Source organism: Arachis hypogaea, chromosome 8, assembly GCF_003086295.3.
Source record: "Arachis hypogaea cultivar Tifrunner chromosome 8, arahy.Tifrunner.gnm2.J5K5, whole genome shotgun sequence".
Lineage (NCBI taxonomy): Eukaryota > Viridiplantae > Streptophyta > Magnoliopsida > Fabales > Fabaceae > Arachis > Arachis hypogaea.
In genome coordinates, this window is record NC_092043.1 from 10,365,781 (window position 1) to 10,430,992 (window position 65,212).

The 65,212-nt window shown below is 29.1% G+C and overlaps 3 protein-coding genes and 2 long non-coding RNA genes across 5 annotated transcripts; 1 reads left to right on the forward strand and 4 right to left on the reverse strand.

The window, feature by feature from the left end:
* Positions 1-7,379: 7,379 nt before the first annotated feature.
* Positions 7,380-10,043, reverse strand: LOC112706042 (BTB/POZ domain-containing protein At1g21780). Its single transcript, XM_025757131.2, has 4 exons — positions 9,770-10,043; positions 9,540-9,685; positions 8,609-8,724; positions 7,380-8,132 (listed from the first exon to the last, which is right to left on the reverse strand). Exons 1-4 carry the CDS (start codon positions 9,886-9,888, stop codon positions 7,527-7,529), a joined length of 987 nt encoding a protein of 328 aa, XP_025612916.1. The 5' UTR covers positions 9,889-10,043; the 3' UTR covers positions 7,380-7,526.
* Positions 10,044-27,027: 16,984 nt separating this feature from the next.
* LOC112706043 (F-box protein 7) lies at positions 27,028-31,530 on the reverse strand. Its single transcript, XM_025757132.3, has 11 exons — positions 31,016-31,530; positions 30,658-30,744; positions 30,456-30,568; positions 29,864-29,980; positions 29,683-29,779; positions 29,460-29,533; positions 28,881-28,934; positions 28,687-28,788; positions 28,461-28,519; positions 27,748-27,958; positions 27,028-27,444 (listed from the first exon to the last, which is right to left on the reverse strand). Exons 1-11 carry the CDS (start codon positions 31,029-31,031, stop codon positions 27,385-27,387), a joined length of 990 nt encoding a protein of 329 aa, XP_025612917.1. The 5' UTR covers positions 31,032-31,530; the 3' UTR covers positions 27,028-27,384.
* A 2,769-nt stretch (positions 31,531-34,299) lies between these two features.
* Positions 34,300-35,040, forward strand: LOC112708329 (uncharacterized). The gene has a single exon (XM_025760504.2). It carries the CDS (start codon positions 34,300-34,302, stop codon positions 35,038-35,040), a length of 741 nt encoding a protein of 246 aa, XP_025616289.1.
* A 10,924-nt stretch (positions 35,041-45,964) lies between these two features.
* LOC140174797 (uncharacterized) lies at positions 45,965-50,042 on the reverse strand. Its single transcript, XR_011864530.1, has 4 exons — positions 48,310-50,042; positions 48,099-48,213; positions 47,847-47,994; positions 45,965-46,215 (listed from the first exon to the last, which is right to left on the reverse strand). It is a non-coding gene; the product is annotated as an uncharacterized lncRNA (long non-coding RNA).
* Positions 50,043-52,784: 2,742 nt separating this feature from the next.
* On the reverse strand, positions 52,785-55,843 carry LOC140174796 (uncharacterized). Its single transcript, XR_011864529.1, has 4 exons — positions 55,130-55,843; positions 54,919-55,033; positions 54,667-54,814; positions 52,785-53,035 (listed from the first exon to the last, which is right to left on the reverse strand). It is a non-coding gene; the product is annotated as an uncharacterized lncRNA (long non-coding RNA).
* Between the last annotated feature and the right edge of the window lie 9,369 nt (positions 55,844-65,212).

Here is a 65,212-nt window from a genome sequence, read left to right on the forward strand (position 1 = left end):
ACACAAATATTATATTTTAGGTAATTGTATATTTTTTGTTGTTATGTTGAAAATTATTATATAATTTTAAGATAATTTAGTTATGTTTATTTTTTTAAAAGTCTCATTATTGAAGAGTAACTAATGCTTGTGATAGTATAAAATTAAAAAATAAAAATACAAAATATTAATATACTGTGTTTTCGAAGTATAAATCTTGAAGTAAATATATGTAATTATAATTAATAATCATAATTAAAAGTCTTTATTTTATTTCAATTTGTTCATGACATGTTTATCTTAAATTTTATTCCTTTATTAATTAGTATTTTTTTTACATTTAATTATCATTAATTTATATAAATCAAAATGTATAACTTGAAAAGATAGATACGTGTCTAAAAATGAAAAAAATATTTTTTTGTTAGTAAAAAATTTATGACGCTTTAGTTTTTTTTGGCATCATATCTTACATTTTTACCATAAGTTAGTGGTAAATTATTAAATATAAATTAGATTTATTACTTATTATCCTAATTCGAATTCATTAAATTCGATTTAAATGGAGACAACTAGGCAACGTTATTGAATTTAGGGGATTCAGGTAATTTTAGGGTGACTTTGATTTATCAACGTAAATTAGCCTAATATGTGATATTAGTTATTGTTATATATATAAAAAATGTGACATATTTATGCATTGTTTAGATTAGAAGAATTTGTAGAGAAATAACATGCTGGGAAAGAAAATGGATGGAAAAATTAAATTTTCATTATTTGATTCAACAATTGAATGAAAAATATAAAAGTGTATATGAAGCTCACGTAAATTTTTTCTCTTCAAAGTTGCGAAGAAAACTAATTCAAAAGTGCAAACATGGATAAACATACAGAGTTACCATTTAAAATATAATTTATATAATATATATAAAAACATTAATATAAATTTTCTCTATTATAATTTTTTCTCTTCTTACTTTTCCTTCCATTCAAGCAAAAGAAATGTTTTCCTCTATTTTCTTTTCATTCATTTTTTTTCATCCAAACAGCACACAAAAAAAATATACTTTTCTTTCCTCTTATTTTTTATCTTATATCCAAACAATAGTTTAGTATTTATCCATTTATCTTTTATTAATATTGTTATAACAAGGATACATGTAATTTTATAAAAATTATATAACCTAAACTTTGATTATCTAAGAATTTATTGAGTGGCTAGAATAGCTCCACGTCACGAACCAATGAATGCTAACAATAAGGATGATCATAAAAACAGCTGAAACGGGTATTTGCAGGGATTACTCACGTTTTGGAGTTAGATGGGGACCCCTGAAATCCTCACGACCTGCCATGCAAAAATGAATGGGGACTAGGGGTGGCAAACGGGTCGAAATTTGTTGAGCTGGTCGTATAACCCGCCAAAAAATGCGGGTTGAGCTGAAAATTTATGGCCACCAAACTTAAAATTCCCACCTACCCTGCACCGCCTAATCCACGGGATTTGGCGGGCTTCGGCGGGGCGGTGCAGGCTTTCTCGATGGGCCAAACTTTTATTTTGGTAGAGCCATTTTTTACAAATTTCTATGATGTTATTGATCTACAAAATGATGAAGATGATAATTGAAGAAGTTTTAAGTTATATTTTGGATAATATTTGTTTTGCTTTGGACAATGCTGGTTTTATTATTTTGTTTCAAAAAATATTTATAATTATATTTATTACACATTTATAATTATAAAGACGTTAATGTACATAAATTTAAAAATTATAATTTTTTTATGTTTTTAGAAATTATAAATTTATTGAAATTATTGTGAAATTATATATATTGTTTAATATTTAATGGCTTATAAAAAAAGGAGATCATGCCAGCCTACCATTAGACGGGCAGGGAAAAATTCAAGACCGTCTTACTAGGCGGGGCGGGCTTTTGGCGAGACAGGACGGACTTTCCCGTTTGCCACTCCTAATAGGAGAACGGACATAAGTACCCGCCCCATAAAACTTATTAAATATACGCGAATATAAAATTATTAATTTATCCTAATTTATATATACATAAATCCATTTCTTGAATTTAGTAATCCTAATTTCTGCCAACAATTCGAATTTTTTTCTTTTTCTTCCAGACTCATTCTCAGCCTTGATCCTTTCTCTCTAACTCAATTTTTCTACCTCTCATCAAGTCCGTCACTATGTCGCTCAGTATCATCCTAAAAAATTATGTTATGTTATTATGTTGGATTATTTTTTTATGTTTTCTCCTTTTGAAATGTTATTTTTCATAACGAATATGTTATAAATTGTGTTGAATTATATTGAATTGATTATTTTATAATTTATTATATTATGTCTTTTTGTGTTAATTTTTTAAAAAATTTTCAAAGAATATTCGTAGATACCCGAAGAGATCTACGTTCTTTTGTGGGTAATTAAACAGGAACTTGCAAAGACGGAGAAAGAACGGGGACATTTTTTTTAAATAGGAATGAGGGATGGAAAGTGGGTTTCTCACGCTCTCCTGAGTCCTCATTACCATATTAATTTATTTTTCAATAGAATAAATTATATATTGAATAACAAAAGTTGTTATCGATTTCTTTTCACACTAACTAATACTCAACGATGGTGTTTTGATACACCATATTACCAAAAAATATTAATTGATCTAATAACTTTTGTAATGACATAAGTTTATGAATTTGAAAATTTAAAAATTATTTCATAAAATGTGAAGTTTTAACAAGTAATAATGTTGATCATATTATTTTGATTTCAAGAATAAATACGATAGCAATAAATAAAATTGTCCCAAGTAAATTCCAACAAAGACCAAAATTCATAAGTATTTTTATTAATGAAAAATTAATCTATTTTAAAGACAAATACAATTTTTTTCTATAGATTTCCTAACTTGGCAAGTCAAGAATTAATTCACCACATATTGATGCTCTATTTATTAAGGGTCTGTCGCTAATTAATGGATTGTGATACACACAAGGCGAGATTCAAACTCTAAATACTTGCTTAAGCGGGCAAATGAGATGACCATTCAATAAATTTAAATTGATTAAAATAAATATTAATTATTTTTAATATTTTTAAATTATAAAATATTTATAATAATAATTACTATGTATATTTTTTATTTAAATTTAATAAAAAAATTTATATAATTTTATGTATTATCCCGTGTAAGACACGGGAACATACATTAGTTATTGTAGATACAACTATCTACTAATAAAATTATTGCACATGAATGAGAATTAGAACTATATCAATTAATATAATTAGAATGAATAAAAATATCGATGATTGATAATTAGTTTAATGATGCATTGAATATTGATTTGATATAATTATAATAAAGATATTTTTATAAAATAATATAATTATACATTATTCATGAGCTAATTGTAATATAATTAAAATAAATTCATTTGAAAAAAATTCATGTGTAATTTTCATAAATTATAGTAATTTCTTTATTTATGTATACATATGTACTAATTTTATTAAATAATTCTAAATATTTTCTTATTTATAGATACATATATATTAATTATACATAAAAATATTTAAATCACATATATTAAATATTTTTTTGTTATAATTATTTTCTTTATATATATATTATTACACAATGCGTGCAATCAGTTTTTATATATGATATTGATATATAGTCTCCAATCCCAGCCTCATTCATACGCAAACTGTATATAATTTTTTTAATAGAGCCATTTTAATTTTTACTGGAGATACTTACTATAATTAAGTAAAAATTTTGTTATTATCTTTTATTAATCTTTATGATTAATTTAATGGAGATAATTGCTCAGTATATATATTATATATCTACATTAATTATGTGTCAATATTTTTAGAAAAGAACTAAAAGAAGAGATATATAAATATATATAATATTATTGCTATATAGGAAGCAAATATAAATTGCTATGTTCTTTTTTATTATATTATTATACAACTTAAAGTTATAGTATCATGTTACTATTAATTATAGATACTTGATACAATTATATCAAATTTAATTATAAATCTAAATAAATAAAATAGATAGTAATTAATATTTTTTTTAACATTCAATATTTACTGTAAAAAAGTAAAATAACTAATGAATAAAATGAGTAGAAAATAAAATATAATATTTAAAATTCAATTTGTTAACTAATTAATCTTGTGTTTATACATCATTATTATTATTATTATTATTATTATTATTATTATTATTATTATTATTATTATTATTATTATTATTATTATTATTATTATTATTATTATTATTATTATTCACTAATTAAAGTAGAAGATAAAGAACCATATAATTAACGAACCATTATTAAAATATGTGAGAATTATAGCATGAATTATTGTAAATACAACTATCTACTAATAAAATTGTGCATAGAATAAATTATTGTAGATACAACTATCTACTAATAAAATTATTGCACATGAATGAGAATTAGAACTATATCAATTAATATAATTAGAATGAATAAAAATATTGATGATTGATAATTAGTTTAATAACATATTAAATATTGATTTGATATAATTATAATAAAGATATTTTCTTAAAATAATATCATTATACATTATTCATGAGCTAATTGTAATATAATTAGAATAAATTCATTTGAATCTTCATAAATTATAGTCGTTTCTTTATTTATGTATACATATATATTAATTTTGTTTAATAATTCTAGATATTTTCTTATTTATACATATATATATATATATATATATATATATATATATATTATTCCACAATGCGTGCAATAAGCTTTTATATTTGATATCCATATATAGTTTCTAATTCCAGCCCTATTTATACGCAAATTGTATATAATTTTTTTAATAGAGCAATTTTATTTTTTTATTTTATTTTTTTTCACATACATTTTTTTCTTTAAATAGTGATTTTTTGTTTTAAGTACAGTTTTATTAAAAATTGCATTACTAATCTAAAATATAAAAAGAGAAAAAATGTGTTACATATATCCAAATAAAAAAACTTAAATATCAGAAAAAGAAATCTTATATTAAAACATTTAAAAATAACATATCCAATAAAAATAATCGTAATATATAAATTGAGACAACAATTTAATTTAAATTAATGTAAAACGAATTTAATCAAATACCAATATTAGAACTAAATTACTTAAATAATATTTAATTTATTCTAGTCCTTAGACATGTATAGATTAGAGTCATTCTCGTAACGACAACCAACTGAAACACCATAAGTTTAGATATTTAGAATTCGTGCAAATTCATATCATCCTCTTGTTAAATAAGCTTCATCATCCGCTATCCATGTAATACGGCAAGGTATAGAATTGTCACACCAAGAAACTAAACTGACCCTTATTCCCCTCAATGGCATTGCATTGATGCAAAAGAAGGTCTATAATTTCTGAAAAAAATTATAAAATTATTTTAATAACGAAAAACTTAAAATAAAAAAATTAATATATTACCAATCGTTAAAATTACATATCCGGGTTTGACGCGAATTTAGCAAAACTAAACTTAAATTGAGGAAATTCAATCTCATTATATGCTCTATTTCGAAAATCAGACGTAGAAAGCATGAAGGAGATGGAACTTAAATTTGGCCTACAAAGCTCCGCGGAAACAATTCCTTAATAAAAAATCGAGCTCATCCCAAGAAAACTAATTTTACCCACGTTCCATTAGATTAGTCATAATATATGAGTAGATCCAACCATCTTTCGATAAAATAGAGTTTACTGTCTCTTCTTTGGATGCTTACATCCATGTAGTTAGAACCCGAATCAGTGAATATAACTCGATAAGATATTTCATAGATGTAATGCATTGTAAACGATTGTAGTAAAAGACAATCGCACTAGAACATTAGACAAAAAGAATAAGTTGGAGTAAGAACAATCATTAAATTATCAAAAGAATAATTTAATAAAATGAGTATATAAAAAATACTGTACAAAATTATAAATTGTACCTTAAAATGATTAACTTCGATGAAAAATGAAGAATACATTCTATGAGAAATAATAAAAGAAGAATAATAAATTTAAAAAAAATGAGTCGACTCTCGTATCTAGATCTAGACTCATGTACCACAAAAAAAACTCTATAAGTCAACTTCGTATCATTATCATACCATATTATTATTATTATTATTATTATTATTATTATTATTATTATTATTATTATTATTATTATTATCAACATAAATGGATCACTATTAAGATAACAACTTGCCATTAATAAAATCATTGGATAATGAATAAGAATTAGAATTGTATCAATATAATTAAAATGATTAAAAATATTTTCGAGTGATAATTAATTTAATAATGTATTAAATATTAATTTTATATAATTATAATAAAGATGTTTTCTTAAATTAATATAATTATGCATTATTCATTAAATACTAATTATAATATTATAATATAATTATAATAAAGATATTTTTCTAAAATAAATTTATTTAGAGAAATATAAATTGGTTATTAATAACTGGTGCCATTATTATTATTATTATTATTATTATTATTATTATTATTATTATTATTATTATTAAAATGATTAAAAATATTTCTAATTGATAATTAATAAATAGTTTAATAATGCATTAAATATTGATTTTATATAACTATAATAAGGATATTTTCTTAAATTAGTATAATTATGCATTATTACTTAAATGCTAATTATAGTATAATTATAATAAAAATATTTTATAAAATAAATTTAGAAGAGAAAATAGTGCATTCATTCTGGCGGAAAAATGGATTCATGAGGAATCGACACCTCACTTTCATTAGATAGGGGTTTTAGTATATTAAGTAGATAGATATCTACACTTATAATATAAATATACAAAATATATTAGGTGATGAATATTTTTTTATTTGTATTTGTTTTACATTAGAATTAACACTTTAACCAACTCTCCATTTATAGCATTCTCATAAATGTAAAAGAAAATCAATAGGCACTTCATTTTTGTTGGTGTGTTATTTTTTATTTCTTTAAATACCTTCTTATATATTAATTATATGTAGGATAACTAATTTAGTAGTTGACCTTTAACATACAAATAGCATAACTGTAATTAGAATATTAGTATTTGAATAACCAACATTTTTTTAAGAGAATTGCCAACTACGCCTGCGATAGAACTGTTTCATTTAAGCATTTTATTTTTACCATTAGTTTCAACTTAAAATTAGGTTAATTTGATCATCATTTCTGCTAAGCAGATCTCTTGACTTATTCTCAAATAAAAATTTAGTAAATATTTTGAAAACTTGAAAATATTTGAATGTGAACAATGATAGCCATAGGAACTTTCAGAGTAATTAAAGAAAAGTAGTGATAATCAACAATTTATATGAAAAACACCAACTATTAAATGATAAAGTTGAGGTAAAGAGCAAATATGATTATTGTATCACAATAATGAATAATCTACCATATTCACAAAGATTCATGGGGCAAATAGTTTTCCCATGTTAGTTTATACCGGTCTCCAAACTGTGAGCACTTCCTGAAACATCTCCATCATTAGCTCCCTATCAGCATGCTGAAAAAAGTTGTTTACTTCATCTCTAACATCATATATCTTTCCGAAGTCAAATAAGAAGGTCAAGCATCCTTTCTTTAACTTGTGTAATTGATAAAGCCAAGCTTCGTTGAGCCTTTCGAGAACATTTCCGGAGTTAAGATCTTCCAGCAGACTGTCTTCGCACACGTCTTTGAGACCGGTGATGTCATATTTATTGGCTGCTCCAAGCAATGCAAGCCGGTGTTTCCAGAAATCATCTTGCTTGATTGTTCCATACAAGTATCTTAGAAGAGCCGTGCAAGACTCTAGCGACATGTCTTCTATATGGATAGTAGATGACTCTTTCTCCCTCAGGTTGTGATGAAACATACTCTGGAACACCGGCGAACTTGCAGACAAGATTGCCTTGTGGGCTCTCAATGTACCATCAGCTGTAATAATGGTTAGGTCAGCATGAATAGCATCATCAAGCATGCGTGAGAGGCAACTAAGAGTACTTTGAGATGCAATGGATTGCAATTTTCCCTCGGATGGCCATATAGAACTAGCTTCCCCACCCTGAGTTTAAAAGAAAAAGGACAGTGGTTAAGCAGCAATCGTCCAGAACTAGATCAAAGGTTAAGATCAATTCAAGCAATAGAGAATTGGATGATATGCTATGCAAGCAACTCGAACTAACTTCAGGGGTTGCTACTGATTTCAAATTTTAGAATGTCATTGATATATATATCTTAGGGAAACCATCTGCTACTTATATATTAAGGTAGTGTTTGGCTCTTGTCTCATGACAGAAAGGATGAAGATAGTGGAAAGTTGTGCCTCTAGCATGTGTTGCTTTTTCAGGTACAAAAATTAGTTTAAAAATCAATTCTCAAGACTTGTATCTCTATTATAGAATTACAGGTATTATCTTAAAAGTTGTTTCAAGACACCACCTAAAGGGAAACCATTGTACTTCTAAAGAGAAAATATAATTGTTTAGGTACTCCAATATCAAATATTGTTAAACTATTCATTCAGGGATAGGAACTCACATTCAGAGGGCATATCTTCAAGTCAAGAAATTCAACATCAATAATGAAGCGACCAACGAATGAAGTATCAACAGGCCAGACAAAGTCATCATATGTCCTAAGTATCCTTTCATGGACTGCAGCATCAAAAGCAAAAAGAAATAAGAATCAAGCTATGTTTCAACTTCATTGTGCAATGCTAAAACTGCTATTACAATCTCAAAAACACTTTGAGTTGCAATATGAAATTACCCTATTTCTTCTTGGAAAATAAAGTGGTAGAGAATAAGAAAGACATCAAAATCAAATGCAAACAAAACTAAGCCAGAGGACAACACTAATAACATGAGGCATAGATAAGGGCTTGGGAGAGTTTTGGGGTTGGCTTAGGCCGACTCAATTCCGATACCGACAAAATTTTAGTCATGCATTGCTAACTTCATTTATGGGCCAGAATAGGACTGAATTAAACACTGTTTGTCTATGTGTTTCTGACTTTCCAGTCGCATTAACAGTAAAGCAGTTCCAATTTGGGGTCAGATGCAACAAATTACTGCCTCTACTGAAATTTGTGGAATATTAGAATACAAAAATCAGGAACCTTTTATTTATAACACACAAATAAAGTAATAAAGCAATAGTTGCTTCAACGGAGGGTGATGATCTGGATTTATTATCTTCCAAGCTCACTGCCAAACATGTCCTGCTCCAAGAACAAAATCAAAGTTTATTGCACCTACTTCACTTTACAAATTTATACTACTCCCTGGAACCTACAGTTTAATCAATTTGCCCTATCTATATCTCCATGCAAATAACCACAAAAGTTTAGCCCTTTTTTCTTTATACCATTTTCACAAAACAAAAGGAACAGATATCATATGAGCCACATAACTAAGAGGCTGAAGTCAAGTCAATTACTTGGAAACTGTGTTACCGGGTGAGTACGTACCAGGGGAAATATAGAACCTGCGGGAAGAGCCAGCATTGGAAACTCGAAGAATGAAACGAGCAATGGGTGGCTGCTCCTTGGAGACACGAGAAGGTTCTGGAAACAGGTGTATGTAGAGGTACCTGTTTCTCTCTATGGATAAGTACCTGATCAGAAAATGGATGAACTGATGATTACGATAATCACAGAGAGAACAGAAATGGTGATTAGGTTAGGTTAGAATTAGATACCAGTTCCAGATTCCGACCTTGAAAGGGTCAGATTTCTTGTAGGAACAGGGTCCGAAGTTATCGATTTTCCATTGAGCTAAGCGCGCAATTGTGTCAACCCTTGAATCCCCCATGGCCATGGCAAAAGGAGAAGACGAAGAAGGAGACTGAGTCTAAAGCAGTTTGACTTGGGGTGCTATGTTGGTTTACCTATCCCTATCTCTGTGTATGATGATGAATTGAAAGAGACACAAATACTGTTTCACTCTCCTGAGTCCCGAGTCACCTGAATGGCCTACGTGCCTCATATATATACGGATTCAAATCCAAATCGATTTTAAATTAAATTATTTAATTTAAATTAAAAATTAATTAAAATTACATTAATTTAAATTTGATTTTATTTTATTTGTATTAATTATATAGAATTAATCAAATTTTAGATTTATTTTTAAAATCTAATTTTATCAAAATTATACAATAATATTATTATTTTATTATATTTATAATTTTATTTATAATATATTTAATTTGTTATATATTTTTATATTATTTATATATTATTATTATTTAATATATTTTTTGTTTAAAATAATTTTTATTTATTTATTTTAATTAATTTTTATTATTATTATATTATTATTAATTTTTTAAATATTATTAAAAATTATTATGTGATTGTTGGCAGAGATGGACCAGGTTTAAGGAGGAGGGGCATTTGCCTCCACTAAGTAAAAAAAAAAAGTAATAATATTATATAAATTAAGGATTAATTTCTACGTACAAGTGTTTTAAGCTCACAAGCTTTATACGAAACCCACTAAATGCGCTGCTTATATTACGTGCCTCTTTAACAAACTTTTAAATCAATTCAAATCAATTAATGCGCAAATATATAATTTTCATTTTTCAAAAGATTTCGTTTCTTTTTTTTCAAATTTCTTGCCAAATTTGTTGGATCTCCTTCTTGCTTTGTTTTTTTTTTTTCGATTTTCATAGTTTCTGAAATCAAACTTTGAAATTGTTTTGAAGATAATAGAACTTCAGAAATACACCCAAACGATTACAGAAATACACCCAAATGGTTACAGAAATACACCTAAAGAATTACAGAAATACACCTAAAAGATTTAAGAAATACACCCAAAACATGGGGAAGACAGTATATTTCTTCTTGAAATCTTTTAATGTTTTGCTGGTTAAGGATGAGGCACATGGCAGAGACAATCTAGAAAAAAAAACCTAGAAGAACAATACATTGAATAATGTTTCTTCGTTTTTTCTGGTGATTTTTTATAGAGATTTGTATCTTTTCTTCTTGATTTCTTCTATTCTTCGCGAGGAGTTGGAATGTGTCTTTTGTTTCGAATATCTCTTGAATCTTGACGGTTTGTATTTTGATTGAGGAAGAAGAGGAAGATTGCGGCATAATGAACGCGTGCGTTGGACACTCGATTTTAAAGGAGTTGTGCGCGTGTTTTTTTTTTTTAACTTGGACCAACTTGTATAACTTGTAAGCCAAAAAAGTTTGTATGTGTAGCAGGCCTCATAAATTAATATATTTATTTTAATGTAATTATATTTTTGTTCTCACAAAAATTTATAAAATTTTATTTTGAGATTCATGTTAAAATTTGTTTTTTATTAAATTTAACATGTAACAATATTTATTTTGTTAAAATTTATTTAATATTAAAATTGAAAATAAATAAATAAATTAACTCAATAAAAAATTATCGAACAATAATAATATAATTTTAAAAACTAATCAACTAATTAATCAAACTAAATCTCAGTTCTCAAAATATAAATAAAATTATTAGTATCTTATTTTGTCTTCAAAAATTAGTTATAATAAATAAAAAATATCTATATATTAATTAATATTTTTTATTTTAATATTATATAATACTTTTTAATTTTATCTCTTAAATAAATTTGTTTGTAATAATTATTTTAAATTAAAAATATTTTATGTCATAAATATTATAATAAATAAATTTTTTAATTGAATGAGATGTAATTAATATTTAAAAATTATAATGAATAGTAGAACAATTATTAAAAGCATAGAAATTGGTTTTGATATGTTAAAATATGTATATTTTTTAGATAATTATTTATGTGGTGAAATGTAAAATGTAATTTTTTAATTACAATACATAATTAAATAGATGCATAAAATTTTTAATTTGATAGTATATTAAAATTAAAATAAAATATTTTAAAAATGAAAGTGTTTACTAACTCTTTTTAATTTTTGTATCTTTATTATATTTTTGTTGTGATAAGAATGGAACGTGAATGCTTATTTCCTATATGAGGCTTACATTCTCAATGGATAATGGAATTAACGAAGATTGAAAATATTCCTTTTATATGCCTATAAATAGGAGGTTAAGTCTCCGTTGATGTTAGACAACAACAAATACTATTCTCTCTCTTTATACACAAGCAATAATAATCTTTCTTCTTTCTCTTTTATATTACTAATATTTATTCTCTCTTTATATATCTTACTATAATATTAGTAAATATACTAATCATATTTATTATATTGTGATAATAATTGTGGTGAATATTACTATTAGAGTTATATAATTATACTTTTATATTTATTACCTCTTCCTTATTTATTTATTTTACAACACGTTATCAGCACGAGACTCTGATCAAATTGTTAGGAAGACTCAGGTAACAAATTTTCATTATGTCGAAACTCTCTCATCTTGAATTCAATACTCTTGATATATCTGAAAATAATTATTTATCATGGATATTAGATGCTGAAATCCATCTTGATTCAATGGATCTTGGAGATACCATTAAGGCTGAAAATAATGTATCCTAAAAGGATAAAGCCAAAGCCATAATTTTTCTTCGTCGTCATCTTGACGAAGGATTAAAAAATGAATATCTCACATTAAAAGATCCTGCAAATCTTTGGAAAGATCTTGAAGAAAGGTACAATCATAAAAAAACGGTGATATTTTCTCAAGCCCGATATGAATGGACGTACTTGCGTCTGCAGGATTTTAAATTCATAAATGAACATAATTCTACAATGTTTCGAATTACCTCACGAATGAAATTATGTGAAGAAAAGATAACTGATCATGATATATTGGAGAAAATTTTCTCAACCTTCCATGCCTCGAATGTGCTCCTGTAGCAGCAGTATCGAGAAAAAAGGTTTAAAAAATATTCTGAGTTACTTTTGAAGAATTATGAAGCGCGCCCTGCTGGCGCCGCCCCATTTCCTGAAGTAAATGTGGCAAATCAGTACCCCAGAAGAGGTGAATGGCAAGGTTTTAATAACAAGAAAAATTATGGAAGGAAAAAGAATTATGTTCAAAAGAGAGGATCTCACCAGAAGTGGGATAAAAAAAGAAATATTGGGCAAAATAAATCAACAGATGATAAGTGTTTCCGTTGTGGTGGAAAGGGACATTGGTCACGTACCTGTCGTTGATGATTGGATTTTTGACGGTATAGAATTTCATAAATGAATTCTCGTTGCAAGTATAGTTTCCAAACCAATCAAAAATCCTTTCATACAAAAGATTGTTTGTCACTAGTACAAACCCCTAAAATTAATAACCGAAGTATTTAAACCTCGGGTCGTTCTCCCTAGGAATTACAATAAAGTGTCTTGTTATTGGTTTGAGTTGTTTTGGGGTTTTGATAAGAGGCATGAAAGTAAATGGCAATGAAAATAAACTAACAACTATAAAAGGCTCTTGGCAAGGTATGAAAATTAGAAGTCCTATCCTAGTTATCCTTCTCAATTGTGATGAGAATTGTTCATTGCTACCACTTAGTTAACCCTTACTAAATAAAGGAAAGTCAAGTGGATGAATTGACTTGAGCCACAAGTTCTAGCCAACTCCCAAGAAAGGACTAGCTTTAGTGCACTCCAAACCAATTAGCAATCTCTCCAATTATCAATCAACAAAGGAATTAGATAACTCAAGTGTCACTAATTACTCTACCTAGGCCAAGAGGAACAAAATCTACACTAAAACTAAAAGAGACATTTCAACAAACACATAAAGTGCAATAGAAGTAAACATTATTAAATGCAAGAATTAAAGGAATCTATAACTACAAAAACAAGAGATCAACAATGGAAGAGCAAAGAAGACACATTTATTATGAATTACCTCTTATTGAATTGGAAGAAAATGGAAGGAACAATAGTAGATCTACAACAAAGTATAAGAACAACATAAAGAAAATTACAATAAAAGAATGGAAGAAGAATGAATGTAACAACAAGGAATTGAGAAGATAGAAGTAGAAGAAGATGAATTAAAATCTAGATCTAAGAACTAAACCTAATCCTCATCTTAATCCTAAAGAGAAGTGAGAGCTTCTCTCTCTAGAAACTACTTCTAAAACTAAACTATGACTAATAGTAACTAACTTCTAAAGTATGAAAGTATGTTCATTCCACCTTCAATCCTTGGCTTAAATAGCATCAGAAATGAGTTGGATTGGGCCCTAAGGCTTCTAAAATCGCTGGCCACGTTTTGCTTTAAGTGAACCAGGTGGCAGCAACGGCGCGTGCGTATACTATGCGGGTGCGCGCCACCATACGTGTAGCAACTATGACAAATCTTATATCGTTTTGAAGCCCCGGATGTTAGCTTTCTAACCCAACTGGAACCGCATCATTTGGACCTTTGTAGCTCAAGTTATGGTCGTTTAAGTGCGAAGAGGTCGGCTTGACAGCTTTCCGGTTCTTTCATTTCTTCATGAGTTCTCCAACTTTTCATGCTTCTTTCTTCATTCCCTTGATCCAATCTTTGCCTCCTAAACCTTAAATCACTTAACAAATATATCAAGGCATCTAATGGAATCAAGGAGAATTAGATTTAGCTATTTTAAGTCCTAAAAAGCATGTTTTCACTCTTAAGCACAATTAAAGGAGAATATACAAAACCATGCTATTTCAATGGATAAATGTGGGTAAAAGGTTATTAAATCCCCTAAATCAAGCACAAGATAAACCCTACAAATGGGGTTTATCAGTCGTACCCCAAGGCACCTAGTCCATCTTTATCAAGCATCTTTGAAAAAGGATGACAAAGGAAAGGAAACAAATTTTGTTTCAAATGATGCTGGAAATGTCACCTCTCATTATGATGTATCTGATTTCTTTGAGGATCTTGAAAGAAATATTGGTCATTTGATCAATGATGGAATAGTTTAATATGTGGGATTGTTAAGTATCCATGTAAATAAATAATGTAAAGAACTTATTGTTAAGTTTTTTTTTCATGTATTTAAGTTTCAAGTATGATGTATATAAATAATGAAATATTAATGTTTATGAATCTTGAAATCATTAAATGTGTCATGTTTTAAAATAAAAATTTTAGTATATGATATTATTTTTACGTACAGTGTTTCTTAGAAAAATTATTCCGATCAAGTATTCAATTTAAATGTGTATACTACTCATTTTATTATTATTTATCTTTAAAGAGAATGGCAAGGATATGTAATGAAGATGTATGCCTTGTGAATAGTGCAAGTTTCCACACTATTATCAAAAGTGATATATATTTTACCCATCTTGTGCCAAAAGAAGAATATGTCAATACTATTATTGGCTCAGGCAATGTGATTGAAGGCTCCGAAAGAGCTATAATTTTGTTTTCAGGAGAAAAAAAATTTAAAATAAATAATGCACTATTATCTACCAAGTCTCTGAGGAACTTGTTGAGTTTTAAAAATATTCGCCAAAATGGATATCATGTTAAGACAATGAATGAGGGAAATCATGAGTATTTATGTATCACAACTCATGATTTAAATAAAAAGGTTATATTAGAAAAGTTGCTCTCACTTTCATCTGGGTTATATTATACCAAGATTAGTATAATTGAATCACATGCCATTGTAAACCATAAGTTTACTAACTCAAATGAATTCATAACTTGGCATGATAGATTGGGTTATCCGAGAACAACCATAATGAGAAAAATTATTGAAAACTCCCATGGACATTCACTAAAGAACCAGAAGATTTTTAAAACTAATGAATTTTGTTGTGTTGCATGTTCTCAGGGAAAGTTAATTTTAAGGCCATCACCAGTAAAGATTAGATTTGAGTCCCTTGAATTTCTAGAAAGGATTCAAGGTGATATATGTGGACCTATTCATCCACCATGTGGATCTTTTAGATATTTTATGGTCCTAATAGACGCATCTTCGAGATGGTCACATGTGCTTATTATCTTCTCGCAACTTGGCGTTTGCGAGATTACTGGCTCAAATTATTCGATTAAAAACACAATTTCCAGAAAATCCAATTAAAGCAATTTATCTTGATAATGCTGGTGAATTTACTTTTCAAGCTTTTGATACTTATTGTATGGCTAATGGAATAAGTGTTGAACATCCAGTAGCTCATGTTCACACACAAAAATGGGTTAGCAGAATCATTTATTAAACACCTCTAATTAATTGCTAGACCCTTACTTATGAGAACAAATTTCCCAACTTCAGTTTGGGGCATGCTATTTTACATGTCGCAGCACTTATTCGTTTGAGGATAACGAGTTACCATTAGTTCTCTCCTATACAATTAGCATTTGGCCAGCAGCCAAATGTTTCCCATTTAAGAATATTCGGGTGTGCGATATATGTTCCCATTGCACCACCTAATCACACCAAAATGGGACCCCAAAGAAAATTGGGGATATATATTGGATATGATTCTCCCTCTATAGTAAGGTATCTTGAGATAGAAACTGGGGATGTATTTAAATCTCAGTTTGTGGATTATCATTTTCATGAATCTAAATTTCCAATATTAGAGGGAGAGAATAAGATTCCTGAAAAGGAACTTAATTGGAATGTATCATCGTTGATGCATTTAGATCCTCGATCAAGGCAATGTGAACTAGAAGTTCAAAAGATTATACATTTGTAAAGAATAGCAAATGACTTGCCTGATGCATTTTCCGATACAAAGAGGATAACCAAATCTTATATACCAGTGAAAAATGCCCCAATTCGAATTGATGTCCTAGTAGGACAAGTAGCCACTAAAGCAAATTCACGCCAGAAGCGTGGCAGACCTGTCGGTTCTAAAGACAAAAATCCTCGAAAAAGAAAAGAGGTAAATATGATTCCTGTTGAAAAAGACATAGTAGAGACACCTACAGTTATCCAAAATTCTGATATAGTTTTAACGCCAAAAGACGTTCAGGTACCTGAAAATTGTAAAAATGACGAGATCTCAATAAATTATGTTTTTATAAGAGAGAAATGGGATCGAAATAAGACAATTGTCAATGAAATATTTGCATATAATGTGGCATTAAATATCATGCATGAAAGTAAGGATCTTGAGCCAAGATCAGTCGAAGAATGTCGACAAAGAAATGATTGGCCAAAATGGGAAGAAGCCATGAAGGCTGAATTAGACTTACTTGCAAAACGTGAAGTCTTCAGACCTGTAGTCCGTACACCAGAAGATGTAAAACGTATTGGATACCGATGGGTATTTGTGAGAAAATGAAATGAGAAAAATGAAGTTGTATGCTACAAAGCTCGACTTGTAGCACAAGGTTTTTCACAAAGGCCCGGTATAAATTATGAAGAAACGTATTTCCTTGTAGTGGATGCGATAACATTGCGTTATTTGGTCACTTTATCTGCATATCATAAACTGCATATACATTTAATGGATGTGGTAACAGCCTACTTATACGGCTCATTAGATCGGGATATCTATATGAAAGTCCTTGAAGGACTAAAGATATCTAAACCATCCAATGAATATTCGCAAGGGTTATACTCAGTTAAATTGCAAAGATCTTTATATGGTCTAAAGCAATCTGGACGAATGTGGTATAATCGTCTTACTGAGTATCTGGCCAAAAACGGATTCAAGAATGATGATATCTGCCCATGTGTTTTCATAAAGAAATCTGCATCTGAATTCATTATAATTGCTGTGTACGTTGATGATTTAAATATCATTGGAACTCTTGAAGAGATTCCAACAATTATAAAAACTCTAAAAGAAGAGTTTGAGATGAAAGATCTTGGAAAGACTAAATTCTGTCTCGGCCTGCAGATCGAGCATACAAAAAATAGGATCTTTATTCATCAAACAACATATACAAAAAAGATCTTGAAGAGCTTTTATATGGATAAGTCACATCCATTGAGTACCCCAATGATCGTAAGGTCTTTGAATGTTGAAAAGGATTAATTCCGTCCTAAAAAAGAAAATGAAGATATCCTTGGTCCTGAAGTACCATATCTTAGTGCCATTGGAGCGCTAATGTATCTTGCTAATAATACGCAACTTGACATATCATTCGCGGTAAATTTACTAGCAAGGTATAGTTCTTTTCCAACCAGAAGAAATTGGAGTGGAATCAAGCAAATCTTTCGATATCTTCATGGAATGGTTGATATGGGATTGTTTTATCCATATGGATCAAAGTCACAACTAGTTGGCTATGCAGATGCTGAATACTTGTCTGATCCACACAAAGGGAGATCTCAATTAGGATACCTGTTCACATATGGTGGTACAGCTATATCATGGAGGTCCACGAAACAGACGATTGCTGCAATATCTTCTAATCATGCCGAAATACTAGCGATACATAAAGCTAGTCGCGAGTGTTTTTGGCTCAGAAGTTTGATCCAATATATTTTGTCATCATGTGGACTGATTGATCATAAGATAGCTCCAACTGTTCTGTTTGAAGATAATACAGCATGCATTGCTCAGTTTAAAGGCAGATACATCAAAGGTAATAGAACAAAGCATATTTCTCCCAAATTCTTCTTCACTCATGATTTTCAAAATCAAGGAACAATTGATGTCCAACAGATCCGTTCAAGTGACAATCTGGCAGATTTATTTACAAAGTCACTCCCAAAATTCTCCTTTGAAAGATTGGTACATGAGATTGGGATGCACCGATTTCGAGACATTAAATGATGTCGACAAAAGGGGGAGACTGTACTCTTTTTTCCTTGGTCAATTTTTTTTTCCTATTGAGTTTTTCTTGACAAGGTTTTTAATGAGACAGTCCCCATCACAAAGGATATTGTACTTTTTTTCCTTCATTAAGGTTTTTTCCTACTAGATTTTTCTTTAGTAAGATTTTAATGAGGCATATTTCTAAATGGTCATCCAAAGGGGAGTGTTGTGATAAGAATGAGACGTGAATGCCCATTTTCTATACGAGGCTTACATTCTCAAGAGAGAATGGAATTAATGAAGGTTGAAAATATTCCTTTTTGTATGCCTATAAATAGGAGGTTAAGCCTCCGTTAATGTTATACAACAACAAATACTATTCTCTCTCTTTATACACAAGCAATAATAATCTTTCTTCTTTCTCTTTGATATTACTAATTTTTATTCTCTCTTTATGTATCTTACTATAATATTAGTAAATATACTAATCATATTTATTATATTGTGATAATAATTGTGGTGAATATTACTATTAAAATTATATAATTATACTTTTATATTTAGTACATCTTCCTTATTTATTTATTTTACAACGATTTTTAGTATAATTGGTAATATTCAAAAAAATTTATCTTAGAATATATATTTTGCCCTCACTCTTAAAATATTTTGGATCCGTCATTATTAGCTATTTAAAATTTGATTTTGAGGTTTATTATATATATTTAATTTTTTTAATTTATAAAATGGTAAATTTTATTCTATTCAAACAGCTTGAAATTAGATCGAATCAAATCTTTTTAAAAAAATATCAAATTCAAAACACACTATAAATAAAATTAGTATTTAAATTAGGTGAATTTTTTTTCCAAACAATCCATTCAACATCACAAACACCCCTACTCCATAATATCTGAATGGACACTTGGCAGTAACTCCGATTAACTAACTCCACCTTGTTCCCAACCTCACAAGTTATTTTTACCTTAGTTTTCAACTCATTCACACACAAGAAACTTTAAGTAATTTTTTGGGTTAAGAGCTTGTATGGGCGTTATTTTTAAAAAAATCTTATTTTAAATAATATTTTTTTAAAAAAATTTTATAAAAATAAAAGTAATTTTATGTTTGAATATCTCATTTTAAAAGATTTTTTTATTTATCAATTATATTGGAATAAAATAAGATAAAAGTACTTTTTTATTTATTTATTACGTGAAAAATATTTTTTTTAAATCTTTAAAAAATATAAATTGCAGCTTCTCGAAAAAGATTTTTTATTTTTATAGTACTTTTACTTTTATTTAGGAATGGAAACAGGTCAGATGAGACCAAACTTTGTTTTTAACAGGACTGGCCGTAGTCAATTACTCTGAGTCTGGTCTGCAGCCTACTATAGGCTTTTTTTAAAGTGTTAAGTCTGGCCTGTTATTCAGCCTGACCTGGCCTGAAACCTATTAAAAGGCTTGATAATTTTTTTTTACAAAAAAAAATATTTTAAAAAAAATTATTTTTTAATAAACATATTTATATTTAATATGTCATATTTAATATTTATAAAAAAATTAAATTTTAAAATATTTAAAATATACAAACTATTTATAATTAAATATAATAAATTTAAAATATCTCATAATTTTATTAATAATAATAAAAATATTTATATATGTAATTATGTATTAACAGGCCCAAGTAGGTCTGACAGGCCAATAAGGCTAATTAGTGAGCCTAGATCTAGCCTATTAACATAATAAGACTTTTATAAAAATTTGAGCCTGTGCTTATTTTATAACTGGCCAGGTCAAACACAGGCCAGGCTATAGGCCCCTATCAGGCCGTCTGACCTTTTTTTACCCCTACTTTTACTATTAGAAATTTGTCAAATACACTAAAAAAAGATATTTGTTCATTGAAAAATATCTTTTTTACCAATTTAATGGCACCCAAACAAGCACTAAGTACGATTTTAGTTTTTAAGGTATAAACCGATTTTTTTTTGTTTTCATCCCTTTTTTTTATACAAAATCGTCTAAAAACTAAATTTTAAAATCGTCTTTTTCACTTAAATATTAAAATTTTGAACCAAATTATTTATAATAAAAAATTATAAAATAAAAAAAAGAAAAAAAAAGAGAAATAGAGTATTTCTGTTCCTACAAAGGGAAAGGGAACAAGAAGAAGGAGGAAGGAAAGAAGAAGAAGATGTCCGCGATCTACCTTTACTTCTGCTTCCGCCGCCACTTCTGCACAATTTTAGTTCCTAAGATAAGGGCGATTTTAAAATCAACTTAAATCTTAGGGACGATTTTGTATGTAAAATAAAGGTTAAAAACGAAAAAAATTTTCAACTTATACTTTAAAGACCAAAATTGTACTTATTCCTAATTTTTTTAACCATCTGCATACCAATATATCTCGTATTTATTTTATATTTATTTATTTTGATTTTAAATTAATTTTGTAATTGCTGTTAGACAATTGTATAACTTTAAATATTTTTTTAATTAATAAATTGAAAATTATTTTTCTTAAATAAATGATATATATAAAGTAGTGTACAAATTAGAATGGTTGATGTTTAATGGTAGTCAATTATTAAAAGTAAAGATAATCTCCTTTTGTTTATTTTTTTGTTTTTTGTTAGTGAATTTGACAACTTCCAATCTTAGATACCTTAAGGATAACTCCTAATTTTAGGTACAACAACACACACCACCACTCTTCACATACTTACCATTTTTTCTTTCTCGGTTGTCGTTGATAGGAGTTGAGCTCGAAACCTTTGAAATGGAGAGGGAGCAGAATGCCGTGTGAGCTAAGACTCGTTGGCAAGTGTGATTGAATTAATAAACTTTTTTTTTGTGATAAAAGGGGCCTAGGCCCAAGAAATAAAAAAATATTAGTTACGGTCTTTAATTACATTAAGAGTATGAGGGAGTACAATCTCGTGAATATCTTTTTGTAATAGCATTTCTAAATTTTTGGGAGTTATGTCCAGGAACCTAAATGTTAAATCCCCATTCAAGCTTCTCCTTGCCAACCAGTTAGCACTTCGATTAGGTTCTCTGTAAATATGGCAGAACTTTAACTTCCATGGTGTTTGTTTCATTTTAACAATTTACAATAATGTTAGGGAACCAAGATGGTTCCAACAAAAAATCAGCCAAATGCTTCTGGGTGAATTCAAAACCTCTACGTGGATGGTGCTTATGTTAGGTATTAGGATATTTTTTTTCTTTGTAAATTGGATGGTTCTGAATCTATTTTCTGATTTATCATGTTTTAGGCATTTGGAGAGAAGGTGGGTGAAGAAATGAAAGCTAACAGTTTCCGTGATTCACATTGCAATGATACTCAACGTATCTCCTCCTAATTTGAACCTGGTGAAACATTTAATAACGAATATTTTAAATCATAAATAAATAAAACTAATTACTATATTTATAATTAATTAAGTTATTCTATTCTTGACTGATTTGGAGTTGGTTTCATAAACTTCTTCTTTCTCTTATTGTTTCATGATGGATCTGATTAATTCCACTTTCTTTGGTGATAGACCTAAGAACTTCTTCTGCATGATTTTCCACAATGACTCGGCGCATGCCCATGTCCCAAGCCATCCGCAACCCATGGAGAATCTCAAGCATCTCCGCTTACTTTGTACTACAATAACTTGTGTTAGCTTTAAATTCACCAATTTACTCTTCTAAGTAAGTGTGCAACACACCTCCACATCCTGCTCTTTATGTTCGGTTGTTAAATGCTATATCTGTATTAAGTTTGATCTACTCCTGTAATGGTGATTTCCAATTTATCTATATCTATTTTGTTATTGTTCCTGTTTTGTTATTGTTCTTACTATCTGTGACTTTTTTATTTATAAGTGCTTACTTATAATTTGTAATGTATTTTAGAATTTGGAATTTAAGATTGTTAGATCTAGAATACAAAGGGTTGAGAATTTCCTGACATTTTCATTTCCAGATCCACTAGCAAATAGTTAGAAAGACATTTATCCATTCATATTGAGAGTCCTTCCCATATTTGTTTATTAGATTATTCACTATGCATTCCTCTAAATCTGATTCAAATAAGTGGGGACAGCTCCAGGAATTAATAAACTACTCTCACCTAAAAAGTTAATATATTGTTTGGATTAAGAGAAAATAGATGGAAAGAAAATAGAAAAAAAAATTTCTTTTGTTTGGATGAAAAGAAAAGTAAAAAGAAAAAAAATTATAATAATATAAAATTACATTAATATCCTTATATATATTATATGTAAATTATAATATATTAATATATTTAAATTATTTTTTTAATAAAAAAAGTGTTTCTAATTATATTTTAGAATTTTAATGTATTATTATTATAAACAATAATATTTTTTAAATTTATTTTTTTATTTTTTATTAAATATTACAAATTTTGTTTTTAATTTTAATAATGGGCATGTTAGTAATTTTACTTTTACTTTGAAACTCTCAGCAATTTTCTTCGCAAGTTGGAAAAGAAAACTTGGATCAATTTTCCTTCCTTCAGTTTTCCAGGATTCGGTGGTCCAGGAACCTTTGGACCACTTAGTAGTCCAAGTAGAAAACATGTTTTTAGAGTTTTTTTTATCAATTGCTACTTAGTTTTTGAACTAATTTTAATTACAAATCAACTCCATATATTTTATTTAATTATAAAAATAGTTTTTTATTTTATAAATTATTATTTTATCAATTATTAATTATATTTATTAACAATCAAATACAAAAATAACAACCAATTATATACTCCATTCATCCTAATAATTCCAATTAATTAAAAAATTAACTTTGATCTCGTTACGTTCGTCCATGACTTCCAAATCGTGTTTCCTTGAAATTCAATCGATTGGTTTTTCAAAACAATCGATTGAATGATAACTCAATCGATTGGTTTACATTATATCACAAAACAATCGATTGAAAGTTGTAAGGTAGAATGGTAAAAAGCTTATACCAATCGATTGTTTATACTTTCCAATCGAATGAATGCCTCAAAACAATCGATTGTTGTTGTTACTCAATCAATTGAATTCACGAAAACAACATGGATTTGCCAAATACAATCGATTGGAAAGTGATGACATTGAAGTTTTAGCCAAATTCAATCGATTGGTAATGTAATCCAATCGATTGGAAGGTGATGAAGTTGAATGTTTTGCCAATTTCAATCGATTGATAATGGTACATAAAATTTATAAAACGTCAATGATATTTTCTTTTAAATTAATTTATAAAATTTTTTAGATTTGTGTGTTATGAAAAGTAAAAAAAAATTATAGTAGAGTAAAACTTAGCTGAAACCAAATAACATAGTATAACACACATCTTTGATCAATATTAAAAAAAAATTAGCCTAATTATGTACATAACATCCTAAAAAATACAGTTCTATCTTTTTTTAATTAAGTTAGTTTTAAAATACCAATAATGCTTTTTCATGTGCTGCTTTTAATCTAAAATCCTAGAAAAAAATTGATTAAAATATTATAATGTTATTATATTGGCACAACACTTTATTTTTGTATGATAAATATAAGTACATTTTTATATAAAGTATTTAAAGTATATTATATACTCCTATTATAAAAAAAATATTTAAAAAGTTATTAAATTTTTATATGTTATTAAAATTTAATAAATACAAGTACATTTTTATATATTATTTTTAATTCAATGTACTAATAGGAGTTAAAATTAATTTATATTTAATAATTTTATACTAAAATTAATTTACTATAATTTTGTTTTATACTTCTTTTAGTATATTTTTTTTATATTATATAGTATTTTTTCTAGTATCTTATTGTACAATGTGTAATTCGAATTACCATTTGATTCGAAATGTGAGTAATTCGAATCAATTTGATTCGAACTTCCTCCTACCCACGTGTTCCTACTAATTCGAATTGATACAATTCGAATTATGCTTTTATAATTCGTTCTAAGTTGATTCGAATTACTTGTATGCAATGGTTGGGAATAATTGGAGCTGTATTGATTCGAATTATTAAGGAATGTAATTCGAATAAAGTTGTTTCGAATTACTTTAAAGTGTGCTTTGGTGAATTCTTGTATCAGATTCTTGTTTGGCTTATATGCGTAGTAAACTTCTCTCCTTGGCTTAAATACGTTTTTTACCCTCAGTTTTATATTAACTCTAAATATATTAAAAGAATTTACTCAATATATTCTAACATTTAACTAATTGCAAACACTTATCCCAAAACATATTTACAAAAATTAGAGCAATGGTTACTAATATTTTAACGAAACTAAATTTGTGCATAACGCAAATAAATAAATTAAGCATACTTACTACTTGATACGCTGCTACCTTATCAATATCATATATTTTTGTATTTTTTACTCTGCCTTACTTGAATAAAAGCAAAAAGTACTATTGATCGGCAAAATTAATTTTATAAATTACCAATCTATAAATTAATTTTATGTACCATTACCAATCGATTGAAATTGGCAAAACATTCAACTTCATCACCTTCCAATCGATTGGATTACATTACCAATCGATTGAATTTGGCTAAAACTTCAATGTCATCACTTTCCAATCGATTGTATTTGGCAAATCCATGTTGTTTTCGTGAATTCAATCTATTGTTTCGAGGCATTCATTCGATTGGAAAGTATAAACAATCGATTGGTATAAGCTTTTTACCATTCTACCTTACAACTTTCAATCGATTGTTTTGTGATATAGTGTAAACCAATCGATTGAGTTATCATTCAATCGATTGTTTTGAAAAACCAATCGATTGAATTTCAAGGAAACACGATTTGGAAGCCATGAACGAACGTAACGAGATCAAAGTTAATTTTTTAATCAATTGAAATTACTAGGATGAATGGAGGATATAATTGGTTGTTATTTTTGTATTTGATTGTTAATAAATATAATAGATAATTGATAAAATAATAATTTATAAAATAAAAAACTATTTTTATAATTAAATAAAATATATGGGGTTGATTTGTAATTAAAATTAGTTCAAAGACTACGTAGCAATTGATAAAAAAACTCTAAAAATATATTTTCTATTTGGACCACTAAGTGGTCCAAAGGTTCCTGGACCACCGAATCCTGTGCCTTGAATCTCATCCCCAAGCTCAAAGTTGTTTTTCTACAAGTTCAACTTTCTTTACGTGGGCCAACAGTGAATATGGAAGGCCCAATGTTAATTATGGTCCATGAAGACAAAGAATAGTGTTGGGTAGTCGTTTATTATACCATCCAGCGAGTGGCGAGAGAGGGCGTTGAGTTGAGTGTAAACGAAACAATGGCAACGAAATCGGAATCGGAAGGTAGCGGCGGCGGGAAGGTAGTTCCTGTGATCGTGTGGAACGAGGGGCTTAGAAGGTTCGAGACGGAAGACAAGGAGGCTTACGTGGAGTATGTGCTCAGAGATAATGGTAACGTCATGGATTTGATCCACACCTTTGTGCCTTCTTCAAAGAGGGGGCTCGGTTTAGCTTCCCACCTTTGCGTCGCTGCTTTCCAACACGCTAAGTCTCACTCGTTATCAATCATCCCTACCTGTTCCTATGTCTCTGTGAGTTCAATCTTCCTCAATTTCATTCCTTTAATTCCACAAATATAGCAATTGTTCAACCTATTTTTCATGTTGCCCAAAAAAATTAAGGTAAATAATTGACAAGATGTGTTGGCTCTGGCAGGAGACATTTCTTCCGCGGAATCCATCTTGGAATTCTGTCCTGTACAATGGAGCTGGAAAAATATAGCATCTAAGCTTAACAGTTACGCAAGCATCTTGCTCGTACTAGTTCTACCATTCGAAACTATGCTTCTAACAGTGCATTTTGCTGTATTAAATAAATATAATAACCTTTGAGAATGAACTTTCTGTTGGTAACTGATAAGTATACTATATTTGTAATAAATCTGCAACAAGTATGCTCTTATTATGTAGCTTTGTGATTCATAATATCATAATTTATGATTTTATTATACAAGTATGCACTAAAAATCTGAATATAAAATATCTAATATTTTATAAAAGGTTTTTATTATGCACTGTAATAAAATTGATTATTTTTATTATTTTACTATGTCAATTGTCAACTTTGATTATTCTAATATTTAATTATTTAATTAAAATATATTAATGTCTATAAATATATACAAAAATATTGTCCGTTGATTTTCATTTAGTGCTACCTTTTGGTTAAGTTGATGCATCATGCATAAATGCAAAATACTTGCGCCATTAAAAAAAAAAAAAGTGCACGGCTCATCTACAAAAAACTCGTAAATCAAAATCATACCCATTATAATCTTTTCCACATAGCTGTTCCTGTAAGTTTGTTTTACCTCTCATAAAAAGCAGCTATGATCTAGGGAAGAGTCTACAACGGAATCCATGTTTCGTGGTGCATTACAATTATTCTTCGTGTTCTGTACAAACCGGTATTTTAAGGGTAATAACATCCCATATAAGTGCATAAAGCAGAACAAAAGTATCATTCCACAGCGCAGATCAAGAATCAATCCCTCAGACCCTGACCATTGTCATCAATACATATGTACATATAAATTCCCATAACCTTAGCATTGGAACTTAAGGAATATTTACAAATGAACCAAGCCTGTTATGCAGCAGCACCATTCAACCAGGTACATAATAATCCATTTTTTCCACAGGAAGATTGAACACTGATGTCTCCACCTATACAAAAAAGAAAAATATTAAGGTGTAATCACTAATCAGATTTCTGAGAGCAAGGTGTCCTAGCATTTATGTTAACATTCCCCTCTATCAAGAGAAAAGTAATTTTAAGAAATATAAGTAACTAATATGTATTCTTATCAAGTAGAGGTCTTATTTTTAACAGCTAAGTGGTAAAAACTTTAGGTTTTAATATTCAGACAAACAAAGTGGGAAGCAGGGGCTCAATATTAATATTTTACTCAACTGGTAACTCAAGCCTGAAAATCAATGGGCAAAAAAGTTACAGAAAAAGGAAGTTACCTGGTCAAATGGAACAAAGACAAAAGGAGTCATGCCCCTCTTATGTGAGACTGCAGGCACATCTGGGTTGTGTGTTTCATCATCCCGCCATCCTTCAACTACACCAAGAATGTCCTCCTCGGGTGCACTTGCCTCGCTATTGTTCACACCACTCGTGACAAGCGAAATCAAATCCATCCGATTGTTGGCCCCTGGAGTTGTTCCTCTAACACTACATCATAGGTAGATCCACAAAAGAAAGTTGATTGAAAACAGGAAGTAAACCTCTCATTATTAGGAAATAAGTTCCAAGGGAATTTAAAATTATCAGGGAAAATGCAAAATACAAAAGCAGCATACTTCTCTTCCTCTAAAAACAAAATAATTTTCAAAGAACTTCTACATTCAATTATGTTTACTATTCAATCCTTACCACAAAGGATACTACTTTTTCTAGCTTATTTGAGATAAGATGTGGGAGGGAAGCAAGATGAGGCAACTGTTTAAGTGGCATCAATTATGGATCGACGAACTCAAGAATCAAAACAACTTTCAGATTATCAAAGTTAAAAATTTCTCTGAACTCACCATCTCATCCCCCACCATTCGAAGATGATTTAACGAATATTTAGTCTAATCTCTTTCCTAGCAATAGCCCGCATGTAATGGTGCATCAAATTCATTAATGCTAACACAAATTTTCAATAACAAGTTATTAAGGCCTTATAAAATACCTCAAGCGAATTCTCAAGACAGTAGGTCGCATGCCTGGATACAAGACAGCAGCTTCAACCTGCAATGGTAGTTTCAATTGAAATTTGACTCAACATCTATGTAAAGAAATATGGCTATTATGTAAAACGTACTAGAAGGAAAGAAAGTGTTTACTCCTTAAAAAGCAATAGAGATTAAAGAGCAGGAAAAACTAAATTACATAGTTTGGCAAAATTACAACTTCACCTTGTCATCTGATAATGTGTAGTGGCCACCAAAAACAGAGTCTACTTTAGATGATCGAAAGTTCATGAACTTCACCACATCCTTGATCTTTTGAGAAGAATTCTAGACAACACAATATTAACATCTAAAGCAATTAGATGTAATAGAAGCCGAAAACATATATTCAACTACATTCAGACATCATGAATCACAACCTTATAAAGAAATCGCCCAGAAGGGAAAAATCTCATGTACCGGAAATAGCAGACCTGCAGAGGACACAAACAATTATTATCAAAACGTAAATATGCAAATACAGAAAACACCAAACAAAATTTACTTACAGGTTCCTAATACAAAGTCCTTATTCATACACAAAAACTCTAGGACAACAAATAGGCTTAAAGCCACCTAAGAGGTTCTGGAGTTTCATGGACTAACAAGAAGGTAATATCTTAGGCTTATGGTATATTGCCCTTTACCTCTTAAGAAGGCTTACAATAGGACAACACTAGGATCCTATGCTAGGATTTATAAAATCACAAAAAAACATGAGAGTAGTGGTTCAATGTTCAAGACCATTTAAATTACTGATGGAGCGAATTTTCTAAGAATGGTACAGAACTTCTAATTTGTTTGTGACTAGGCACACTTCTGCAGAATTAGTCCCAGAAGCCATAAATAAGAAATAGTTCAAATAATTCATGCTACTTAATAGCAAGGAAATAAAGATTAACAATAGAAATAATCATAATGCACATTTCCTAGCGACACACAGAGATATAAACGCATACCAGATGAACTGGATTAGTAATTTTCCACTCTGCAACTCCGGCTCGAATGTAGGTATTTCTACTCACATAAATACCTGACATGTGGAAGCATAAGAAGGCACCAGCTTGATTACATTAAAATGCAAGGGAAGAGAAAAAAAGGACTGAACCATCACATGTTTCCAATTAATATATTGAAAGGAGCAGTCAATAAGGTTACCCAATAAGAGATTGTTGTCCTTACCATCAGTTCGCAACCTTGGTCGTGAGAGCCACATTTTACGCCATGAGCCATCATATTTTGATTGAAGAATCCTATAGTTTTCTACCACTCCAGAGAGCTTCATAAAAGAGACTCCAAAATTAGAACTTAAGATCTTTATGTGCAGTCAAACCTCCACATTCAAAAGCTCTAGCAAGTTTACCTGCCAAGCCTTCAAGCATGCAACGCGCCAAAATACAGGGTTACGAATTGTGTACCTCCATTTTCGACACACACAAGATGCCTTTCCCAAGTCATATGGAGTCATTCGAGCAAAGACCTATAAATATACATTCAATATATCTGTTTCTGAGAGTTTTTTCTCGTATGTAATTACAGAACTTTCAGCATAAGAATATCCATTCATCTAACGGCTCAAAAATCACTGAAAAGACCTTAAAGAGATATCGATATACGTCCTGACAAGTTAAAGATCTATGTTATTCGTACTATGGTTCTTATTTTAAGAATAGTTTCTACTCCCAAATCTAAAGGCTGTACCACGAAGGACAATGCAAAAACATCATATTAACTTAGTTTTCTAAAGTGTCAAATGTGGGTGTGCAGGAAATCATTTCAAGAATATGAAAATGATTCTTCTCAGGATTGCAATATATGGCAGACCGGGGAGACGATCTGTGAAGTTTCTCCTTTTTTTTTTTTTTTTTGTGGTCACATTTCGATTTCCCCAATCAATAAAATTTTCATCTAGCCATCGACTGAAGACAAACTATAACTTGATGATGTGAAACTACCTCAAAAAGCAGCTCATCTGGTAAGCATTGGTGAATGAGTGCAGATTCCACATAAGGCTTTCTACTTGCACTTCCAAATGGCGCCACAGGTCTCACATTAACTCCATAAAGATCTGAAACAAACACATAGAAATATTAAAAATCATAAATTTAAAGAAGAAAAAACGGGTAAGGGGAAACATAATAGCAGCTTCGGACATACCAAGCCATGGCCTCCTCGTAATAAAGTAATCAACAGTCCTCAACCTCAAAACTGACTCAAGTTCAGAAGGAACTGATAACGCAAAATCTGCACCATAAAAAAAAATCATACAGTTAAATATTCATTGTATATCAAATCATCAACAACACCGACTCAGATAAGCTCAAGGTTAATCACAAAGCAATTGATATCAATAGAATGGCCATTCAGCTGGAGAATTGATCTTAAATTCTTAATTAATAAAAAATTAGGATAAATACATATCAAAATCAATAAAAATTAAAAACTGTTGACAAAAAAGAATATTGAGAAATCCAGAAGATGAGGCGCGAACTGGAGAGAGAGAAGAGAAGTGTACCTGAACTTGAGGCCATAGAAACATGAGAGTGAGGACGATTCCACGAATTTGTGAAGAAGGGCGAAATGAGAAGAAAGAGAAACGATAAGAGAAGTTACGAGAAACAAAAAATAAAAAGAGAGTAGGCTGAGAATCTTCGAAGGATTAATTGAACCGACGAACCCAAAACGACGGCGTATGGATGATTAGCAAAGTAAGTACGCGCCTTAACACGTTGGCGGCCCCAAATATTAAGACAACTAAACAGTAAACACATCTGGTAGTTAAAACCATTTTAAGACCACTTATATTGGATTCCCCTCTTTTATTCTCTCTCAAAAACAGAATGTACATTTCCTTTTTTGGGCCAATAAAACGAATACACGCAGATTGCGACCACATACATCATTATCCTTTAAAAACAATTATGCCGAAACTATTGCTTAACGACAAACACTTAAATAAAATTTTGATCAACGAGAAATCGGTGATTTTGCAATAGACTCATCTTTCACTAATGCTCTCTAGTTCTCCTCTTCTACTTATATTATTTTGTGTTCTTTTAATGGTGATTAAAGAAATTTGTCCAATCCGAACCGACTCTAACTTATTTGGATCGGGTTGAGTAAAAGATTTTAATAACCCAAACCGTATCGAATCTTATTGTTTTTGGTTGGTTTGGTTCTTGATTTGCTGAAAAACTTGAACAAAAACGGTACGTTCACATGAAAACTTCAAAATTATGGATTCACTATCTCACATTCTCACCCATTGAAGTGCCTGAGAAATTGGTCGCTCTACTCGACAAAAATACCAGATTTTTGTCCAAAGCGATTTGGGTGTTTCCTAACTTTTTTTTATACTATTTTATCTCATATATTTTTAAAATAAATCCAATATGTGTTTTGAAAAAAGAGTGAGAAGATGGGCTCAAGGACATGTGGAATATAATTGAACTTTAGTATGTTTTTGGTCATGGAACTTACATTTTTATCAACCAATAAAATGAAATCTAATATTCATCCAAGAACAATGCCTACTTTTATCATCCAACTTTTAACACATTAGGCTTGATGGAGGCCCAAATATGCATTTCTGCCCCCAGAGACTTGGATCTCAGTAACATCAACATGTGGCCCAATTATCCTTTTCAAACAGAAAATTATATGTTTTCGGCAAAGGTATTTGCCTTTTTGACAGCTACACCAGGATTGATTCCCAGCAATAAATAACCCACTTATGAAAAATCTTTTTCTTCCTATGATAAAAAGAAAAAAAAAGAGAAAATTATTTTTCTTCCGAAGCTTGCAAAAGAATAAAAATTAAAGCTCTTACATTTTAAACCGGAATAATATCTATATGGAAAATAAAAAGAGGATCGGATCCTCAGCTTATTGCTTTCTGACCTTGCTGTGTCACCACATAAATAAACCGAAAAGAAACAGGGAAAAAATGTATTCTACCTAGCAATATTTGATTCTTTGCCTTAAATTAATTCAAGTGCTATATATATGTGGATATCTCGGATTCTCATCATTGCAAAACAATCATCAAAGTTCGTGCTTTTTTTTTTCTACAATATCCTGATAAATTAAGGACTAATCTATTGTGGATTAGAACTCTATTTAATAATTTGTCATTGATTAATGAGTTACTGCATGCATAAGGCGTAATTTCAATTCCCAACACTTGATTAAGCGAATTAGTAAGCTAATCTGTACTATCAAAATCGAACTGACCCGCTCGATAGAACCGAAAACCCGGTAAATCGGCAACAAAACCGGTTAGGGTGAGCTAGCTAACTGGATAAAAAAAAAGAATTGGCGACACCCGATTTGAACCAGTCAGATTTAACGAAAACCAAAGAACCGGTGGATTTGAAAAAAATCCAAACTAGTTCGAACTCTTTTTTTTTCTTCAAATGAAACGGAGTCGTTTCAATTATTAAAAAAAAAATTGAAAGCTTGAAAAAAATCCAAGCTCGAAACGACCCAAACCCATTCCCTTTTCTTTTTCCCAAACTCTAAACGGCTGAGACCTGAAATTGAGAGAGACCCGTTCAGCCCTTCTCATTCTCACCGTGCTCTCAGTCTCGCTCTCGCATCACCCGACCACAGCCAGCACCATCTCCACCGAACGGTGCGACGTCGTCAGCTATTGCTACTCAGAGTCATTGTCTCGGTGGCCCCTGAGCATCTTGGGTCATCACCTCCTGTCCTGTGTCGTTGTGTGTCCGTCCTTGTCCTCCTTTTGCCGGTCCGGTCGTCCAGTCGTCCCTGTCGTCGTCATCAGCGCTGTACTTCTTCTTTGGTCTCCCTCTTCTCTGTTGGCGGTGCATCAGCCATAAGGTGTGTATTTTTTTTATTTTTAAAGTATTTAGTATTTCAAATTTTCAATAATTTAGTACTTTAGTTAAAATTAATTGATTAATGGTGTTGATTATCTATGTTGATTATATTTGGTTGATTATAAGTGTATAACTTGTTGATTTCTGTTTGATTTCTGTTAGATTGTTCAATTTTTTGTTTTATGTTGTTGGTGTAATATATTGTTGATTATAGTGTAATATATTCTTGCTATATTTAATATGTTGTTGTTATATTTGGTTGATGTTGTATATTATTCTTAATAAATTGTTGTTGTGTATTATTCTTGTAGATTAAAAATTTAGGATGGTTTCATCAAATATACCATCAGAAACACCAACTTTCCATGAACAAGAATCAACTCCTAATGGAATAATTGGAACCCAAAAAAATAGCAATAGATAAAAAATTGATCCTGCATCGGCCATTGTAAGCAAGTTGTGAATAAAAAAAAACTGTTATGTTATGTATTTATTGCGAGAAGCTTATTAGGGGTGGAGGAATTAACCGGGTTAAGTATCATTTGGATGGAAAAGGTGGAGATATTGAGGCATGTCGAAAGGTGCCAGCTGCAGTGAGGCACCAAATCAATCAAAAGATTGAAGATCTTCGAACCAAGAAAAAGAAAACTCAAGAAGAATATGTAGAAAGTTATAATTCTTGTGATGAAGTTGAAAGAGAAGTTGATGAGATTAAACGTAATGAGATGTGACAACAACAAAAATCAAGGCTTCCAGCACCTAGCTCTAGAAAAGAAAACAACTCAAGAGATTACAATCTTTTTTTTTTCTATCGGCAGTAACACCTGGAGCTCAACAAACTACCAAAAGTGTTCTCCAAAGCAAAAAAATTGTGGAGAAGTGTGATATTGCTATTGCGAGATGGATGATGGATGCCTCTGTGCTATTTAATGCGGTTAATTCAGCTTATTATTAGACAATGATTGATACTATTGCAAACATAGGTGCAGGGTATAAAGGGCCAAATTATGGAAGAATTTGTGGATATTTGTTGAGTAAATTGGTTGAAGATGTAAAGAAAATGATTGAAGATTATCGTGAAATTTGGAAACAAATTGGATGTATTATCATGGTCGATGGATGGATTGATCGTTGTAGGCATACTTTAATTAATTTCTTGGTTTATTGTCCTAAAAGAATCGCTTTTCTAAAGTCAGTTGATGCTTCTCATGTCTTGAAAATTGCTGATATTTTGTTTAAGTTGCTTAAGGATGTTGTATTATTTGTTGGTCCTGAAAATGTTGTACATGAAGTGACGGATAATGCTGCAAATTACGTTGCTATTGGAAGGTTGTTGGAATCAGAGTTTCCTAGATTGTCTTGGTCTCCTTATGCAGTACACTTTGTTAATTTGATGTTTCAGGTTATTGAAAAGTTAGAGGAAGTGAGTAAAACTATGTCACAAGCTTCGAAGATTACGAAGTATATCTATAATCATTGCCATCCTTTGTACTTGATGAGAAAGTTCACAGGCGGACGAGAAATACTTCGTCCATCTCCAACTCGATTTGCCACTAATTTCATTACTTTGCAAAGTATTTTAGCTCAAAAAGATGCATTGAAAGCTATGGTGACATCTAGAGAATGGACAAACTCAGCTTACACTAGAGAAGTCAAAACTAAAAAGTTTATGAAACAAGTCTTAGATTCTAAATTTTAGAATCAATGTACTGATATTGTTAAGCTTACTCAGCAACTTGTTCGTGTATTGCTATTGTGGATAGTGAAAATAGAGTTGCAATAGATTTTCTTTATCAAGCTATTTATAAGGTTAGGGAAGAGATGGTGAAGAGGTTTCAAAAAAGAAAGACGGTTGTTGATCCTTATTTAAAGATTTTAGCTACACGCTGGGATTCAGAACTTTGAAAAAATCTTCATACTGCTGGTTATTGGTTAAATCCAGCTTTTCGATTTAATGCTGGAGAATTTAAAAAACACATGTAAACAACTTCTAACCTACTAGATGTCATTGAGAGATATACTTATGGTGATGCAAATTTGAATTATAAATTGATAAGTGAGATGAGAATATTTAAGAATGTTGAACAAGACTTTGGAAGACAATCTGCAATACGTGAGCGAAACACAGTGATGTCTGGTAAATTTTTTATTAAAATTAGTCTTTTATGATTGTGGTATGTTTATGATTTGATTTTTATGATTATTATTTCCTTTTTATGTTAAGATCAATAGTAAAAATCTTATAAATGTGGAGCATCAAACTTACAAAAATTAGCTATTCGTGTTTTGAGTAAAAGTTGTAGTTTTTCAGGTTGTGAGCGTAACTGAAGCATTTTTTAACACATTCACTCAAAGAAAAAGAATCGGTTAGATCATAAAAAATTTAATGATCTTGTTTTTGTTTATTATAACTTACAACAAAGGTACTTTTTTATTACTCTTTCTTGAAGGCATTATTTTAAATTTATAGTCACAATAAGAATAATCAAGTTAATTGACAATATAGGAATCGAATGAGAAAACAATATTATGATCCAATTTGTCTTGATGCATTTGAGGATCATTTAAAATGAATAATGGAAGATTCACCACCATTTTTAACTCCTGAAGAAGTTCATGCTTTAAAGAATGATCTTGCAAATATGTCTCTTCAATCAATTTTAGATAATTTGGGTATGTTTTTGTTAGGGAAGATTTTGTAATACTTTAACCAAATGTTTTGCCTTATTATTAATTATGATTTGTGAAACATTATTGAAATGATAGATCAATTGAATCTGGAAGATGATCGAGATGATGATAAAGCTAATAATAATTCTGTGAAAAATACAAATCAGAATGCAGCTCCAGATTTATCAGATGAAGAAAGATATCCAGACTTTGAAATTACTCTTTGGATATAATCCAAAGATTGTTATTTTTATTGTGTTAAATTGAGATACTAATGTAATAGTACTAATAAATTTTATATTTATTTTCGTATTACTTATTTTTAGAATTTGAAACTTAATGTTTATTAAAATGTTACTGAATATATGTATTTTAAAATTTAATTTTTAAATTTTTTGCTATTTTATGTTTTACTTATGTGGGACTGAATTAACCAGTTGAACTAGTAACCAGTAACCCAATAATCTGACTGGTTCGTGTTTAGTTGTTATTTTATGTATATAAGAAAAAACTATAAAATTTTAGATTAATTATCTCATTCTTTACAAATGAAATATCAACCACTGCGTTTATTTCAATTTATGAAGTACGAACAATAATACGAATATAGAATATGATACGACATGAAACACGTGGATATAGAAATTTTAATTTTTTATAAGATATAGGGACATAGCATATATAAAAAATATATAGCTTTTTTAAAACGAATTATATAATATTTTAATATTTTATTAATGTTAAAATATAAATTAATATTTTAACTATTTTTAATACATTTTTAATTATATAAAGTACTTAATGTAAATTTTTGTGTTAATAAATATAATATATACTATTTTTACACTTATTTAAAGAATATAAATTAAAAATAATTTGACACATAATAATATTTAAGTATAAAATATATTTAAAATATTATTTTTTTATTAAAATATAATTCGTAACAAAAAATATATATTCCAAATGACTATTATATTTAAAATATATTTGACACATAACATAACAATTATCAAAGTGTTTGTAATTTATAGATTTCAATTTTCAACCCTAGATAGTTGGCCGTCCATAATGTTTATATTTTTTTGTTTTTGTAATGAATAAATAAAAAGGAGTGACATTTGTTTCTCTAGAAAAGGTTGGAGTGAAAAGGGGGGAAGGAAAGTTGAATATATTTTTCGTGGAAGTTGAGAAATGAATCTAATGAAATTAAAATTGGAAACGAAGGATCTGAATCACCGACTACCTAGTGCAATGTAATGTAGTGTGGTATGAAACGAAACTATCTCAATGGGAATCATAAAAAGTAATCGGACCTTTGCTCCTCTTAGCTACCCTTAAGTGCTTTATTTGTTTTTATCGATTAAATTCGATTTGCATATTTATTATATTTATTTGAATTAAATTTAAAAATTATAAATATAGATTTGATCTGTAAAATTATTGGATCTAATAAAATTGGATTATACATTTTATGTAAGTATTCGTATATTTATAAAAGTAAAGAAATAAATAAATAAATATTTATTTTATATTTTATTTCAACTAATAATTATTATATATATTGTATTATTTTAATTTATTATTTAAAAAATATATATTTAATATCATTTTAAGAGTAAATATATTTAAAAAATAAAAAAAATGAATTTTATTGATATTTTTAATAAAAATAAACTTTTAAAAATATTTTTATATTTTACGGATATATCTGATATCTAATTTCCAATTCGATTTGATCAGATCGGATTTAAACTCAAAAACTGTAAATATTATATCTGATTCAATCTAATAATTTTAGTGCGGATCAGATCGAAATTTTAGTCATATCTAATTCGATTCGATCCGCATTCATCCCTATTTATTTGATGTCTTATTCGATCACTATACATAGCGAGTCAATTTTTATTTGGTTGGATGAGTCCAATTCACTTATTAAAACAATGCTGTGAAAGCGCCATATATGTAGGACAATGTGTGACACCATTGATGTCGTTAACATTAAAATAGCCAACAAAAGACATCCAACAAAATTAAGAACACCCTAGCTAGCTAGTGTCGTCATAAAGAAAATTATTGTAAATTATTTGGCTATTTGCATTGATGTGTCATTATCCTTCACAAAAGCATGGTAGTATGAAATTAATTAAAATGGAAAAGCACCATATGTTGGACGGTGTAAACTTAGTAGATAAATTAAAGGACTTGAGTGCTATGACGATAGACTGTGGCATCACATGAAATTAGTAGAGAATATGGTGCCAACTTTCTCTTTACCCTAAATAGGGTTATTATGTTGCTTGATTTTTCTTCGACTTTGATACAGGTATCGAATCAAATTTATATCAATAATTTTAATATCAAAAATAGATACAATTCTTTTAAAAAAATAAGTTCGATTCGAGATTTATTGATTTTAATATTGTTATCAACTTTGCAAGTAGTGAACTAATGAAATTTTTGTATTATTAACAATAAATTGATATAAACAAAAGTTTAATATGAATTGAAAACACATATCAGATTAACCAATTTCAATTGTAAAAGTAAAAGAAGAAACAAAATGCTAGAATGCTGGAAATAAAAGAAACAAATAAAGGTTAACCCCAAAAACGCTTTTAAATTATTTAAACGCTGACAAAAATACACTTGAATTTTATTATTGACAAAAATACCTTTAAATAATTTAAAAACGCGACAAAAATATCTAACAGTAAATATATATTTCTAAAAAATGTCTTAAAAATTGAATTTTGACATGATTTTTTGCAAGCATAATTAAAAAAATGAGATATTACTATTCTTAAAATTTGGTGATTTTTTATAAGTATATATTTTTTGTGATTTTTTAAAAGTATTATTAGTTGTTAACAAAAAAAAATATATACTTAACAAAAAATCACCAAATTTTAAGGATAATAATATCTTATTTTTTTAATCATACTTGCAAAGAATTGTATCAAAATTCAATTTCTAATATATTTTTTGAAAAATACATATTTAATATTAGATAATCTTAAAAAAAACTAACATTAAATATGTATTTCTCAAAAAATACATTATATGCCTAGGTTTTGCTTTCAAACACAAGTTTCGTCAGCTATATTATCAACTATATCTATTTATTATTTAGAATAATTACTCAAATTAGTCCTTAAAAATTTTAGAAGTGAATATTTTAGTTTTTTTTTTTTAAATTTAATCAATTCTCAATATTTTTTCAATAAGATATAACAGTCTTTCGTTCATAAAAAAATAAAATAAAATAAATTATTATTATTAATTATACAATAATCTTGTATCATAACTTTTTGTATTTTTTAAACTAAAATAATAATAAATTTATTCACTAAATTCTTATGTATGTATTTAGAATATAAAAAATTTTTTACATAAAAATATAATATATATATATATAGTCACTCAATAATAATAATAATAATAATAATAATAATAATAATAATAATAATAATAATAATAAAATCATTAGAGATTATTTTAAAAAAATTTAAGGTTAAAATTGTTTGATATTTTTGTGTTCAATATAATCAAAAGATATCTTATTTTAAAAAATATACTTGTATTAAAAGAAAATATTTTAATTTGGATTCCAAAACATCATTATTCACCTTACTTGTTTGAGTTGTTTCCAATGAAAAAGTGTATTAATATGCTAATGCATCAACCACATGCACAAAGTTAAGCTAATACTAATAATAAAGATTGACATATAGTAAAAATAAAATAGATGGACATTATTATGTTAGATAGAGAAAAATGTTAGAGATTGATATTAATTTTTTTGGAGACTAAAATGTCCGGTTCTTAAATTTTTTTGGACTGATTTGGATAATTACTTTGTCGAAAAATAGACTGGAGCTGATTTGTTTGTCAGAGTAAAATCTTGGGGATTGATTTTTGTATTAATTTTTCTTGAGTACTAGAATATCCGCTTTTTAAATTATTGAGACGATTTGGATAATTACTCTATTATCTATCTATTATATCTATTAAAATCAGATTTCTGCACTTAATGATAGAATTGCCGTAATATTTTTTAGAGTATTTTTTTATTTATTTCTTTTAACTCATTAAATACAATCTATTATAATGAATTAATTATATCAACTAATTGATTTGATTAGATATTTAAATATCACATAATTTATATCAATTTGTTTTGGTTGTTGAAAGTTTTATAGGCCTTGAAAAATAGAAGGTTTGAATCAAGGCATTCATTTTAAATTTATTCACGTTACTAATTAAGTAAAAGATTTCTTTAGTTTAGTCTCTTGCAACTATAAAAAAATAAAAGAGAAAGTAATAGAAAAAATCACATCAACATATATTTTAGTTCAATTTTAAAGTGCAATGAAATTTATATTTAATCTCTACTATAATTTTGGTGAAATTTCACTATATCAATCTTAAAATTATAATCACCAATTCAATGCTAAGACAAATAAAGCATTACACCGTACTTCACAAATTAATTTTTAAATAAAAAAACTCTCCAAAATAGATGAAACTAAGATTGGAACAAATTGAAAATGTGTTGTATTTTTTTTCTAATTTATCACTTATCACTCAGATTTTTTTAAAATATTCACCCAATTTAAAAAATCATATATTTTTTATTAGTACTAAGAAGATTAAAAAAAATCAAATACAAACAAAAATAAAAAAGAAAAAAACATTTAATTGTACTGTGTTTGATTTTTGAATCGTTTTCGTTGAGTTGCTTAAAACCTTGTTCTTCTTCTTATATCGAAAACAAATCTTTAACTAGTCATTGCAGTTGATTGAATCATTATTAATAACGTGATTTATTTCCTTTTATATCCAGCAGCTACCTTTTCAAGTGATCTTCAAATCTTGTTAATAATATTTGGGTAATACTATGGTACAGAACTAATATACAGATATTTTATTTGGTATACTAATTTTGAGATATGTGTTTCTGCTATCTTTTTATAACAATCAGAGCTGTTAACCCATATATAACTTAATAAAAGATTGGCTTGGCTGATCAGTTATATAAGAATTTTATATTTTAAATTATGTAATATTTTGTTCTGGGAATGTCTTATTACTTTTTTTGAGCGGTTGGATTTAGGATTCAAATATTAAATAAAATATTTATTTTTCTTTAATTATTGTTAAATAAATTATAAAATCTTAAATAGTCATAGCCATATCATATATTATCTGAAATAATAATAATAATAATAATAATAATAATAATAATAACTATTTTTATGTGATTTTATATTAATATAAAATATTATATATTTAACACTTCTTATGAGTGTGAGTTGTTTTCAGTTAAAATTTAATTAATTCTATTTATAAGGTTATTCATATACTCAATTACTATTAATAAGTAATAATAAAGAATTGTTATTATTTTTAGGTTAGATTATCACTTTTAGAGTTTCTTAGCTTGAGTATATAATTTAGATATACAATATTATAAGAGTTTATATATATATATATATATATATATATATATATATATATATATATATTTCGATAACAGTTAAAAGAAAAAATTATTTATTTTCTTAGAGTTAAATCGACTTTTATATACAGCGTGATGCTCTTCAATAAATCTATTTCTACTAGTCTTTAACAAAAGTAATTTGTTTTATAGTTAAAAAAAATTTGTATATTGAACTATTTTTTGAATTGAAAATGTATCAAAAATTAAATCTATAGATTGTAATTTAAGGATAAATTTTTATGTTTTTAAGTTTATAATTTATAGGTTTAGGATAAAGTTTAAGGTTTATAATTTTTTTATTTTTATTATACAAATTAGGGTTTTAATAATAGAACAAGTTTTACTGTAAAAAAAAAATAAACAATGTGTATGAAAGATAGATTTATACAATGAAAATTATTATTATTATTATTATTATTATTATTATTATTATTATTATTATTATTATTATTGATAATAATTTGACCGAAATTTAATTCTTAGTTATGATAAGATTTCTTTTATAAAATCGTATGGGTGGAAGTTTACTTCTGTTAGATAATTAATTTATACCCATAAATATTTTTATGATATAAAAAATATTATTATTATTATTATTATTATTATTATTATTATTATTATTATTATTGATCTTGTAAAAAAGTGTACTTAGTTGGTCCTTTATTCTATTTCTAGCTATTTAATCTTGCCGCGCACTGATAATGACATGGCATTCTGATAGCACGAAACTATATTTTAATGATTAACTCATTGGCAAGTGTATCGAGTCGCATCAAATAATACTATATCGTTTTCACGAGAATTAATAGATTAAGCAAGTAATGATCAATTGATTATTTTAGTTAGACGATTCAAGTTTGGATGATGAACAATTGGAATATAAGCTGAAATTTAAATGACTTGAATGTAAATGATAGAAATATAAATACTAAAATTTAAATTGCACAAATATAAATAACTGAAATGTAAATGAAAAGAATTAAAGTGACAAAAATGTAAATTACTGAAATGTAAATGAGAAAAATTAAAGAGAATAAAGGCAATAGTAAAATACAATAATTGATTAACGTAATTGTGTATCAATTAAACACAATTAAAATAAGATAAGAGAAAATTAGCTACTCATAACTCAAAATCAAAATCAATTTTATTTTGATTGTTTTAGTTCTTAAAGTTTAAGATTAAAATCAAAATCGTTCCTAACTTTATTGACACAAAAACAACTACACCTTCAATAAGTAAAATAATGTATTTATATTTCTTTCCGATTTTAAGCTTCCGTTTATTAAGAGTCTCCAAAATAGTCTCTGCAGTAATAAAGCATCCATTGCCACCATGCAAACTTGTCTTCCATACCAATGAGATTGCATAATACCGTAGCACAAATGTGACTAATGGCATAACCTGACAAAGCAGTTTTGTGCACGACTTCAAGTTTGAGTCGATAACATTGTTGTCATCAGCAGCCACACGAATCTAGCATCTTGAAGAATAATTAAAGAAAGTAATGCGTATTTCACTGCAAGGGCGAGAGCGAATTGTGACGTTGCGAGGATAAGGTCGAGGTGTGAGCGCAAGGCGCAACGAGGACGAGTGCGAGATTCGGCAAGGGCGAGGTCTCTCTCTTTCTCCCTCTTTCCCTTCTTTCCTTTCTTTCTCAAGAAAATGTGAGTGAGAAGAAAAAGAATAGAGTTGTAATGGAAATTTAACAGTATAATTGTTCGAATGACGATTTTAATACCAAATAAAATGTTAGGGACGATTTTAAATCAAAAACAAAGTTAAAAATAATTTTAGTTTTAACTAAAACAGTACTTATTTCCATGTTAAACTTAAAATAAGAGCATGAAATTTTTTATACAAAATTACTAATAAAAATACTTAAAAAATTAATTCACATTTAAAAAAAATATTAGTAGTTGATAATATAGATATATAAAGTTCTAATTTTTAAAATAGAAATTAATAAAGATACAACGATGCTATGTGCACACATAAAAATGAGTTACTTGCATAAAATACATATTAAAGTATAAAATAGGAATAAGTACTCTTTTGATCCCTAAGATTTAAGGTCAAAATCAAATTCGTCTCCAACATTATTTTAGATTTAAAATCATCTTCAATATTATTTTTGGTATTAAAATCGTCAATTTTAATAAAATTTTTTATTTTATTATTAAATTACTCCTAATAAAAAATATAAATTAAAAAAAAAGAAAAGAACACCGGGGAGAGAAAGAGGGAAAGGGAAGATGAGGGGGTGTTTATCACAATCCCTTTTTCTCATTGACATCTTCAGAAGAGAGAGAAAGAGAAGCAAAAACTTAAAGAGAAAGAAGTCTTGCCGTGCCTGACCGTTGCAATCGCGATTCACTGTTGCCCTTGTAGCACCGTGATTCATCGTCGCCCTTGCAGCGCTGTGATGACTCCCCTCGCCATCACCGTGACTCCCCCTCATAGCAACGCGCCTGACTCTCACCCTCCTTGTGTTCCTAGTCATCGTCGGAGAGGTGATGGTGGTGGTGGTGGTGGTGGTGTTGCTACTACTGACCTCGCCGCCACTTCACGTCCTCGCCGCTGTACCTCACCAATTCTGCTTCTGCTTTCGATTCGGCTTTTATTTCTGTTTTGGCTTTGGTTTCTGCTTTTGATTCTGCTTCTACTTCTGCTTCTGTTATTTTTTTATTTTCTTTTTATTGTATGTTGATTTTAGTGCATGTTTGGGCGCCATTATTTTGTTAAAAAAAGATCTTTTTTCAATGAAAAAAGATCTTTTTTTATTTTTTAACGTGTTTGACAAATTTCTAGTAGTAAAAGTAAAAGCACTAGTAAAATAAAAAAAAAGATCTTTTTTGAGAAGCTGTAATTTACATCTTTTTTTAAAAGATCTTTTTTCCTTAAAAAAAAGATATTTTTTATGTAATAAATAAATAAAAAAGTACTTTTATATTGTTATACCCAAACATAATTGATAAATAAAAAGATCTTTTTATATGAGATATCCAAACATAAAATTACTTTTACTTCTCTATAAGATCTTTTAAAAAAAGATAATTCAAAAAAAGATATTTTCTTAGAAGCTCACCCAAACAAGCCCTTATTGTTGAATTTGATGTTATTATTTTTGAATTTGAATAATGTGTTATTGTTGGTGTTGAATATTGTGTTCTTGAGTATGATTATTGGTATTTGGTGGGAGTAAAGAAGATAGTTGTGGTGGTAAAAAGGTGGTGGTGGTGGAGGTTATTTTTGTCTGTAAAAAGTCAAAAGGACGATTTTAATATAAAAAATAATGTTAGGGACGATTTTAAATCTAAAATAACGTTGAAAACGAATTTAATTTTAACCCTAAATCTTAGAACCAAAACGGTATTTATCCTTATAAAATACATATTAAAAATAAATCAGCACAAATATTCACATAAATATATAATGATTATTTTTTTAATGTATATATAATATTTTTAGTAAAGATAATCTTTGATATTATATAAATAACTATGAGCCTTAAAATTTTTATAAATTTATAATGTATATTTTTATGTGATTAAATTTTTATTATTTTATAAAATATTTTTTTTACTTGTATTCATAATTATGTATTTAAAATTATTTTAAAATATTTATTAATTTTTTTTTATTAAAGATAGGAGACTCGAACCCGCAACCTCTTAATTGAGTATGGAAATACTATGTCATTTGAGCTATTACTCATTGGCAAATATTTATTAATTATTACTATCATTTATTTGAGTTTGCATAATGTACGGATCTTATTTTAATTTTTTATAATGTCGAAGATATATACAATTTTTGTAAATCAAAAATTAAATCAATACAATTTATAAATTTTAAGGATCTTATTAAAGTAATTTGTTGTTGTTATTAATAATAATGTTGATTATTGTTCACTAAATCTATGTATTCCGTTTCAAATATATTCGTGCATTTCTATTGTTTATTTTGTTTTCTACTTGATTTGGTTGTTACTTATTTTTCACATTTTCTTTCAATTAGTTTTAATGCCGTATTCTTTAATATTAATGAGAACATTTGTTTATATTTTGTTTATATCAAAGAGCCCTTTGTCAAGCCTGTTAAGTCTCATCCAATCCTTTGTACAGTTATAGCTCCATCACATTATAAGCCACCCTTCACTCCTAAAATAGCCTCGGCTCAGTTGCTCCCTCACAAGGAAAATAGTGCCATATGTCATTTATCCATTAAAAAAACGAAAATCACTTTATCTCTGTACCAAAATAAATTCTGTATGTTATAATTTTCCTATTTCTAAATATGTTCCAATTAAAATAATGTGCTCATTGTAACACCCTCTCTATCAGAAGTCACGCTTCCGGCTGCGCTACTCTAATAGCAAGAAGTATTACGACCACTTTACATACTAAATAATAAAATAGGAGCCTGTGATTCGACACTATATCGTTGATTTCTTTGAAAACCATAAATAAATACTTTATCTTAAGAAAAATACAAAACAGGCATACATTCATATACAAGACTCCTTACATAATAGTTCAATATATTATACATATAAAACATACAATTCCTATCCCTCTTACAAACTTGTAATAACAAAGACGAGGGAAGAAAAATAATCTAATCAATACAACAGCATATAAACCAAACGCAGTATAACTCTTCTTAATGCTTCTTCACCCGGTTCCTGAAAAGGTAAACCTGTAGGGGGGTGAGAACTTAACCACACGGTCTCACCACGGAGTTTCAAAGTTGTCATAAGAAGATATTCAATAAGAAAGCTGTTTTTAAGCTCAGTGATTATCATTGCCTTATGAATCTTTTAAAAACCAATGAATAATCGTTCAGAACCTTTTCAAAGAAATAACTTTTAATCTTTTAGAAATCCGAAACCTTTCCTTTCCTATAAGAGAATCTCAATCAAAAACCAAACACACATTCAAACAGCACAATCAATAATTCAGCACCAAAGTTCATTCTCAAATGTAGCACGGCAGAACAAACACAGGCAAAACAGACAAGGAAAACACAAGTAGGTAGCAATTACAGCAAATAGTTCAAGTAACAGTTAAGAACAGTTTAGCAATTAGGCAAACCAAAACAAGTTCAAACTCAAGCAAAGCATACAAATGCATATGATGCATGCCTGTCCTATGGCTGATGAGGCTCATCTGTCGGTTATCCAGCCAACCCGACAAGTCTGAATTGTCCTTAGACTGTCCCCCGACGTGCATCCCCAAGAGTCTATGCATAGCTTTTTCTCAAATAACCAATATTGCTCAATGGGGGTAACATTCCCGGGAATTTATATAGTGCCCGGTCACACTTACGTCGTAGGGTCAACAGAGTATCGAATTTTCTACCTGGTACACATGGTGGCAAGCCACAGCACTTTATCCAGGGAAACTCGTGTCTCAGATATTTCAATTTCATAAGCCATATAAATAATTCATTCAACATTCATCAATGTCTAAGTCATTCTCAACATCATTATCATTCATCAATCATACCTCATTTCCAATTTTATCGGATTTCATTCAAAATCATATTTCAAAGAAAATCCTCATCGTCCTTCTTTCCATTCCGTTCACTAACAATTCCCAATTCAAACATAACTTTTCCTTTGATAAATAAAGTAATCTTAAACTATATAATGCTTAAAATTAAACCTTTTTAAAATAACTAATTCAAATAAAACTTCTATTTTTATAAAATTTCGGCAGCATCTCCTCTAAAACTCGGACACTGCCACCCTTTCCGGGTCCCAACCAAACCAAACCAAGTGCCTGTTAATCATTCAAATCATTTCTAATAACCATTTTCACAACCATACTGAAATCCAAGAAAACTGTAAAATCCAAAATCCAATCAATGATTAGGAACTCTCGGTTTTCTCAAACAGTTTCAAACCAAACCATTCCTCAAACCTTGTTCGCACCTTTTTCAAAATAGTAAATTATTCTCAGTAAACAAGCCATTTTCAAATATCAGGTCCTTTCCAAATTTGTTTTTAAAATCAGATTCCGGCATCAAATCAGATTTCAATATTCAATCTTTTCTAAAATCAAACCTTTTCTAAAGTTAAACTAAATGCCAATAATAAATCTCATCCGATAATTCAAGAAAAACCACTTTAACAATATCATTCAACTAATCAAAACACCCAATTTTCTCAATCGATCAATCTGTCAATCAAATTAATAATCTCGTTCATTCAAAACAGCTCAATCCAATTCATAAGACTTACGAAATCACAGAAATGTATTTCACGCATTAATATCGATTTATCACAACTCTGAAAAGGAAAACAAATTTAAGAAAGACATCCCTACCTCAACTAGCTGAGTTCGCGTAATTTATCGTGGTAATTCCCTTTTCTTTCAATTCATGGCGACAGTGACAACAATAACCCCCATGGAAATAACAACAGCCCGACACCTCTTATAACAACCGTGTCAATATGAATTGCAATGACAGTGACTGAAATAGTTTCAAGAAACCGAAGACAAGGACATATATCAAAAATTGAATCAAAACAAGCATATGACATCAATAATTATAAGGGTTTTAGATGGAAGACTAACTGCAGCTACAGAGAAACAGAACGGTGGAGCCACAAGAAGCAGAAATTAGACCAGGAAACCCGTTCTGGCGGCAGTAGCATTAATCTGAGTGTTTAAGGCAGCAGAGAGCATTAATCTGAGTAATTAAGGCAGCAGAGACACCAACAATAATCAAAACAGTGGAACAGAATAGAAGTGGAACATGTTTCAAGAAAGCAAGAGGCAGGGTTACCGGTGAATCTAGCCTGGAAGGCAGCAGCGTAGGCAAGGTTTTCCCTTGGCGGTGAGAAGCGGCGGTGGCATGCGGCGGTGGCAGCTCTAGCGATGACAAGGTGTGGCGGTGGCTGCACAGTAAAGAACGGCGGCGCAACACCTTTCTCTCTCACATGCAACTCTCTTTCTCTCACTTGTGAGCTCGACGGCAACGACCATGGAAGCTTCTCGGACGGCGATAGAGGCGCGAATGGCGGCGATAGGCTTCGGTGGCGACGTCTTGACTCAGCAGCGGCGCAGGAAACGATGGTGCTGGTTGCGGCAAAGCGCGGCGGCTCCTCTTCCTCGCATCTCCTGGGTGCTTCCCTCAGTCACGTGTTTTCCCCCTCCATCAATCGGCGACGGCGAGGCAATAACAGCAGCGGCGCCTCCTCTCCCTCGCAACGGCGTAGCAGCTCCCTCTGACTCTCTCTCTCTCAGACGCCTCACTCTCTCTCTCCCCTCGGTTCTCTCCTGCGCTGGTGATGTGGTCAGCCCTCCCCTTTTCTTCTTCTTTCTTTTGGTTCTTTTTTTTTTTTTTTTTGGAGTTACGTTGGGTACTTGGGTATTGCTGGGTATTGGGAAAAAGAGTGTGGCGGTGGAGGGTAAGCTTAGAAGGGGTTAGGGTTTTGTTTAGCGTGAAAAGGAAAAGGGAAGAAGTGAGTGATAATTAACTCCCAATCTTTTCTTAGTTAAAATCAGAACCAGAATTGCTAAATCTAGTTATCATAACAATTATTAAATAAAATAAAGTGCTATGTCTTGTTTATATTTCCAAAGCAGCAGCATTAAAGCATTCAAATAATTTCCTTACGGTTGAATAAAGTTTTATAAAACAAGCTATTTATGATTTAAATAAAAAGTAGGATAATAATAGAAATCAAATTAAATATAAAATATCCATCTTTAAAAATGTCTTCTAATTAATAATTTTTAAATAATTTTCAGTTAAATACTAATTTAGTAAAAATTAGAGATAAGTAAATTAATTCTCTTTTATTTATAAAATAAGGTTAAAAATCTATATATTAAAATTAAGGCATATAAACTATTCATTATTTTTCAATTATAAGAACTCTAAATAATAAATAAGGGTTTACTCAACTTTTATATAAAAATCTCTAAAAATATAATCTTAAATAAATATAATATATCATAAATAATTTATTAATAATTTTTAAAAATTTAGGAGTCTTACATCCTACCCCACTTATAAAAATTTTCGTCCTCGAAAATTAACTTAATACTTAAAATACTAAAACAGTTTTGAATACTTTACTTTTGTATATTTTAGAAAAGCAGAGGTCATGGCGTATTCATGTATATAATTTTCTAAATACCAAATATTTTGCAAAACTTAGGTGTAAAGAAAGAAAAAAAAAGTGTGGTCTAAAGCAAAAGTTACAAGATGGTTCAAAACAAAGATGTCACAAGAAGTGCAAGTGTCCTAGTTAGGCCTTTGTTAAAATAAAGGGGTATCTAGAAGGCAAAAGTTTGAAAATAGGCTGACGTAAACAAACAAACAAGATAACGTCTGCGCACGGACCTCGTACCAATTCAAAACTTCCGCTTCCTAACTCCATCAGTCACTTCACAACTCCCTGACCGACGATAAGCCTAACATCTGCAAACCCTTCCGCGAGAAAGGAAATTTTCACAACTCCTCACAACGTCGTACACTTACCACTTCACCTTCCATATCCATAAACACATCTTAAGGAACAAACGTATCGTATTACTATACTTAAAGGTCGCACGTGACATTAAAACAATTTTCGAGTTTATTCAGAAGAACACAAAACCTTAGAAAAGAAGGACAACATTCATAAGAGTTTGAAAGAATTGTTGAGACCACAAGTAAACAAGGATATACAAGCAATGAAGGGTGTTAAAAAGAGAATCAACTGACAACTACAAGGGTAACTTTTGAATCAAAGGAATTCGATAAGACCAATAAGATGAAACCCAATGCAGTATTTTGAAACGAATTCAAGCTAAATCAAGAGATATGAGGTTTACAGAAGAAGGATATCCAAACCAAAGACAGTGTATAGAACTCAAGAGTATGGTTTAAAAATATTCTCGAATGCATTGTTCGTAAAGAATGGAAAACTTAAGGAGAAATCATTTCATGTTCTAAAAGAGAAAATGGGTAACAAACATCCTTCAAAAGATTAATAAAAGCGTAAATGTGACATTATTTCAATATAAATTAAAGTGGAAATAGATTACACAAACTTTGTAAATAAAAAGATTAATTTGGCCAAGAGCAAAATTGTATTTTCTCTTCTTTTTCAAGCATGTATGAAAACTACAATCTTGTTGGAAGAAAACCTAAGATAAAGTTTTACTCATAAAAGGAAAAGATGATACACTATAATCGAACGATTTTAAATCACATACAGAATTTTTCAGAGTATAAGGTAAAGGAGTATAAGCTGAATTGAAAGCGATTTTATTAAAACTTCAATAGACGGTTATATCGTCTCAAAACAAGTTCAAATCACATCAAAGAGAGACACTGTTCAAGTAAAGCAATTCAAAGTCAGGGACAACTTTGCATAAGAATAACTCAAAACTTGTTTAAAAAGGTTTAAAACAAAACTCCAATAATATACTTGAATTCACAACCTTATAAAGATGTTCAATAATATTAAGATGTGAAAAAGGAAACTAACTCATTTTAAGAAAGGAACTTAAATCAAAGGATTTCGGTTAGGATTCATAAAGCATGTCACTCATAGAAACGAAAAGCTTAAGAAGGAACTCAGCAACTTAAAAAGTCGATTCAAAACTTAAATTTCTTTAAAAGAACTCAAAACTTCGTCAAAATGGTCCAGAACAAAATTTTGAGAGTATACTTAGAATAACCACCTCGCAAAATCATTTAAGAAAATTATGGTGCGCTTAAAAGGAAATTAGTCCATGGAAGAAAGAATCTTCAAATCAAGAGAATTCAACAAGAACTCACTAAATATGGATTATTAAATGAGTTTTCAATTGGTCCAAAGGAATACAAAACGCGTCAGGAAAGGTAACTTAATCAATAGAAAATTCTCAAGAAAGAATCTTTGACTAAAGAAAGACAAATAAAAGGACAAATGGTGCATCAGATGGAAACGAATTCAAGTTGACTCGGATGAGCATGAGATTCATAAGAAATGAAAAACTAAGACTAATGATGATGTTCAAAAAAAAAAGGTAAGAGAGTAATTAAAAACAGAATCAAATATGACATTCTCAGAAACGAAAAGCTTAAGAAAGAAATTGGTCTATTCACAAGAAGAAAGACATGAGTCCAACATTTTTTTTCTAAACGAACAACAATTGTATAAACAATGTAATATGCTAAATCAAATTCAAATTAAAAATAAATTAGGTGAAGTTTACCAAACAAAAACCAACTAGGAAGAGATAAAAATCTTTCTTTAAAAAAAATATCTACATATATAGTCTAATAAGGATATTTGTAAAAACAGTAATAAAATTGTTAGAAAATCAAATTGCATTTAAAGTATATTTACATTTCCATAAATCAGTGAAAAAACAGGCAAGGTATTGGAAACAATTAATTTTTTAAACTGTATAAGAAACTTTCAATGTTTAAATAAAGAAGTATATATCAAATTAAAAGAGGTTGTATATTTCAAATCAAAAGTGGTTTTATTAAGATTTAAAGAATGACTGTAATTATCATCAAATAAGAGGAAAACTAAATTACAATTTGTTTACAAAGGACTCGAAATATGAACTTAAAAAGGTGTACTGCATCAAACAGATTCAAAGCTATATAAAAAAAATACATGATTCAAAAGGAAGTGCTTAAATAAAGAAGGTAAATACACCAAGGATTTTAAACAGGCATAGGCAGTTAGGATCAAACAAGAGCGTACGTGAACAAGAGTAGGATTGAAAGATAATCTGATCACTTTTCAAGAAAAGTATCGCAGACAAGAACCTTAGAGCATACAAAGCAGGAATAAGATACGTGATATTCGCAGAGTTCAAGACACTTAACCGCGTAACTTCGAGAAATAATCTCTAACATTCACAAAACCCGCGACTCACGTTATCTATGACTCCATATCGTCTATGATAAACCATTGGTGCTTCCATATACATAATTTACTAGTGTTAAGCCGGCCAAACTTAATACCAGGAATTATGCAATGCGAGACTAATGGCATTAATCAATAGACCGTCATGTACTTAAAGCTCTATTCTCGTTATTCAAACAAGACCTACTACATGACAGACTCTCAGAATATGCAATTGAAGCATAGTCGGTTCATTCCTCAGGCCCTACAGGAAAGACCGCTCTGATACCATAATGTAACACCCTCTCTATCAGAAGTCACGCTTCCGGCTGCGCTACTCTAATAGCAAGAAGTATTACGACCACTTTACATACTAAATAATAAAATAGGAGCCTGTGATTCGACACTATATCGTTGATTTCTTTGAAAACCATAAATAAATACTTTATCTTAAGAAAAATACAAAACAGGCATACATTCATATACAAGACTCCTTACATAATAGTTCAATATATTATACATATAAAACATACAATTCCTATCCCTCTTACAAACTTGTAATAACAAAGACGAGGGAAGAAAAATAATCTAATCAATACAACAGCATATAAACCAAACGCAGTATAACTCTTCTTAATGCTTCTTCACCCGGTTCCTGAAAAGGTAAACCTGTAGGGGGGTGAGAACTTAACCACACGGTCTCACCACGGAGTTTCAAAGTTGTCATAAGAAGATATTCAATAAGAAAGCTGTTTTTAAGCTCAGTGATTATCATTGCCTTATGAATCTTTTAAAAACCAATGAATAATCGTTCAGAACCTTTTCAAAGAAATAACTTTTAATCTTTTAGAAATCCGAAACCTTTCCTTTCCTATAAGAGAATCTCAATCAAAAACCAAACACACATTCAAACAGCACAATCAATAATTCAGCACCAAAGTTCATTCTCAAATGTAGCACGGCAGAACAAACACAGGCAAAACAGACAAGGAAAACACAAGTAGGTAGCAATTACAGCAAATAGTTCAAGTAACAGTTAAGAACAGTTTAGCAATTAGGCAAACCAAAACAAGTTCAAACTCAAGCAAAGCATACAAATGCATATGATGCATGCCTGTCCTATGGCTGATGAGGCTCATCTGTCGGTTATCCAGCCAACCCGACAAGTCTGAATTGTCCTTAGACTGTCCCCCGACGTGCATCCCCAAGAGTCTATGCATAGCTTTTTCTCAAATAACCAATATTGCTCAATGGGGGTAACATTCCCGGGAATTTATATAGTGCCCGGTCACACTTACGTCGTAGGGTCAACAGAGTATCGAATTTTCTACCTGGTACACATGGTGGCAAGCCACAGCACTTTATCCAGGGAAACTCGTGTCTCAGATATTTCAATTTCATAAGCCATATAAATAATTCATTCAACATTCATCAATGTCTAAGTCATTCTCAACATCATTATCATTCATCAATCATACCTCATTTCCAATTTTATCGGATTTCATTCAAAATCATATTTCAAAGAAAATCCTCATCGTCCTTCTTTCCATTCCGTTCACTAACAATTCCCAATTCAAACATAACTTTTCCTTTGATAAATAAAGTAATCTTAAACTATATAATGCTTAAAATTAAACCTTTTTAAAATAACTAATTCAAATAAAACTTCTATTTTTATAAAATTTCGGCAGCATCTCCTCTAAAACTCGGACACTGCCACCCTTTCCGGGTCCCAACCAAACCAAACCAAGTGCCTGTTAATCATTCAAATCATTTCTAATAACCATTTTCACAACCATACTGAAATCCAAGAAAACTGTAAAATCCAAAATCCAATCAATGATTAGGAACTCTCGGTTTTCTCAAACAGTTTCAAACCAAACCATTCCTCAAACCTTGTTCGCACCTTTTTCAAAATAGTAAATTATTCTCAGTAAACAAGCCATTTTCAAATATCAGGTCCTTTCCAAATTTGTTTTTAAAATCAGATTCCGGCATCAAATCAGATTTCAATATTCAATCTTTTCTAAAATCAAACCTTTTCTAAAGTTAAACTAAATGCCAATAATAAATCTCATCCGATAATTCAAGAAAAACCACTTTAACAATATCATTCAACTAATCAAAACACCCAATTTTCTCAATCGATCAATCTGTCAATCAAATTAATAATCTCGTTCATTCAAAACAGCTCAATCCAATTCATAAGACTTACGAAATCACAGAAATGTATTTCACGCATTAATATCGATTTATCACAACTCTGAAAAGGAAAACAAATTTAAGAAAGACATCCCTACCTCAACTAGCTGAGTTCGCGTAATTTATCGTGGTAATTCCCTTTTCTTTCAATTCATGGCGACAGTGACAACAATAACCCCCATGGAAATAACAACAGCCCGACACCTCTTATAACAACCGTGTCAATATGAATTGCAATGACAGTGACTGAAATAGTTTCAAGAAACCGAAGACAAGGACATATATCAAAAATTGAATCAAAACAAGCATATGACATCAATAATTATAAGGGTTTTAGATGGAAGACTAACTGCAGCTACAGAGAAACAGAACGGTGGAGCCACAAGAAGCAGAAATTAGACCAGGAAACCCGTTCTGGCGGCAGTAGCATTAATCTGAGTGTTTAAGGCAGCAGAGAGCATTAATCTGAGTAATTAAGGCAGCAGAGACACCAACAATAATCAAAACAGTGGAACAGAATAGAAGTGGAACATGTTTCAAGAAAGCAAGAGGCAGGGTTACCGGTGAATCTAGCCTGGAAGGCAGCAGCGTAGGCAAGGTTTTCCCTTGGCGGTGAGAAGCGGCGGTGGCATGCGGCGGTGGCAGCTCTAGCGATGACAAGGTGTGGCGGTGGCTGCACAGTAAAGAACGGCGGCGCAACACCTTTCTCTCTCACATGCAACTCTCTTTCTCTCACTTGTGAGCTCGACGGCAACGACCATGGAAGCTTCTCGGACGGCGATAGAGGCGCGAATGGCGGCGATAGGCTTCGGTGGCGACGTCTTGACTCAGCAGCGGCGCAGGAAACGATGGTGCTGGTTGCGGCAAAGCGCGGCGGCTCCTCTTCCTCGCATCTCCTGGGTGCTTCCCTCAGTCACGTGTTTTCCCCCTCCATCAATCGGCGACGGCGAGGCAATAACAGCAGCGGCGCCTCCTCTCCCTCGCAACGGCGTAGCAGCTCCCTCTGACTCTCTCTCTCTCAGACGCCTCACTCTCTCTCTCCCCTCGGTTCTCTCCTGCGCTGGTGATGTGGTCAGCCCTCCCCTTTTCTTCTTCTTTCTTTTGGTTCTTTTTTTTTTTTTTTTTGGAGTTACGTTGGGTACTTGGGTATTGCTGGGTATTGGGAAAAAGAGTGTGGCGGTGGAGGGTAAGCTTAGAAGGGGTTAGGGTTTTGTTTAGCGTGAAAAGGAAAAGGGAAGAAGTGAGTGATAATTAACTCCCAATCTTTTCTTAGTTAAAATCAGAACCAGAATTGCTAAATCTAGTTATCATAACAATTATTAAATAAAATAAAGTGCTATGTCTTGTTTATATTTCCAAAGCAGCAGCATTAAAGCATTCAAATAATTTCCTTACGGTTGAATAAAGTTTTATAAAACAAGCTATTTATGATTTAAATAAAAAGTAGGATAATAATAGAAATCAAATTAAATATAAAATATCCATCTTTAAAAATGTCTTCTAATTAATAATTTTTAAATAATTTTCAGTTAAATACTAATTTAGTAAAAATTAGAGATAAGTAAATTAATTCTCTTTTATTTATAAAATAAGGTTAAAAATCTATATATTAAAATTAAGGCATATAAACTATTCATTATTTTTCAATTATAAGAACTCTAAATAATAAATAAGGGTTTACTCAACTTTTATATAAAAATCTCTAAAAATATAATCTTAAATAAATATAATATATCATAAATAATTTATTAATAATTTTTAAAAATTTAGGAGTCTTACACTCATCCGTTGCTGGATAATAATTCTGATCATTACTGTCCATAATCATCATCATTATTATTATAGTTTTTTTTTTTTAATTTTTGGTAACAACAATCTCTTTCAATTTCGTATCAAATAAGTATTTATATCAATTTTAAAGCTAAAACGTTATACCTATTAAGTCAAGTTATTAATCAATATAATTAATTAAATGTTTATCATTTAAATAATTATAAGATTATTTTTAAATTCAACAGTAATATTTTTTAATTTATTTTTTAATATTTTAGTAATATTTTTTAATTTATTTAGTTTAATTTATTAAATTAAATTAATTATACTAATTATATGTATTAATTAATTAATTTAATTAATTTATTAATCATTAAATAATAATTTATGAATAAAATAAATAATTAAGATAATTTTAATTAATAATTAAATCAAATCAAATCATATATATTGAAACAAATTCAAATAATGTGAAGTAAGAACTAAAATAAAATAAAATGATTTTTTACTTATTTAAATTGAATGTTATAAATATAAATTAATTTTGTTAGATAATCATAATTTTTTAGTCTTTTTATATAAATGACCAAACAAAATTAATTTTTATTATTTTTTTATGTGTAGTTTTTTTATGTATAAATATATTTAAAATGAAAAGATATAGATAAATATTTTATTAATTATTTGTTTGATAAATACTATTAACGGTGGAAAAAGCCATTGCTGCTACCACCGAGTATAGTGAGTGATTTGAGTCGGATAGTGACGAAAAAGAAAAAGAGATGACTGTTATGATTAAAGGGATTTGGTCACGAGGAAATTGAGGAAGAAGAAGAGATTGGTGGATGGAAAATAAAAAGATAGAGATGAGAGTTTTAGTGTGAAAAAAATTACAATTTTTTTTAGTGATTTAGATATGAAAAAAAAAGATTAATTTTTTTTTCATAAATTTCAGTGGTTGAGTTGGATGAAGAAGAGGAGATTTTTTAATTATAAAACTAAAAATATAAAAAACTCAACGTTTAACATTAACGTCGTCCAACTTAAATGATAGTTAATATTTTTGTCAAATTTAATAATTTTTTAAGAACTATTTATCAACGTTTTCGTTTTTTGGATACCAAATTAGTACTTAACTCAAATTAAAAAATAAAAAAAAAGAAAAGAGTAAAGAAGAAGAAGAAAAAAACTTCTAATAAAAAAGATTCATCTCCAACAAATATAATAAAAAAATGTGCTAGAAGAATTCACGCGACCGATTCTATAATTTTCAGGGCTCCATATTTAACTAGCCAATCTGGTGACATGGTTACCTCCTTTTAAATCAAGCTGAATTTAACACACTTAATCCTGCTGCAGTTTCAACTCAAATATCTTTTTGATTAAATCTAAATCTACATGAGATCAGATAGTTTTCAATTATTCATAAAAAAAAAAGTTTTATTAAAATCTGTCTCACACACTATCTGAATAGCTTATCAATTCCTTACTAAAATCAAATCACACCAGATAGTCTATAATTTTACTTAAAGATTGTTACTAGAGACTTTTTCAAAACTCACGCACATGTCAATTTTTAAAATTATATCAAATGAAACAAATAAAATTATTACTCATTATTTTTAATAATAATTTAATAAATTTTTTATTGTAATAACTATTATGTATATTTTATTTAAAATTATTTATTTTTTATATTTTTATATATTATCCCATCCAAAACACGAATAAATATACTAATTTAATTAATTACCTCAATTTTGGGCTATACGTAATATTACCTTGATTGTCAAAATAAATAGTCAATATTAATTTTATCGCTAAACTCAAAGATTTGCAACTTGTTCAAATCTTGAACAGATGATTATCGCCTATTCTCCTCCTCCGGCCACGTTTTTCTAAGCATTATTATCAACTATTAAATAACTGGCTCGTCTATCCATCCATAATAAAATAATTAACGTGGAACGAAATTATTTTTAATATAATAATAACTAGTTAGTTCATACTTTTAAGTCAGGAACGAAGCTTAGTATAGTTAAAAGAGGCAATGGCCCTTTTAAATTATGAATTTTATTTATAAAATTTTTGTTTTTATGATTTAGTTTCTTCTTAATTTTATCTTTTGTCCTATATTTACTTATAATTTTTTTTTATGTTGCCCCAATTTGCTTTTAATGTTTGAATCTAGTGCTAGGCACAATTATTGAAAAGTAAGCCAGAACGCCCCTTTGGGGGGAAAATGGGAAAAAATTGACAAGTCAAATATGTACAAACAAAAGAACTTAATTATTAAGAGTGCAAAGAAAAATGAGCAATTAATATCTGAAACCACTTTAGGGGAAAAAAGACACCGGTATATATATATATATATGATTTAAATTTTTTAAATTTTAAATTTTATTTTAAAAAATAAAGTATAATTTTTTATTAATTATTTTATAAATAGGACTAAAAAAATATAAGAAAAAATTATTTAAGATTAAAAAATCACACTTTATTTTTTTGAATAAAAATTTAAATTTTTTTATATATATATGATTTAGATTCTTTAAATTTTAAATTTTATTTTAAAAAATAAAATATATTTTTTTATTATTTATTTTATAAATAAGACTAAAAAATATAAAAAAAATTATTAAAGTCTAAAAAATTACACTTTATCTTCTCGAATAAAAATTCAAAATTTAAAAAATTTAAATTTAAGATATATTCCCACTAATAAAATGTTGGAAACAATTATATATTGTATAAGGAGATTTTGATATATGCAATTTATTGCGATTTATGGAAAATCACGGGACATTCTGGTGTATAAAGAAACTAAAGCGAAAGGGTGAGATAAATACACTTCTAAGATGGCTACATTGGGTAGTTATTAGTCATTTTCCTTCGATGTCATGTTCATTATTCATGCATTTATTTTGAGATGCCGTAGCAATTGAAACCATCGTCATCACGTTGGAGGGTTATACTTTATATTAACTTTTTTAACGTCAAAAGTCCCTGTAATAATTCTATAGATGCTAATGAGTTAAAGGATAGTTTTTAATAAATTTTTAGAAATCGTTTAATATTCCATCTTAAATTCATAAATTTATAAAAATATAAATTTTTTAAAATTTGAACTAAAATATAAAAGTTAGATTTCTATTCTTATTCGTTTTGATTTTTTTGATATTTTATTTGAATTCAAATAGGAAGTATTTTTTTATTGACGTTTATATTTTAAAGTTAATAGAAAATAATTTATACTAATACTAAATCAAATTAAGCTGATTTAATTTATTATATATAGACTATTTAATAATAAATCAAATAGCATGAGATTTTAACGTAATAATTTTTATTTTGAAAAATTCATGTAATTTTAAGATACCTTTAATTTAGTTATGCATTTTACTCTATTTATTATCAATAGCAATTACTCAAACGCAATATACAACTCTTTTATGATACACAAAATTTTATCGATGGATCAAGAATATTTTTGCATGTTAATTTCATTAGTTACATTCACTATTTAAAATTTTATTAACTCAATGAATATTAGCACCGGATACATACCTATATAAAATATTTGTGATTCTCTTTGGAATAGGACTCTATGTCTCTATATGCAATAAAGTTCCCACTATTATAGTATATTAATAATAAATTCATATTAACTTTCATTTTTCTTTCCAAAACTTTATTAACTTTTGCTCTACACTTAGAGATTAAAGATGAGAGAAACTTTGCATAGGAGACTATAGAAAGAAAGTTAAAATGAACATTGCAATTCCTAGTGGTATATATATACTAAAAAAAGAGTTTTTTTTTAAATGATTCTTTAGCTTGGTAATTAGATTTTAATTGAAAAAATACTTTAATATCATTTTGCATATTATGAAAAATTGAATCCATCAACTCAATTTATAAAAACATGCTTCTCGAAGCTAAATTCATTAAGTCCTGTTGGAGAGTTAATGGAATATTTGTACAATGTGTATTTGGATACTAAAAATAATAAAGCTATGATATTATGTCATGATACTACTCATTCCAAAAACTTCAGTTGATAGAAAAACATAACACTAATGATTATATCTCTAATATTGAATTGGACATCCCTAAACTTTCATTGTACATATTGTACAAATATTCCATTAGTTCCTTATACTTCCTCAAATTCATTACATAAAGTTACTTTTTCGCAGAAAAAGAAAAAGAGAATTTTTTTTATAAATTGCGAGGAGCTCAAACCTATATATTTGCATTTTACCCACAAGTCATATTTTAGGATAATACGTCAAAATCAAATCATATATAAATTTTTCAACGAACATATAATGGCATTAGTATATTATAACATAGGAAAATTTTTAAATATATCTAAAATACTGATATTTTAATAATTTTAATCAATAATTTTAATTGTTAACTTTAATTAATATATATTATATATTTTTTATAATTAAAATTAATGATTAAAATTATTAAAATACAAATATACCTGATATATTTAAAATTCTTCCGATAATATAAGAAAATCTAAATTTTACTCTTCTAACAAAGGTCATCTTTATTTCGTCTATTTCTGTTTTTGCTCTCTCTCTCAAAGAAAAAAATCCTAACAAACCGTTACTTAAAAGGTCATATTGCTGCCAACCTTTTAAGGCATAACAAGTTAAGAGACTAACCTTTTTTTTTCTTTCTTTTTTTTTGGTATTTATAATTATTTTTTCTAAATTTAAACAATTCTTTCTTTTGTGGTATCTTTTGTTTCCTTTTATAGGTGGTATTATTATGTTTAAAATTTTTAAAATCCAAGAGTTTCAAGTATACATCAAGAGAAGGTTTTCATTCCTAGAGGAACTTCCAAATCATAAACGAGCTTATATTTGTTCAAAGAGAAGGATAATCAATGTTGCAACACTACTTTCTTGTACATTTGGAAACTAGAGGCAGAGTATCATATATCTATATATATATATATATATATATATATATATATATATATTATATATATATATATATATATATATATATATATATATTCTATTTGTGAAGATTCTTTGTTATTGATATTTGTGTTCACTCTCAAATAAAGAATATCTATTTATCTTCTTTAGTTTTAAATTTAGAAAATAGATATTGTCACTCCAATTTTAATATACCATTTTTTTTTGTAAATTCATGCAATATACAATATAAAAAAATAATAATAATGTCACACATTTAAACTTTTTATTGATTAAATCTAACAAAATTAGTCAACATAACAAAAATTGGTTATAACTAACATTATTCTAAATTTTATTGTTTAACTTGCTTAGACTTAGTTCATAAAAGGACTTAGGACTTGTTTGGGTGAACTTTTAAAAATTTTTTTTTTTCAAAAGATCTTATAAAAAAGTAAAAATAATTTTATATTTGCATAATTCATGCAAAAAATCTTTTTATTTATCAATTATGTTTGGGTATAACAGTACTTTTTTGTTTATTTATTACGTGAAAATGATCTTTTATTTAAAAAAAGATCTTTTAAAAAAATGTAAATTATAACTTCTCAAAAAATATATTTTTTTAGTACTTTTACTTTTACTATTAAAAATTTACAAAATACGCTAAAAAATAAAAAAGATCTTTTTTATTGAAAAAAGATATTTTTATATCAACTTAATGATGTTCAAATAAGCACTTAGATATGTAGCATTACTCATAAAAAAAAATTATATATAAAATGGTGTATAAGAAAAGGAGTAGTAGATTCATTATTTTTCTTGGATCTAATATATTTCTATTGTTAGGCACCAGAGATCAAGGGTGAAGAAGGCGAAGATTGTGTATTCTCATTCAACGAAATAGAAGAACGTTATCTTATACATGAAAAGGGCCACATAAACTCTATATATAGAACTCAATCCTTCATGGCCCAATAACAAGATGATAACAAAATTGGTTAGTTAAACCAGAGTTTTAACACAATAAATTTTGATTTTCTTGCTTAGTCAAGTTATCTCAGTAACTCTATTATTTCTATACTCAACATCCCCCTCAAACTCATGGCCTTTTCAGACAAAACCTTGTGTTTATTCCTGAAGCGATCAAAGGTGAAAAGGGACAGGGGCTTTGTAAAGAGATCTGCAACTGGTCTGTTAGTTGGAATGTCAACTACGACAAGTTGATTGTGATTTATTCATTCCCGTACTGAATGGAGATTAAGGTCAAAGTGTTTGGTTTTGTTATGGAGGATAGGATTTCTTGTGAGCATGACAGCACTGACGTTATCATTGTAAATCACTGGAGTGTTTGAACATTGGAGTCAAAGTTCAGTGAACAAGTTCAATATCCACCGAAGATCTGTTTCGGCTGCAGCAATGCTTCTGAACTCAGCTTCAGCACTAGACTTGCTGACAGAATGTTGCTTCCTACTTGCCTAAGAAACCAGATTGGTGCGTGCCAAGTAGACACAGAAGCCAGTTGTGGATTGACGGTCATCAACATCCGTGCCTCAATATGAATTTGCAAAGATAAACAAAGTCAAATCAGTATAAGATTAAAAAAGAAGTCCTTGATCAATGGTACCTGCTAAATATCTCAAAATTCTCTTAACACACTTCCAGTGTGGGAGAAGAAGTTTATGCATATACTGAGAAATTTTGTTCACAGCATAGGCAATGTCAAGCCTAATTAGAGTTGCATACTGAAAGGCCCCAACAATTGATCTGTAATGAGTTGGATTGTCAAATGGTGTAAACTCAGGTAAAGTCGACTTCACGTGAAGTTGATACTTGAGAGTCGTTAGATGAAAATTTAGTCAAATCAATCAAATCATATAACGGCTCTCAAGTATCAACTTCACATGAAGTCGACTGCACCTGAGTTTCCACCTTGTCAAATACATCATTGCCATGAGCTGAGAGTTTAATACTTATAATCATGGAAGTAGGTATAGGATGAGATTCATGCATCTAGAATCTAACTAGAAGGTCTCTAATATACTTTGATTTTGATAATATGTAAGATCTTGATGTTTTTGTTACTTCTATGCCTAAGAAGAAACTGAATTCTCCCTATCCCTATAAAGAAAAAATAGAATTAAGTTGTGATATAAGTTTAATAATCTCAAAATCATTATTATAGGTAACAAGAATATAATCAACATACACTAAGACATACATAGTAGAAGTTTAAGTGAATCGTAAGAACAAAGAAGGATCTGACCTGATATTTTGAAAGCCAAATCGAGAAAAAGTGTTAGACAATTTAGTGAACCAGGCTCGAGAGGCCTAACCATAAATGGACTTATGAAGTTTGCAAACCTAACTTGGGAAGTCTTGAGGAAAAGAGGGAGGTTGCTACATGTAAATAGTTTCTTAAAGTTTACCATTGAGGAAAGCATTGTTGAAATCGAATTATCGAATTGGCCAAGATTGAGAAATTACAATTTTTAAAATGATATGAATAGTTGCTAGCTTGATGACAGGGTTGAAGACTTGATCATAGTCAATTCCTTCTCATTGATGAAAGCCTTTTACCACAAGTCGTGCTTTATATTTGAGTATTGTTCCATCGGGATGTCATTTGATGGCAAAGATCCAACGACAACCTATCACAGTGCTATTTGGTGGTGGTGCAACCATTGTCTAAGTCTGATTTCGATGTAGAGCAGCTAACTCCTTCTCCATTTCTTTGGTCTAATGTGTTGTTGTAAGTTGGGGGTTATTTCATTGAGAAGATCAGGAAGAGCTTTCACTGTGGATTGTAAAAATTTAGGCTTTAGGGACCTAGTTTTTAAACGGATAATCATAGGATGAGCATTGGTAGTGTTGGAATTAGCAATGAATGGAGGTGAAATTCCAATGCCCTCTATGGAGATAGGAGTTAGGGTTGAAAATTAGTTATTGTATCTGAAGAGGAGGCTGGAGGGGTGGTACTAGTAATTGGTGTGGGAGATGTGTGAGTGATAAGTGAAGGAGAAAGTGAATTGGATGTAGAATCGGTAGTGAAAATCAGCATAGGAACTGGCAATATAGAAGTGACAGTAGTATTTCTGGCTGGTATGTTGCACTATTCTAAAAACATAGAAGTTTATGAAAAAAAATCTTTTCATCAAAAAGCACATGACGAGTAATAAATATCTTACCTTGAGAATCCATACACTTGTAACTTTTGTGATGTGGGCCATATCCCATAAAGACACACAAATTATATTTAAATTAAAATTTAGTAGAGTTATAAGGTGTAAATAGAGGATAACATCCACATCTAAATACTTTAAAAAAGAAATTGTAATCTAGTACTTGTTTAAAATTTAGTAGAGTTATAAGGTGTAAAAGAAATTCACAGTAGAAGGTAATCTATTTATAATGAACGCATCAGCTAAAAATGCATCATCCCAGTGCTTAAGAGGCATGGATGCAGTAGGTAATAATAAAAGGCCTACTTCTACTAAATGTCTATGTTTTCTTTTAACTCTACCATTTTGTTGGTGAGTGTAGGGACATGAAAATCGATGTATGATGCCATTTGTTGCTAAAAAAAATTTAAAGGAATGAGACATATACTCTTGACCATGATCAGATTGTAATTGTTCAATTCGTAAACCAGTAAAATTTTTTATCTGATTTTTGTATTGCTAAAAAACAATGAATACTTGTGATTTTGAGGATTGGTAAATAGTGAATGATGAGGATTTCCAAACATTAGTGTAGACCATTTCTAATGGATGATTGAATTGAAAATTATCAGAGTTAAAAGACAGTGAGTGCATTTCAGACATACAACAAGACTTATATAGAGATAAATGATCAATATCATTTTTATTCATACGAATTAAAGGAAGATTATAGAAATTTAGTACTGAAAATACAATTTTAGGGGCAC

Excerpts from the sequence above, each read along its gene's own strand:
- LOC112706042 (XM_025757131.2), bottom strand. The coding sequence starts at position 9,888 with ATGGCCATGGGGGATTCAAGGGTTGACACAATTGCGCGCTTAGCTCAA. Across the intron at positions 9,686-9,769 it reads AAGGTCGGAATCTGGAACTG|GTACTTATCCATAGAGAGAA; the intron begins GTATCTAATTCT and ends TTTTCTGATCAG. Across the intron at positions 8,133-8,608 it reads TGAAGATATGCCCTCTGAAT|GGTGGGGAAGCTAGTTCTAT; the intron begins GTGAGTTCCTAT and ends TTTTAAACTCAG.
- LOC112706043 (XM_025757132.3), bottom strand. Across the intron at positions 28,520-28,686 it reads ACACATTATCAGATGACAAG|GTTGAAGCTGCTGTCTTGTA; the intron begins GTGAAGTTGTAA and ends CTACCATTGCAG. Across the intron at positions 27,959-28,460 it reads GTCTTGAGAATTCGCTTGAG|TGTTAGAGGAACAACTCCAG; the intron begins GTATTTTATAAG and ends CCTATGATGTAG.
- LOC112708329 (XM_025760504.2), top strand. The coding sequence starts at position 34,300 with ATGATTGATACTATTGCAAACATAGGTGCAGGGTATAAAGGGCCAAAT.